Source organism: Rhinopithecus roxellana, chromosome 6 (genome assembly GCF_007565055.1).
Source record: "Rhinopithecus roxellana isolate Shanxi Qingling chromosome 6, ASM756505v1, whole genome shotgun sequence".
NCBI classification, from domain to species: Eukaryota; Metazoa; Chordata; class Mammalia; order Primates; family Cercopithecidae; genus Rhinopithecus; species Rhinopithecus roxellana.
The window spans coordinates 155,984,785-156,056,873 of NC_044554.1; the positions used below are offsets into that span (position 1 = coordinate 155,984,785).

Genomic DNA, 72,089 nt, shown 5'->3' on the forward strand with positions numbered 1-72,089 from the left:
GGTCTATAGCTCTGTTTTGGTACCAGTACCATGCTGTTTTGGTTACTGTAGCCTTGTAGTATAGTTTGAAGTCAGGTAGAGTGACGCCTCCAGCTTTGTCCTTTTGACTTAGGATTGTCTTGGCAATGCGGGCTCTTTTTTGGTTCCATATGAACTTTAAAGCAGTTTTTTCCAATTCTGTGAAGAAACTCATTGGTAGCTTGATGGGGATGGCATTGAATCTATAAATAACCTTGGGCAGTATGGCCATTTTCACGATATTGATTCTTCCTATCCATGAGCATGGTATGTTCTTCCATTTGTTTGTGTCCTTTTATTTCACTGAGCAGTGGTTTGTAGTTCTCCTTGAAGAGGTCCTTTACATCCCTTGTAAGTTGGATTCCGAGGTATTTGATTCTCTTTGAAGCAATTGTGAATGGAAGTTCATTCCTGATTTGGCTCTCTGCTTGTCTGTTACTGGTGTATAAGAATGCTTGTGATTTTTGCACATTAATTTTGTATCCTGAGACTTTGCTGAAGTTGCTTATCAGCTTAAGGAGATTTTGGGCTGAGACGATGGGGTTTTCTAAATATACAATCATGTCATCTGCAAACAGGGACAATTTGACTTCTTCTTTTCCTAACTGGATACCCTTGATTTCTTTCTCTTGCCTGATTGCCCTAGCCAGAACTTCCAACACTATGTTGAATAGGAGTGGTGAGAGAGGGCATCCCTGTCTTGTGCCAGTTTTCAAAGGGAATTTTTCCAGTTATTGCCCATTCAGTATGATACTAGCTGTGGGTTTGTCATAAATAGCTCTTATTATTTTGAGGTACGTTCCATCAATACCGAATTTATTGAGTGTTTTTAGCATGAAGGGCTGTTGAATTTTGTCAAAAGCCTTTTCTGCATCTATTGAGATAATCATGTGGTTCTTGTCTTTGGTTCTGTTTATATGCTGGATTACGTTTATTGATTTGCGAATGTTGAACCAGCCTTGCATCCCAGGGATGAAGCCCACTTGATCATGGTGGATAAGCTTTTTGATGTGCTGCTGAATCCGGTTTGCCAGTATTTTATTGAGAATTTTTGCATCGATGTTCATCACGGATATTGGTCTAAAATTCTTTTTGTTGTGTCTCTGCCAGGCTTTGGTATCAGGATGATGTTGGCCTCCTAAAATGAGTTAGGGAGGATTCCCTCTTTTTCTATTGATTGGAATAGTTTCAGAAGGAATGGTACCAGCTCCTCCTTGTACCTCTAGTAGAATTCAGCTGTGAATCCATCTGGTCCTGGACTTTTTTTGGTTGGTAGGCTATTAATTGTTGCCTCAATTTCAGAGCCTGCTATTGGTCTATTCAGGGATTCAAGTTCTTCCTGGTTTAGCCTTGGGAGAGTGTAAGTGTCCAGGAAATTATCCATTTCTTCTAGATTTTCTAGTTGATTTGCGTAGAGGCGTTTATAGTATTCTCTGATGGTTGGTTGTATTTCTGTGGGGTCGGTGGTGATATCCCATTTATCATTTTTTATTGCATCTATTTGATTCCTCTTTTCTTCTTTGTTAGTCTTGCTAGCGGTCTGTCAATTTTGTTGATCTTTTCAAAAAACCAACTCCTGGATTCATTGATTTTTTGGAGGGTTTTTTGTGTCTCTATCTCCTTCAGTTCTGCTCTGATCTTAGTTATTTCTTGCCTTCTGCTAGCTTTTGAATGTGTTTGCTCTTGCCTCTGTAGTTCTTTTAATTGTGATGTTAGAGTGTCAATTTTAGATCTTTCCTGTTTTCTCTTGTGGGTATTTAGTGCTATAAATTTCCCTCTACACACTGCTTTAAATGTGTCCCCGAGATTCTGGTATGTTGTATCTTTGTTCTCATTGGTTTCAAAGAACATCTTTATTTCTGCTTTCATTTCGTTATGTACCCAGTAGTCATTCAGGAGCAGGTCGTTCAGTTTCCATGTAGTTGAGCGGTTTTGATTGAGTTTCTTAGTCCTGAGTTCTAGTTTGATTGCACTGTGGTCTGAGAGACAGTTTGTTATAATTTCTGTTCTTTTACATTTGCTGAGGAGTGCTTTACTTCCAATTATGTGGTCAATTTTGGAATAAGTGTGATGTGGTGCTGAGAAGAATGTATATTCTGTTGATTTGGGGTGGAGACTTCTATAGATGTCTATTAGGTCCACTTGGTGCAGAGATGAGTTCAATTCCTGGATATCCTTGTTAACTTTCTGTCTCGTTGATCTGTCTAATGTTGACAGTGGAGTGTTGAAGTCTCCCATTATTATTGTATGGGAGTCTAAGTCTCTTTGTAAGTCTCTAAGGACTTGCTTTATGAATCTGGGTGCTCCTGTATTGGGTGCATATATATTTAGGAGAGTTAGCTCTTCCTGTTGAATTGATCCCTTTACCATTATGTAATGGCCTTCTTTGTCTCTTTTGATCTTTGATGGTTTAAAGTCTGTTTTATCAGAGACAAGGATTGCAACCCCTGCTTTTTTTTGTTCTCCATTTGCTTGGTAGATCTTCCTCCATCCCTCTATTTTGAGCCTATGTGTGTCTCTGCATGTGAGATGGGTCTCCTGAATACAGCAGACTGATGGGTCTTGACTCTTTATCCAGTTTGCCAATCTGTGTCTTTAAATTGGAGCATTTAGTCCATTTACATTTAAGGTTAATATTGTTATGTGTGAACTTGATCCTGCCATTATGATATTAACTGGTTATTTTGCTCGTTAGTTGATGCAGTTTCTTCCTAGCCTCGATGGTCTTTACATTTTGGCATGTTTTTGCAATGGCTGGTACCGGTTGTTCCTTTCCATGTTTAGGGCTTCCTTCAGGGTCTCTTGTAAGGCAGGCCTGGTGGTGACAAAATCTCTAAGCATTTTCTTTTTCTTTCTTTTTTTTTTTTATTTTTATTTTTTATTTTTTATTATACTTTAAGTTCTAGGGTACATGTGCATAACGTGCAGGTTTGTTACATATGTATACTTATGCCATGTTGGTGTGCTGCACCCATCAACTTGTCAGCACCCATCAATTCATCATTTATATCATGTATAACTCCCCAATGCAATCCCTCCCTCCTCCCCCCTCCCCCCTCCCCATGATAGGCCCCAGTGCGTGATGTTCCCCTTCCCGAGTCCAAGTGATCTCATTGTTCAGTTCCCACCTATGAGTGAGAACATGCGGTGTTTGGTTTTCTCTTCTTGTGATAGTTTGCTAAGAATGATGGTTTCCAGCTGCATCCATGTCCCTACAAAGGACGCAAACTCATCCTTTTTTATGGCTGCATAGTATTCCATGGTGTATATGTGCCACATTTTCTTAATCCAGTCTGTCACAGATGGACATCTGGGTTGATTCCAAGTCTTTGCTATTGTGTATAGTGCCGCAATAAACATACGTGTACACGTGTCTTTGTAGTAGAATAATTTATAATCCTTTGGGTATATACCCAGTAGTGGGATGGCTGGGTCATATGGTACATCTAGTTCTAGATCCTTGAGGAATTGCCATACTGTTTTCCATAATGGTTGAACTAGTTTACAATCCCACCAACAGTGTAAAAGTGTTCCTATTTCTCCACATCCTCTCCAACACCTGTTGTTTCCTGACTTCTTAATGATTGCCATTCTAACTGGTGTGAGATGGTATCTCATTGTGGTTTTGATTTGCATTTCTCTGATGGTGAGTGATGATGAGCATTTTTTCATGTGTCTGTTGGCTGTATGAATATCTTCTTTTGAGAAATGTCTGTTCATATCCTTTCCCCACTTTTTGATGGGGTTGTTTGTTTTTTTCTCGTATATTTGTTGAGTTCTTTGTAGATTCTGGATATTAGCCCTTTGTCAGATGAGTAGGTTGCAAAAATTTTCTCCCATTCTGTAGGTTGCCTGTTCACTCTGATGGTAGTTTCTTTTGCTGTGCAAAAGCTCTTTAGTTTAATTAGATCCCATTTGTCAATTTTGGCTTTTGCTGCCGTTGCTTTTGGTGTTTTAGACATGAAGTCCTTGCCCATGCCTATGTCCTGAATGGTACTACCTAGATTTTCTTCTAGGGTTTTCATGGTATTAGGTCTAACATTTAAGTCTCTAATCCATCTTGAATTAATCTTCGTATAAGGGGTAAGGAAAGGATCCAGTTTCAGCTTTCTACTTATGGCTAGCCAATTTTCCCAGCACCATTTATTAAATAGGGAATCCTTTCCCCATTTCTTGTTTCTCTCAGGTTTGTCAAAGATATGATGGCTGTAGATGTGCGGTATTATTTCGGAGGACTCTGTTCTGTTCCATTGGTCTATAGCTCTGTTTTGGTACCAGTATCATGCTGTTTTGGTTACTGTAGCCTTGTAGTATAGTTTGAAGTCAGGTAGCGTGACGCCTCCAGCTTTGTCCTTTTGACTTAGGATTGTCTTGGCAATGCGGGCCAAGACACTCTTATTTGGGTCCACGGCTCTCCCCAAAGCTGTCGGACAGAGTCGTTCGTGTCTGCACAGGCCCCCGCTGCTTCCCCTAGACTGAGAGGCAGCTGGTACAGCCTCTGGAGGGGTCAGCCTGCTGGGATGAGTCGCTGAAGGTGGAGCTGAAATGAAAACAAAGTATTCTTGTTCAAATACATCTCTGTAGTCCTCACAGATTCAGGGATAAAAGTTACATTACTCAACAGATTAGCCAAAAAAAAAAAAAAAAAAATTACTTTTGATAGTTTCTGCATTAGTTTTTATAGGCCATTTAACAAATATTTAGTAAATTGCCAACACCACCAAGGTACACAATAGATAAAATTAAATTTTATCTTTAAAGTTAGGAATATTCAAGCACATACTGGTCAAATTATTTACTAAAAATCACTACAGAAAGTTGTCCCATACTTCGCAGGGAAAAAACGTAAAAAATGTATTAGCATTTGAGGAAAAAAAAGGAGGTTAGTGACTAGCCTGCCTACTTGATCACGAACCAACTGTAACAGTACCTAAAGCAGGGAATAGTATATTTGCTAAGCTCTAACTTTGGAACTTCAAATCCAGGTGACTGGATTTGTATTCATCCATGCATAGCCTTTCACAATTCTGTGGCTCCTGGAAATATCTAAGCAGGTATTTTATACAACTGCAGAAATTCTTCACTGGTGAGGTATAAGCATTTCATTATTTCAAGATATTTGTCTACACAATGTCATTATTCCATATACCATTTTTATGGCCAAAGTACTTAGAAAACCATGATAAATTAAAATTTCTATATTTATATAGAAATTTTTATATATTTATATAGAAATTTTCTATATTTATAGAAAATTACGTTGATGTGACTTTTTGGTTGGTTTTTATTATTTTTAATTGAAACATAATTGCACATATTTCTGGGGTACAGTATGCTATTCTGATACCTGTAAACAAATATGTAATGAACAAATTAGGGTAATTAGCACATTTGTCAACTCACACTTATTTTTGTGTATTGAGAACATTCACAATCCTCTCTTCTAGCTATTTGAATATAGACCAAATTACTGTTAACTACAGCCACCCTACAATGCTACAGAATGCTAGAACTTATTCCTCCTATCTAACTGTAATTTTGGTTGGCTTTTATAAAGACAAAAGAAATACATTTTTGTCTGGCAATTAAATCATAACAGAATGAATTCTCTCCTTTCTCATCACTTGTTTTTTAAGAGGGAAAAAAATTACATAATATGAAAACCAGTTAATTAAAAACAATTTGAAATAATAAAGATTGTGTTATTCACCTCGGTAGCTTATACAATTCTTTATTATATATACTAGCTAATCTTCAAAGTTAACTATAAAGTTGAATTCAACATTAAATCTCCCTAGGCATTTTGTAAGTCAACTACTTAAAACACTGATACTTTTTATCTTTCCTGTGGACGTGGTAGCATGTTTTTAGAGCCTCAGATTACTTTAGTGTATGTATAGGGATGAACCTACCTTTATCTTTTTAGCACGTTTATTTTCTTCTTCATCATCTGTTTCTGGAAATTCATATATTTTAATTTTATGTTCTTGGATTTCTTTTATTATCTAAAATGGAAGAAGTAGTCAGCAAAAGAGCACCATACATAATTAATACATTAGTCTCATGTTTATTACATGCTTCTTAGATTCCTATATGGCTCCTTGTTTCCAGATCCTTTACTGTTTTTTAATGATGTGAAGTTTTAATCTAAAATCAAATTACTCTGCTGTTCTTTTTTTTTAAACTGTAAAGTGGATATATAAACACCAAATCCAATTACTTCAGAAGTGTTAAAGTCATATAGCTATCATACCAAAAGAGTTCCAAAACAGATGTAAAACTCCAGAAAGGGATTTCTCTGATTGACTTCCACAATAATGACAGTAGGTCATTTCTTTACAATGACTGAGATTCTTCCTTTAGATATAAATCCCCAAGTATCTTATTTAGTTGAATAAACAAGGCTACACTCACCTAAAATTTTTAGTAGAATCTGGCAAAAGTAAAGTAAAACTAAGTATAGCACTGCTCCCTGCACATTCATCAGAAAAATCCTTTCAAGTACATGTGCATACACACAAACTGAGGAGCAACAGGCATAAGATTAGGAAAGGACACAGGGAGAAAATATATCCTAGAAATCAAGAATTAATAAGGAGAATGCAGAAAACTAAAGAAGACAACTTATTAATAACACCAGAAATGACCTAGTTCATAAAATTGTCATGTCCAAAATCACTCCAAATTCTAAACAGAATATAGACATCCAAATACTTTTCAATTACCTATTCTTCTTTGAGCCCATAACAAACCAATGGCTAATATACCTAAAACTAGCTTCCTTGCCTATACTTATATTTTGGTGCAATTTTCATCGCAAAGCTTCCCAGCAGCTATAAAAGGACCCTGAACAAATTGTGTTACATGGTTATTATACTAGATAGAAGTAAACAGAAATAAAGTTGTCACTGAAAAAAAATAGGATCACACATCTTTTACAATTAGGGTATGTACCTACATATATATTTTTAAAAAAAGAATAAACAAGGTGACAAATACATAATGAAGAAAAAATGAGTAATAGTAGCCAGCTCTAAAAGCAGTGGTTTTAGTCAGGGGTTGTATATTAAAATGACCTGAGTACAACCACCAGAATGTCACCAATTTGAAAGAAGAGGTCACTTCACATTCATCTTTTTTCCCTTTAAGTTAGAAGTAAAAATCCAAATCAAAATACATAATAAAAGAAGATAAATGTATTATATGATAGTATTTGACACTTAGAAATAGCACATTAAAAAAAATGGGAATGGGTAAGTATAAAACAGAAAATACTAGATACAGTAAAAACAATGTACTAAAACATTCTGAAAATTTATATGAATTTAGCACAACTTCAAAGCAAATTTTAACAGGCTTTTAATGAAGGTTTCAAGGTATTCTGAAATGAAATGCATATTGAAAAATGTGAAAAACAAAATATTTTGTTACAACAGGACTATATGGACAACAGAGTTAATTACAATCTATTTTTAAATATTATACAAAGTTGTTGTGGTTTAAACAATATACTACTGGCCAAAAATAAAGACTACTGGAATAGAGAAAGGTTCCACAATTGACCCTACTTTTCATAAAATGTAATATATAAGGAACCAAACACAAATAAATTAGAAATAAGTGTGACTGTGTAACTCACTATTATTGAGACAACTAGACATGAGTCTAGAAAAACAGTTTAGTGGTCTTCCAGCTAGCTCAGTTATACAGCATGAGACTCTTAATCTTAGGATCATGGGTTTGAACTTAAACTATAAATATATATATATGACTTAAACTATAGTTATAACTTCAGTTATAACAAACTATATATATCTAATATATTTATATTAATATAACTATAAATATTTAAGTTACAACTTAAACTATAAATGTCCCATAAAGTGCACGAAAAAAATTAGTACATAAGCAGCAAAAGAGAAAATAGAAAAAATATTGTGAAAATGAGAGAGAACTAAATACCCGGAATAAGAAGAACCCATATCAATAAATATGGGCAATACCAAGTCCTACTGGTCAAAAAGACAAAGGATTTGAACAAAAAGGATTACAAAAAAGGGCGAAAAAACTTTGTTTTTAAAACGTTCAGCCTTTCTGGAAAATAAAAGGAAAAGATAAAGAATGATTAGGCACCACTTCATTCCAAAAAAGTTTTCAAAATAAAATAACAAACCATGCTGGCAAAGTCACAGTGAAACAGATGTACGCCTTATAAAATGAATTTGTTTTATTGGGAAAGCACCATGACAAAATGGGGAGTGGGGAGATAAAGACTCATAAAAACAATCACAGCCTTTAAAAGAATAATCCTCTTCCTGGGAATTCATTCTAAGGAAATAATTCTAAAGAGTATGGGGAGAAATTGCCTGTGAGGGGGGGTTATTAAAGAACACTTAAAACAGTCATATTTAAAAACTGACAAAGGATAAGGATACTATGATAATGAGTAAGAGCTTTGAGGTGAAAACTAAGGCAGAAGATACGAGAGTTATTTTTAATACAGTATAAATGACAATACAGTAAAGCAGTAAGAGGAATGGATTGCAACACATTATACCAAAAGTAAAAACTGCAAATTGTGAGAATGGTATAAGAAACCTGAGTTAACACATCCTGCTCACCTGTTTTGTAAACTGTTGGCATTCCTCTGGTGTGAGTGTGTCTGCTTTGGCATTAAATGGAATGATACTCACTTTTTCATGCAAGTGCTTCATAAACTCAATATCCAATGGTTTAAGTCTGAAATACACAGTATTTAATATGACTGAATTGATCAGTTTGAGAGAACAAGAGTCTTCACATCCCCATTGCTAAGTTAACACATCCTACTTTACTTACTTATCAGAAACACTGTGAAGATGTATTAGGCCAGCAAAAGTTAGGTAGAACAGGACTTCAAGAAGCATTGGAGTGGCTAAGGCTTTCACTCCTGCCCTTGAACCCTGTTCACAGGTTTTTTGCCCTAAAGAGGAATTTGAGAAACCAGAAAGGCTCCTGATAGAATTTCCTAGAATTATCTCTATATTTATTACTCAAAATTTACAAGGTTTTAAAATTTTATTTATTATTTATTTATTTATTTATTTATTTATTTATTTATTTATTTAATGTTTTAAAGACAGGGTCTCTCTCTGTTGCCCCAGCTGGAGTACAGTGTTGTAATCTCAGCTCATTGCAACCCACCTCCCAGGCTCAGGAGAACCTCCCACCTCAGCCTGCTGAGTAGCTGGGACTACAGGTGTGCACCACCATGCCTGCCTAATATTTGTACTTTTTTTTTTTGTAGATACGAGGTCTCGCCAGGTTGCCCAGGCTGGAAGATTTATTTTTAATGAAAAATGGTAGTCCTCTTTCAACTCCACATTCAGTTCTTGCTACCAACTATTTTCCTCTGACAAGATGCTCACAAGATAATCTTCTTCAACATCCCTTTCATTCTTTACAATCTGGCTGCTGTCTCATTTGCCTCTATACTTTTAAGAAGCTGACTAAATACTTCCACCATGGTGCTTATCCTTACTTATTCTCTCACAAGCTCTTTTTCCTTAGGATACTTTCCAGGATCCTCTTAGTAAGCTAGTCCCTTAAGAGATACAGTCTTTAGAATCCCCTATCAGGCCTTCTCTTCTTACCCTACATTCAGTACAATGATCATGACTACAATAGATTTTAATTATCTTCAATTGGTCAATTGACTCTCAAATCTTCATACACAGCCCATATCTCACTGTTACGTTCCAGATTTGTGTTTACCCAGTGGATATGCTACCCGGGTGTTCCATGGGCTCCTTAAAATCAAAAGCTTATCTGAACCCCATTTTCCCTCTTCTATGCTTCCTATCTCAGTGAATGGCACCACAGTCAACCCAATTACTTTATTAAATAAATTTAAATATTTTTTTAAATTTAAAAAATTTTTTTATTCCTTCCTTCCTCTAATCCTCCCCTCCTCTCATTCATTTATTAGACTGCATAGAATTTCAGTCTGTAGTGAGGAGGGTATCTGGAACGCTGTACATAAAATTCTGTGTCATATTCTTTTTTTTTTTTTTTCCTTGAGACAGACAGAGTTTTGCTTTTGTTGCCCAGGCTGGAGAACTGGTACAATCTCAGCTCACCACAACCTCCACCTCCCAGGTTCAAGCGATTATCCCGACTCAGCCTTCCTAGTAGCTGGGATTACAGGCATGTACCACCATGGCCAGCTAATTTTGTATTTTTAGTAGAGAAGGAGTTTCTCCATGTTGGTCAGGCTGGTCTTGAACTCTCGACCTCAGGTGATCCACCCACCTCAGCCTCCCAAAGTGCTGGTATTACAGGTGTCAGCCACTGTGTCCGGCCTCATATTTTTTTCACTTAATTCACAATATCATGTACAAATGGGCAAAACTTTGCTCCATTTCTAAAAATAGTTAAACTGAGAAATTATTGAAAGGTACATTTTTATGTATAAGATATAGCAATTTTAAACATCTTACCCCTTGTGACAAATAAGAAATGGCACAAAGCCACTATATATCATTTGAATATAAATTTTTTTTATTTCAAAAAAGCTTTCATTTCCCATGCAATTTTAAGAAATAAAATTTTCCCCAAGGGGATGGGACGAATGTGATTTCATGAGAATTACTAAACTTGGAGAGAGTCCAGAAGATCTAAAATAATAATATTGGTTATAAGCTGACAAATTGTATTGACTTAACTGCAGGTTAAGATTTCACTCAGTTGGCTTTCAGGAAAAGACCCTGACAAGGTAAGCGAGAAATATTTAAAAACATAAATTCAAGAAGCTACACAAATACTCATGAAAAGTTATACAGGGGGCTGAGCAAGATGGCCGAATAGGAACAGCTCCAGTCTCCAACTCCCAGCGCGAGCGACACAGAAGACTGGTGATTTCTGCATCTTCAAGTGAGGTACTGGGGTCATCTCACTAGGGAGTGCCGGACAATCGGTGCTGGTCAGTTGCTGCAGCCTGACCAGCGAGAGCTGAAGCAGGGCGAGGCATCGCCTCACCTGGGAAGCGCAAGGGGGAAGGGTATCCCTTTTCCTAGCCAGGGGAACTGAGACACACAACATCTGGAAAATCGGGTAACTCCCACCCCAATACCGCGCTCTAAGCAAACGGGCACACCAGAAGAATATATCCCTCACCTGGCCGGGAGGGTCCCATGCCCACGGAGTCGCCCTCATTGTTAACACAGCAGTCTGCCGCGATCTAACCGCGAGGCAGCAGCGACGCTGGGGGAGGGGCGCCCGCCATTGCTGAGGCTTAAGTAGTTAAACAAAGCTGCTGGGAAGCTCGAACTGGGTGGAGCTCACAGCAGCTCAAGGAAACCTGCCTGTCTCTATAGACTCCACCTCTGGGGGCAGGGCTCAGCTAAAAAAACAACAGGGGAAGCAACAGAGGCCTGAGCAGACGCGAACGACTCTGTCTGACAGCTTTGAAGAGAGCAGTGGATCTCCCAACACGGAGGTTGAGATCTGAGAATGGACAGACTGCCTGCTCAAGCGGGTCACTGACCCCTGAGTAGCCTCACTGGGAGACATCCCCCACTAGGGGCAGTCTGACACCCCACACCTCACAGGGTGGAGTACACCCCTGAGAGGAAGCTTCCAAAGGAAGAATCAGACAGATACACTCGCTGTTCAGCAATATTCTATCTTCGGCAACCTCTGCTGCTGATACCCAGGCAAACAGGGTCTGGAGTGGACCTCAAGCAATCTCCAACAGACCTATAGCTGAGGGTCCTGACTGTCAGAAGGAAAACTATCAAACAGTAAGGACACCTATACCAAAACCCCATCAGTACGTCACCATCATCAAAGACCAGAGACAGATAAAACCACAAAGATGGGGAAAAAGCAGGGCAGAAAAGCTGGAAATTCAAAAAATAAGAGCGCATCTCCCCCTGCAAAGGAGCGCAGCCCATCGCCAGCAATGGATCAAACCTGGTCAGAGAATGACTTTGACGAGATGAGAGAAGAAGGCTTCAGTCCATCAAACTTCTCAGAGCTAAAGGAGGAATTACGTACCCAGCACAAAGAAACTAAAAATCTTGAAAAAAGAGTGGAAGAATTGACAGCTAGACTAATTAATGCAGAGAAGATCATAAACGAAATGACAGAGATGAAAACCATGACACGAGAAATACGTGACAGATGCACAAGCTTCAGTAACCGACTCGATCAACTGGAAGAAAGAGTATCAGCGATTGAGGATCAAATGAATGAAATGAAGCAAGAAGAGAAACCAAAAGAAAAAAGAAGAAAAAGAAATGAAAAAAGCCTACAAGAAGTATGGGATTATGTAAAAAGACCAAATCTACGTCTGATTGGGGTGCCTGAAAGTGAGGGGGAAAATGGAACCAAGTTGGAAAACACTCTTTAGGATATCATCCAGGAGAACTTCCCCAACCTAGTAGGGCAGGCCAACATTCAAATTCAGGAAATACAGAGAACGCCACAAAGATACTCCTCCAGAAGAGCAACTCCAAGACAAATAATTGCCAGATTCACCAAAGTTGAAATGAAGGAAAAAATCTTAAGGGCAGACAGAGAGAAAGGTCGGGTTACCCACAGAGGGAAGCCCATCAGACTAATATCCGATCTCTTGGCAGTAACTCTACAAGCCAGAAGAGAGTGGGGGCCAATATTCAACGTTCTTAAAGAAAAGAATTTTAAACCCAGAATTTCATATCCAGCCAAACTCAGTTTCATAAGTGAAGGAGAAATAAAATCCTTTACAGATAAGCAAATGCATAGAGATTTTGTCACCACCAGGCCTGCCTTACAAGAGACCCTGAAGGAAGCCCTAAACATGGAAAGGAACAAACGGTACCAGCCATTGCAAAAACATGCCAAAATGTAAAGACCATCGAGGCTAGGAAGAAACTGCATCAACTAACGAGCAAAATAACCAGTTAATATCATAATGGCAGGATCAAGTTCACACATAACAATATTAACCTTAAATGTAAATGGACTAAATGCTCCAATTTAAAGACACAGATTGGCAAACTGGATAAAGAGTCAAGACCCATCAGTCAGGAGACCCATCAGTCAGGAGACCCATCTCACATGCAGAGACATACATAGGCTCAAAATAAAGGGATGGAGGAAGATCTACCAAGCAAATGGAGAACAAAAAAAAGCAGGGGTTGCAAACCTAGTCTCTGATAAAACAGACTTTAAACCATCAAAGATCAAAAGAGACAAAGAAGGCCATTACATAATGGTAAAGGGATCAATTCAACAGGAAGAGCTAACTCTCCTAAATATATATGCACCCAATACAGGAGCACCCAGATTCATAAAGCAAGTCCTTAGAGACTTACAAAGAGACTTAGACTCCCATACAATAATAATGGGAGACTTCAACACTCCACTGTCAACATTAGACAGATCAACGAGACAGAAAGTTAACAAGGATATCCAGAAATTGAACTCATCTCTGCAGCAAGCGGACCTAATAGACATCTATAGAACTCTCCACCCCAAATCAACAGAATATACATTCTTCTCAGCACCACATCGCACTTATTCCAAAATTGACCACATAATTGGAAGTAAAGCACTCCTCAGCAAATGTAAAAGAACAGAAATTATAACAAACTGTCTCTCAGACCACAGTGCAATCAAACTAGAACTCAGGACTAAGAAACTCAATCAAAACCGCTCAACTACATGGAAACTGAACAACCTGCTCCTGAATGACTACTGGGTACATAATGAAATGAAGGCAGAAATAAAGATGTTCTTTGAAACCAATAAGAATAAAGATACAACATACCAGAATCTCTGGGACACATCTAAAGCAGTGTGTAGAGGGAAATTTATAGCACTAAATGCCCACAAGAGAAAGCAGGAAAGATCTAAAATTGACACTCTAACATCACAATTAAAAGAACTAGAGAGGCAAGAGCAAACACATTCAAAAGCTAGCAGAAGGCAAGAAATAACTAAGATCAGAGCAGAACTGAAGGAGATAGAGACACAAAAAACCCTCCAAAAAATCAATGAATCCAGGAGTTGGTTTTTTGAAAAGATCAACAAAATTGACAGACCGCTAGCAAGACTAATAAAGAAGAAAAGGGAGAGGATTCATATAGATGCAATAAAAAATGATAAAGGGGATATCACCACCGACCCCACAGAAATACAAACTACCATCAGAGAATACTATAAACGCCTCTACGCAAATCAACTAGAAAATCTAGAAGAAATGGATAATTTCCTGGACACTTACACTCTCCCAAGACTAAACAAGGAAGAAGTTGAGTCCCTGAATAGACCAATAGCAGGCTCTGAAATTGAGGCAACAATTAATAGCCTACCCACCAAAAAAAGTCCAGGACCAGATGGATTCACAGCTGAATTCTACCAGAGGTACAAGGAGGAGCTGGTACCATTCCTTCTGAAACTATTCCAATCAATAGAAAAAGAAGGAATCTTCCCTAACTCATTTTATGAGCCCAACATCATCCTGATACCAAAGCCTGGCAGAGACACAACAAAAAAAGAGAATTTTAGACCAATATCCCTGATGAACATCGATGCAAAAATCCTCAATAAAATACTGGCAAACCGGATTCAGCAGCACATCAAAAAGCTTATCCACCATGATCAAGTGGGCTTCATCCCTGGGATGCAAGGCTGGTTCAACATTCACAAATCAATAAACATAATCCAGCATATAAACAGAACCAAAGTCAAGAACCACATGATTATCTCAATAGATGCAGAAAAGGTTTTTGACAAAATTCAACAGCCCTTCATGCTAAAAACACTCAATAAATTTGGTATTGATGGAACCTACCTCAAAATAATAAGAGCTATTTATGACAAACCCACAGCTAATATCATACTGAATGGGCAAAACTGGAAAAATTCCCTTTGAAAACTGGTACAAGGCAGAGATGCCCTCTCTCACCACTCCTATTCAACACAGTGTTGGAAGTTCTGGCTAGGGCAATCAGGCAAGAGAAAGAAATCAAGGGTATTCAGTTAGGAAAAGAAGAAGTCAAATTGTCCCTGTTTGCAGATGACATGATTGTATATTTAGAAAACCCATCGTCTCAGCCCAAAATCTCCTTAAGCTGATAAGCAACTTCAGCAAAATCACAGGATATAAAATTAATGTGCAAAAATCACAAGCATTCTTATACACCAGTAACGGACAAGCAGAGAGCCAAGTCAGGAATGAACTTCCATTCACAATTGCTTCAAAAAGAATAAAATACCTAGGATGCCAACTTACAAGGGATGTAAAGGACCTCTTCAAGGAGAACTACAAACCACTGCTCAGTGAAATCAAAGAGGACACAAACAAATGGAAGAACATACCATGCTCACGGATAGGAAGAATCAATATTGTGAAAATGGCCATACTGCCCAAGGTTATTTATAGATTCAATGCCATCCCCATCAAGCTACCAATGAGTTTCTTCACAGAATTGGAAAAAACTGCTTTAAAGTTCATATGGAACCAAAAAAGAGCCCACATTGCCAAGACAATCCTAAGTCAAAAGGACAAAGCTGGAGGCGTCACGCTACCTGACTTCAAACTATACTACAAGGCTACAGTAACCAAAACAGCATGGTGCTGGTACCAAAACAGAGCTATAGACCAATGGAACAGAACACAGTCCTCAGAAATAATACCACACATCTACAGCCATCTGATCTTTGACAAACCTGAGAGAAACAAGAAATGGGGAAAGGATTCCCTATTTAGTAAATGGTGCTGGGAAAATTGGCTAGCCATAAGTAGAAAGCTGAAACTGGATCCTTTCCTTACTCCTTATACAAAGATTAATTCAAGATGGATTAGAGACTTAAATGTTAGACCTAATACCATAAAAACCCTAGAAGAAAATCTAGGTAGTACCATTCAGGACATAGGCATGGGCAAGGGCTTCATGTCTAAAACACCAAAAGCAACAGCAGCAAAAGCCAAAATTGACAAATGGGATCTAATTAAACTAAAGAGCTTCTGCACAGCAAAAGAAACTACTATCAGAGTGAACAGGCAACCTACAGAATGGGAGAAAATTTTTGCAATCTACTCATCTGACAAAGGGCTAATGTCCAGAATCTACAAAGAACTCAAACAAATATACAAGAAAAAAACAACCCCATCAAAAAGTGGGCAAAGGATATGAACAGACATTTCTCAAAAGAAGACATTCATACAGCCAACTGACACATGAAAAAATGCTCATCATCACTCGCCATCAGAGAAATGCAAATCAAAACCACAATGAGATACCATCTCACACCAGCTAGAATGGCAATCATTAAAAAATCAGGAAACAACAGTTGTTGGAGAGGATGTGGAGAAATAGGAACACTTTTACACTGTTGGTGAGATTGTAAACTAGTTCAACCATTATGGAAAACAGTATGGCAATTCCTCAAGGATCTAGAACTAGATGTACCATATGACCCAGCCATCCCATTACTGGGTATATACCCAAAGGATTATAAATTATTCTACTACAAAGACACATGCACACGTATGTTTATTGTGGCACTATTCACAATAGCAAAGACTTGGAATCAACCCAAATGTCCATCTGTGACAGACTGGATTAAGAAAATGTGGCACATATACACCATGGAATACTATGTAGCCATAAAAAAGGATGAGTTTGCGTCCTTTGTAGGGACATGGATGCAGCTGGAAACCATCATTCTTAGCAAACTATCACAAGAAGAGAAAACCAAACACCGCATGTTCTCACTCATAGGTGGGAACTGAACAATGAGATCACTTGGACTTGGGAAGGGGAATATCACACACCTGGGCCTATCATGGGGAGGGGGGAGGGATTGCATTGGGGAGTTATACATGATATAAATGATGAATTGATGGGTGCTGACGAGTTGATGGGTGCAGCACACCAACATGGCACAAATATACATATGTAACAAACCTGCACGTTATGCACATGTACCCTAGAACCTAAAGTACAATAAAAAAAAGAAAGTTATACAGTGTGTGGTATTTTTGAGATTACCTTTTTTGAGCCTTTTAAGTCAAAGAGTCAGTTTAGTGATTTAAATATGTAAATTGAGAACACCGTAAAATGATAGACTGGATTAAGAAAATGTGGCACATATACACCATGGAATACTATGCAGCCAGAAAAAAGTATGAGTTCATGTCCTTTGTAAGGACATGGATGAAGTTGGAAACCATCATTCTGAGCAAACTATTGCAAGGACAGAAAACCAAACACTGCACGTTCTCACTCACAGTTGGGAACTGAACAATGAGAACAACTGGACACAGGGCTGGGAATATCACATATTGAGGCCTGTCATGGGGTGGGGGGATGGGCGAGGGATAGAATTAGGAGAAATACCTAATGTAAATGATGAGTTAATGTATGTAGCAAAGCAACATGCATATGTATATATATGTAACAAACCTGCACATTGTGAACACATACCGTAGAACTTAAAGTATAATAATAACTGAAATTACCTCAACAAAAGGCAACACCAAGTAGTTACAAACATGTACTACCCAATCCTGACTGAAGGTGGGAGTCTTCAGTTATGCAATGGTCTAGGGCACAGCAAAAAAAATAAGAGTATTAGACATAAAAGAAGAAACATTTTTAACCCACTCCAATCCGACAGTGTAAAAATATAAGTATATAATTAAGGCTCCCTTATCCATCTAGAGTAATAATGGGCATTGACCCATCTATTAAAAAAAAGAGAGAGAGAGAGCAAGAAGCCAAAAATAGAAGAGAAAGGTATACTTGAAGGAATTGGTTTTCACTACTGTAATGTGAGTGTTAGATAACTTAATGCTATTTAGCCTGATGCTGCTACAATTCTTTTGGTGGGGAGATGGTGGAGTTACAATTATCAGGTGGCTGTATTATATATGCTGAGTTACTTACCCAAAGGAAAAGACTGAGGAAGAATAATTGGATAAATCTGCATTTGTCAATGACACATATATATACTCAAAATGAAAGGGGAAGTACAAAGAACAAAAAAAGGGAGTATGGGCTAACTATAACAAACAGAACAATCAGATCAGATTAATGTCTAGATATTTAGGTCTTATGTTCTAATAAACAAAAGGTTAGTACTGACAATATGATACCTAAATGACATGTCTATGACAGCTACGGTGAAACAGAAGCCAAATAGATTATTGTAGAAAGAAATGGCACAAGAAAACATTGGCATGCAAGTGCTTTTGATAAGCATCTCTTATGAGACTTATCATAAATAGCATCTTTGAGTTTATTTTGAATATGTCTAACTGGGATGGCTGCTTCTTTTTATTTGGTAGTTCAATTAGTAGCAGGGTGGTCAACATGAAAGCTAAATTTGCCACATTGAGACCTCAAACCATGGTGGCAACACTTTATTTCCGTGAAACAGGGAAAATCCTTATGAATGAAGAACTAAGGAGTAAAATCACTGGTAGCTTATACAGGACTTAAAAAGTCTTTTCAACTAAGACATTTCTACATGAAATTTGGTACTTTATAATGGGTATAGTCATATATATGTCACAAACTTAAAGATTACTAAAATATGCACATAAAGGTAACAGTAAGCAACAACAAAAGTAATCAGAAGTGTCAAGGTACTGACCCATGTTCTGAAGGAGCAATGAAGTATAAACAACACTGCACCCTGTTATCAGGCATCTAACGTCTGTCAACTCATGATCCTGCATTTAGGTAGTCCTCAAATTTACTAGCAATGTAATCGATAACAGGCTTCCAGCTAAAGAATGCAAACAAACAAAACAAGTTGCAATTCTACATATGAATTAACTGATGACTGTTAAAGGACAATAATCAATATTTTCAAACAGGCAAAATGAATTTACCAGTGGAAGATATGTCAAGTTATTCTATATAAAGATTCAAAAATATAAATTATGTTGAATAAATCTTTATTCATTATTTCAAAACCTTCCAAATGAAAGAAAATAAACCATTTATTATCGAAACACAGCTAAATAATTAGCATATTAATTGCACAAATAAGTGTATTGGTAACTTTATTTCATTGAAGCAGTGAAAACTGACGGGTTTTTAATAATGACTGACTTTTATCTTTGGGAATACATTACTGGAAAAATGTAGATTATTAGATATATTACTTTTAATGAATATATTGGTAGCACACTTCATAATATGAAAACAATTATATTCAGTTTCAAGTTTCAAATGAGAGATTACTTTAAATAATATAAAAACTTCATGATGAACTTAGGAGTTTTAAGAGTTGACAGTAAAATACCTCAAAAACAATGTGAATTCAAACAAAAATAAAAATATTATTTATAAAATACTAAGATAATTACTTCACACTAACATTTCATAGTTGTTTTCTTCACTCAGGACTTATGGAAAAACTGAAGGTCTAAATATCAGGTTTAAATTAGGATTGAGATAGAATTTATACAAATGGATAAAACTAGAGCAAACAGTTTTAAATTTCTTACAATGAGAATTCTATCTAGCTACATTATTTTAGAGTATGTCTTGAAAACAATTTTATGATAGGTATTTGTCCGGAGCCGTGAGGCCTGGAAATTGCCGCGGCCTCTGTTGCTTAAGCTCCGCATTGCGGAGACAAGATGGCGCACTTCCTGGTTCTTCATCATCAACTTTTCCCGCACACGCAAACTTTTCCCGCGTGCACACAGATAACTTCCCGCGCCCGGGAAAGACTAAGTCTACCGAGCATGCGCCTGGTGACGTCTCTCATTATTCTCCTCCCCGCCTGCTCTGCCGCACTTCCTCTTTCTTACCAGCCTATATAAGCTGTACCAATGCCCTCATTAAACGAGACTTGATCAGGCTATTTGTCTTGTCTCCATTCTCGTGTTTTCTTGTCTCCTCCATTCCCACTCCCCCTTCCAGGGTCTGTTCGACTGTCCTGCAGGTCGGGACACCTGGCGCCCAGACAGGGACCTGGACATGGGGGAAGAAGTGAGGAAGAAGGCACTAAAGTCAGCCGAAAGTAAAAGTGGAAGAAATTCCTCCGGACATCGCGGGAGCCTGACACGTTGGAACCAGAGGTGAGTAACAGTGATTATGGGACAAGAATTGAGCCAACATCAAATTTATATAGGGCAATTAAAAGAGGCCTTAAAAACACGAGCAGTAAAGGTTAAAAGTAATGATTTATTTAAGTTTTTTGATTTTGTAAACGATACCTGCCCTTGGTTTCCACAAGAGGGAACCATTGACATAAAGAGATGGCGTAGGGTGGGAGACTGTTTTCAAGATTATTATAGTACTTTTGGACCAGAAAAGGTTCTGGTGACAGCTTTTTCTTATTGGAACTTAATCAGAGATATAATAGATAAAAAGGAAAAAGAAAAAGATCCTGAGGTAATGGTGGTGGTTACTCAGACTGAGGAAATATTAAGAGGCAGCTCCTAAACCGACCTCGAAAAATCCATACCTAATAAAGAAATAGACCTTATATTGCTACGAAGCGATGAGGAAGAGGCTGGGGTCCCCTCGATAACAAATATAGAAATATCAAATAAGGAAAAGGCCAAAAAATACCCAGTTTTACCTACAACTAATGAAAACAAAAGTAAAAATAACCTTAACCCTTCAGAAGTAGACTGGGATAATTTAGAGGAAGAGGCAGCAAAATATAATAATTCTGACTGGCTACAAACTCTTACTTATCCCTCTCCCTATAATAAGGCTTCTGCCCCCGCAGTTATGGCAGTAATAGACCCAAAAGAGGTGCTTAGAGAAAAAATTGCACAGCTTGAAGAGCAAATAAAGCTCGAAGAACTACATCAATCTTTAATCACTAGATTGCAGAAATTAAGGACAGGAAGTGAGAGCGTTCAATACCCTAAAGGAATAGAGAAACACTCTCACCCTCAGAGACCCGGACAGCATGTCCCAAAAGGAAGGTCGCTTGGTAGTAGGGATAGGGAGGATTCCTCTCCTCGAGATGTTTTTCCAGTAACGGAAACTACAGATGCGCAGGGTTGAGCCTGGAGACACCACAATGGGTTTGAATTTGCTGTAATAAAAGAACTAAAAACCGCTGTCTCGCAATACGGAGCTACTGCCCCATACACCCTGGCCATAGTCGAATCTGTGGCCGAAAATTGGCTCACTCCCATAGATTGGAATACCTTAGTTAGAGCAGTTCTTTCCGGAGGCGACCATCTGATTTGGAAGTCAGAATTTTATGAAAATTGTAGAGATACGGCCAAGAGAAACCAACAAGCCAGAAATGGTTGGGATTTTGATATGCTAACTGGCTCGGGTAACTACACAGAAACCGATGCTCAGATGCAGTACGATCCTGGACTGTTTTCTCAAATCCAAGCAGCGCCTACCAAAGCCTGGAGAAAACTTCCTGTTAAGGGGGATCCAGGAGCCTCGCTCACGGGGGTCAAACAGGGGCCTGATGAGCCCTTTGCAGACTTTGTACATAGACTTTTAACCATGGCCAGCAGAATATTTGGAAATGCCGAGGCAGGGGTGGATTATGTAAAACAGCTAGCTTACGAAAACGCTAACCCGGCTTGTCAAGCGGCAATCTGACCTTACAGAAAGAAAACAGACTTAACTGGATATATCCGTCTCTGTTCAGACATTGGGCCCTCCTATCAACAGGGTTTAGCAATGGCCACAGCTTTCAGTGGACAAACCGTAAAAGACTTCCTTAATAATAAGAACAAAGAAAAAGGAGGGTGTTTTAAATGTGGCAAAAGGGGACATTTTGCAAAAGATTGCCGTGGGGGATTCAAATAAAAACTCGGAAGCAAAGGTTCTAGGCCTTTGCCCAAGGTGTAAAAGAGGAAAACATTGGGCTAATGAATGTAAATCTAAAACTGACAGTCAGGTAAATCCTTTACCATCCCAACAGGGAAACGGGATGAGGGGCCAGCCCCAGGCCCCGAAACAAGCTTATGGGGTGGTCAGCTTTGTTCCAGCCAGCAGCAACAATCCATTTCAAGACTTAGTAGAGCAACCCCAGGAAGTGCAGGACTGGACCTCTGTTCCACCTCCCACACAGTATTAACGCCTGAGATGGGAGCACAAGCTTTAGGCACTGGAATATATGGGCCTTTGCCTCCTGATACCTTTGGATTAATCCTGGGAAGAAGCAGTGTCACCATGAAAGGTCTACAAGTCTTTCCAGGAGTAATCGATAACGATTATATTGGAGAAATTAAAATTATGGCCAGGGCTGTTAACAGTATCATTACTGTTCCTCAAGGGGATAGAATAGCATAGTTAATCCTATTGCCTTTGGTTAAAACTACTAATAAAATCCAACATTCTAACAGAGGAACGGGAGGTTTTGGATCTTCAGACATATATTGGGTACAGCCAATTACTAATCAAAAACCCTCCCTGACCTTGTGGCTAGATGGCAAGTTGTTTACAGGGTTAATAGATACAGGGGCTGATGTAACCATCATCAAACAAGAGGACTGGCCATCTCACTGTCCTACCACAGAGACTTTAACTAACTTAAGAGGAATTGGGCAAAGCAGTAATCCCAGACAAAGCTCTAAATACCTCACCTGGAAAGATAAAGAAAATAACTCAGGTCTCATTAAACCATTTGTTATCCCTCAATTGCTTGTTAATCTTTGGGGCCGAGACCTACTCTCCCAGATGAAAATTATGATGTGCAGCCCTAACGATATAGTTACTGCACAAATGCTAGCCCAAGGTTATAGCCCCGGAAAAGGACTGGGAAAAAGGGAAAATGGTATTCAACAGCCTATTCCAGCCTTAGGACAATCTAACACAAAGGGGTTTGGAAATTTTTAGCTTCGGCCATTGACATGCCTGCACCCCAAAAGTGTGCTGACCCCATAACATGGAAGTCGGATGAGCCTGTTTGGGTTGATCAACGGCCTTTAGTTAATGAAAAGCTAATTGCAGCCCAACAGTTAGTGCAGGAACAGCAGGAACAGCAGGGCATATTGCGGAGAGTAACTCTCCCTGGAATACACCCATATTTGTTATCAGAAAAAGGTCCGGTAAGTGGAGACTCTTACAAGATTTAAGGGCAGTAAACGCTACTATGATCCTCATGGGTGCCTTGCAGCTCGGACTACCCTCTCTGGTAGCACTCCCTGAAGGATATTTTAAAATTATCATAGACCTTAAAGATTGCTTTTTTACAATTCCCCTTCATCCTACTGACCAAAAACGATTCGCCTTTAGCTTATCATCTATAAATTTTAAAGAACCAATGAAGTGATACCAATGGAAAGTGTTACCTCAAGGTATGGCCAACAGTCCCACCTTGTGTCAAAAATATGTTGCTACAGCCATACACTCAGTTAGAGAGACATGGAAACAAATATACATTATACATTACATGGATGATATCCTCATAGCAGGAAAAATGGGAGAACAAGTTTTACAGTGTTTTGCTCAACTCAGACAAGAACTAACCACAGCGGGGTTACAAATAGCTCCAGAAAAAATACAACTACAAGACCGTTATACGTATTTAGGTTTTCAAATAAATGGACCTAAAATTACTAATCAAAAGGCAGTTATCCGTGAAGATAAGTTACAAACCCTCAATGATTTCCAAAAGCTCCTTGGAGACATAAATTGGCTCTGGCCATACTTAAAACTCACCATGGGAGACTTAAAACCTTTATTCGACACCCTGAGAGGTGACCCCAACCCTAAGTCCCTTAGGTCGTTATCAAAAGAAGCTCTTTTATCACTTAATAAAGTAGAGGCGGCCATTGCTGAGCAATTTGTTACTAACATAGACTATTCACAGCCATTAACCCTTTTAATATTTAACACAACACTAACACCTACTGGTTTATTCTGGCAAAATAACCCTATTATGTGGGTCCACTTGCCTTCATCACCCAAAAAGGTATTACTCCCCTATTATGATGCCATAGCAGATTTAATCATCTTAGGTAGAGACAATAGCAAAAAATATTTTGGAATTGAACCCTGTATGATCATACAACCTTATTCTAAGCCACAAATCCATTGGCTAATGCAAAACACTGAAACATGGCCGATTGCTTGCGCCTCTTATGCCGGTAACTTAGATAACCATTACCTGCCAAATAAGCTTATCCAATTTTGTAAACTACATGCTTTTGTCTTCCCTCATGTCATCAGTAAAACACCTTTAGACAATGCCTTATTAGTATTCATTGATGGGTCATCCACAGGAACTGCTGCATATACCTTTGCTGACACCATTGTTAAATTCAAAACCAGCCATACCTCGGCTCAGTTAGTAGAATTACAGGCCCTAATCGTGGTGCTGTCAGCCTTCCCTAATCAGGCCCTTAATATTTATACCGACAGTGCATACTTAGTTCACTCAATACCTCTACTTGAGACAGTAGCACAAATTAAGCATGTGTCACATATAGCCAAGTTATTTTTACAAAGCCAACAATTAATACATAATAGAACAACACCCTTCTTTCTTGGACACATTAGAACGCATTCAGGATTACCAGGACCTCTATCCCAGGGCAACCAACTGGCTGATATGGCAACCAAGACGGTAGCCATAGCTACAAATACAAACCTAGCCCAAGCACAGGCTACTCATGCCTTACACCATCTTAATGCTCAAACTTTGAGACTGATGTTTAAAATAACTAGAGAACAAGCAAGGCAAATAGTTAAACAATGTCAGACCTGTATAACATACCTGCCAGTCCCTCACTTAGGAATTAACCCAAGAGGACTAGTTCCCAACATGATCTGGCAAATGGATGTCACCCATTATTCAGAATTCGGTAACTTAAAATACGTCCATGTATGTATAGATACATTTAGTGGATTTATACTAGCCACCTTACAAACAGGAGAAGCTACCAAACATGTCATAGCTCATTTACTACACTGTTTTTCCATAGTTGGAAAGCCTAAACAACTAAAAACAGACAATGGTCCTGGCTATACATCCAAAGCCTTTCAAGACTTCTGTCTTAAATTACAAATAAAACACATTACTGGAATTCCCTATAACCCTCAAGGACAAGGAATAGTTGAAAGAGCTCACCTATTCTTAAAAACCACCATTGACAAAATAAAAAAGGGAGAATGGTACCCTACTAAGGGCACCCCTAGAAATATCCTTAATCACACACTTTTTATTTTAAATTTTTTAAATTTAGACAACCTGAACAGATCAGCAGCCGATCGATTTTGGCATTCTGAGTCCAAAAAACAATTTGCCATGGTTAAATGGAAAGACCCCTTAGACAACACATGGCATGGTCCAGACCCAGTGTTAATCTGGGGAAGAGGCTCAGTTTGTGTTTTTTCTCAAACTCATGATGCAGCCAGATGGCTACCAGAGCGACTGGTGAGACAGGTACCTAACAATAGCCAATCCAGGGAGTAATTTTCTCCCTGAGAGTACTCTTTTCCTCTATTGCAGAGATGAACTCCAACTACAAGCCCCTCTGGACCATGGTGCTGATCTGCCAAGCATTCCAGGTTCATGCCAGCTTCGGTAATCCCCATGAGGCCCGTACATATATACAACAACGATACGGTAAGCCCTGTGATTGCTATGGGGGATATGTGACCTCCCCTCCAAATAAGTACCTCTCAACTGTCTCCTGCTCCGCTCACACAGCATACCTGCCTAGTGACTCCCTCAAATGGAGGTGTGTGTCAACCCCTAGGATATCTGATGGAGGGGGCGTTACAACTTGCCCTTGCGACACATTTAAGGCTACTATGCACAGCTCCTGCTACACCACTTATCAAGAATGCACCTCTGACAATAAGACATACTATACTGCTATCTTAACAAGAACTAGAAACCCCACTATAGGGGCCAGTAATGTCCCTACCATTTTAGGAAATACCAATAACCTTGTATCAGCTGGCTGTACTGGAATTGTAGGACAGCCTGTCTGCTGGAATATTCACCCCCCTCTTCATATCTCTGACGGAGGAGGACCACAAGACAAGGTCTGAGAAATTAGGGTATACAAAAAACTTGAAGAGTTGCAAAAATCTCTATATCCAGAAATTCGCTACCACCCTTTGGCTCTGCCCAAAATCCGAGGGAAAGAAAAAATTGATGCCCAGACTTTTGACCTCCTCACTGCTACTCATAATCTGCTCAATAATTCCAACTCTAGTCTAGCCAATGACTGCTGGCTATGTTTACCGTTAGGAGATCCCGTTCCTCTTGCCATACCCAGCAATGACTTAAACTCTACATCCAATACTTCCTGCACCATAATTCCTCCCCTTCAAGTGCAGCCCCTAGAATTTTCTAACTCCCCTTGCTTCTACTCCCCTTTCCTCAATAACACCTATGACATCGATGTAGGAATCGTTGAATTCAATAATTGTTCCATCACAACAAATATTTCCCAATCGCTCTGTGCCCCTAACAGTTCAGTTTTTATATGTGGCAATAATAGAGCGTATACATATTTGCCTGTAAACTGGACAGGACATTGTGTCTTAGCCACTCTTCTGCCAGATATAGACATCATCCCTGGAGATGAACCTGTACCTATTCCAGCTATAGATCACTTTTTGAGAAGAGCCAAAAGGGCAATACAATTTATCCCCTTACTTGTAGGATTAGGCATAACTACTGCCGTAACAACTGGGGCTTCAAGCCTAGGGGTCTCTGTTACTCAATACACCAAATTGTCTTGCCAATTGATCTCAGATATGCAGGCCATCTCAAGTACTATACGGGATCTACAAGATCAAGTAGATTCCCTGGCAGAAGTAGTGCTCCAAAATAGAAGAGGCCTAGATTTATTAACTGCCGAACTGGGAGGTATCTGCTTAGCTCTACAGGAAAAGTGCTGTTTCTACGCCAACAAGTCCAGGATCATCAGAGATAAAATCAAGCGTCTACAAGAAGACCTAGAAAAACGATGAAAAGAAATGACTGATAACCCGTTTTGGACTGGGTTCCATGGACTCCTCCCCTATACTATACCGTTCTTGGGCCCCCTGCTTTGCCTATTGCTCTTCCTCTCTTTGGGACCTATAATCTTCAGTAAGCTCATGACATTCATTAAGCAACAAATCGAGGCCATCCAAGCCAAACCCATACAGGTCCATTATCATTGCCTTGAACAAGAAGATCACGGTGGTCCATACTTATGCTTGCCGTAAACCACCTTCCCTGTGCGCCGAACTGGACAGCCAATGATGGGTAAGAGAGTGTCATCTCTCACTAACCTAAGACAGGAGGGCCGTCATAGCTACTGCCTAATCCCATGATGGGTACCAGTGAAGAGATGTGTCACTCCAACCTAAGACAGGCGCAGTTCCTGAGGGACTATCTTCTAGTCACTAATAATATAAAAAAGGAGGACCTGTCCAGAGCCGTGAGGCCTGGAAATTGCCGCGACCTCTGTTGCTTAAGCTCCGCATTGCGGAGACAAGATGGCGCACTTCCTGGTTCTTCATCATCAACTTTTCCCGCACACGCAAACTTTTCCCGCGCGTGCGTAGATAACTTCCCACGCCCGGGAAAGACTAAGTCTACCGAGCATGCGCCTGGTGACGTCTCTCATTATTCTCCTCCCCGCCTGCTCTGCCGCACTTCCTCTTTCTTACCAGCCTATATAAGCTGTACCAACGCCCTCATTAAATGAGACTTGATCAGGCTATTTGTCTTGTCTCCATTTCTCGTGTTTTCTTGTCTCCTCCATTCCCACTCCCCCTTCCAGGGTCTGTTCGACTGTCCTGCAGGTCGGGACAGGTATTAACTCCATTTTATAGAAAAGTAAATGGGTTCAAAGAAGTTAAACAACTTGATAAAGTTGCAAAGTTCTTATACAAACCCAAGTTATGTTACTTGAAGTTTGATGACCTTTGCTACGATAAGAAGTGGCTACAGGCTGCTGCACCATTTAATAAAAAGTGCATATCTAGAGTCTAGCCCCTTGCTCTATACAGTGTGATCTACCATCCAGCAGCATCAGTATCACCTGGGATCTTGTTAGAAATGTAGAAATACAGCCCATCTCAGACCTACTAGAAGAACTACATTTAACAGGATACCCAGGATTGGAATGCATAGCAAAGACTGAGAAGAAGTAAATTAGATTACATACATCTCGGGAGTCTTACAGAATTGCTATTGCCATTCAACTACGATATGGTATTATCCCACTGACTAATATAGAACACTCTATGTAAATAACAATAGCTTTTCTATTTTCTCTACATTGTCCAATGCAGTTTTCTGCAATGATGAAAATCTTCATATATGTGCTGCACAAAATGGCGGCCACTTGCCACATGTGGCTGCTGAGCACTTGAAATGTATCTGGAGCAAATGAGAAATGGCATTTTTAATTTAATTAATTTTAATTGATTTATACATGTGGCAAATGATTATCATGCTATATAGCACAACTCCAGGGGAACTGGTTACTATGTCACAGTGTCATCTCTAGGAGAGTCCTTAGGACAAATTTGGAAAGTTCTAGTCAAGATAATTCTTCTGATTAACTGTACTTCTCCTTTTTTATTTTAATTTTATGAAGTCATATCTACCATCTTACACTGGCTAAGGGCAAGTTTGCATCTTACCTCTAAGAAAGCATAATAAAAGTTACAATGTGTGCTTTGTGTGTATTAATATTATTCCAGCTTATCATCAATTAACAATACTAATATCCATACCTGTACAGTCTTTCTAATTCTATGAGAAGGACCTGGATACTCTGGAGAATACAAATCTGTGAGGAATAATGAGTTGATTAATGTCGACTTTCCCAATCCAGATTTGCCTAAAAGAAGTAAGGAAAAATATCTGTTAAACTCACCCACTTTACCCAACCTTAAATATACAACAGATGCTAGAGTCATACTGGCTTTATGCAAGTACTTCTTGGTGAGACAATGAAATGACATTAGAAAATATGCTACAAAGAATAAGTATCTTGTCCTCAGTTTTTAGCTATCAAATTAAACCCATGTTTCCAAGGATTCTTTTCAGCCTTTTAATTATACCACTTATATTCATTAAAAGTAATGTATCTAATAATCTACATTTTTCCAGTAATGTATTCCCAAAGAAAAAAGTCAGTCATTATTAAAAAACCCAAGTTGGTTTTCACTGCTTCAATGAAATAAAGTTTTTCTTTATTTACAGACAATTATGAATGAATAATAAACAAGAAATCATGCAACTACAAAAAGCAAAAATCTGGGGGCGGAGCAAGATGGCCGAATAGGAACAGCTCCAATCTCCAACTCCCAGCGCGAGCGACACAGAAGACCGGTGATTTCTGCATTTTCAACTGAGGTACTGGGGTCATCTCACTAGTGAGTGCCGGACAGTCGGTGCTGGTCAGCTGCTGCAGCCTGACCAGCGAGAGCTGAAGCAGGGCGAGGCATCGCCTCACCTGGAAGCGCAAGGGGGAAGGGAATCCGTTTTCCTAGCCAGGGGAACTGAGACACACAACACCTGGAAAATCGGGTAACTCCCACCCCAATACTGCACTTCAAACAAACAGGCACACCAGGAGAATATATCCCACACCTGGCTGGGAGGGTCCCACGCCCACGAAGCCTCCCTCACTGCTAACACAGCAGTCTGCAGTGATCTATCCGCAAGGCAGCAGCGAGGCTGGGGGAGGGGCGCCCGCCATTGCTGAGGCTTAAGTAGGTAAACAAAGCTGCTGGGAAGCTCGAACTGGGTGGAGCTCACAGCAGCTCAAGGAAGCCTGCCTGTCTCTGTAGTCTCCACCTCTGGGGACAGCGCACAGCTGAAGACCAACAGCGGAAGCAGCAGGGGCCAGTGCAGACGCGAACGACTCTGTCTGACAGCTTTGGGGAGAGCCATGGATCTCCCAACGTGGAGGTTGAGATCTGAGAACGGACAGACTGCCTGCTCAGGTGGGTCCCTGACCCCTGAGTAGCCTCACTGGGAGACATCCCCCACTAGGGGCAGTCTGACACCCCACACCTCACAAGGTGGAGTACACCTCTGAGAGGAAAGTTCCAAAGGAAGAATCAGACAGGTACACTCGCTGTTCAGCAATATTCTATCTTCCGCAACCTCTGCTGCTGATACCCAGGCAAACAGGGTCTGGAGTGGACCTCAAGCAATCTCCAACAGACCAACAGACAGTCCTTCTGACTGTCAGAAGGAAAACTATCAAACAGGAAGGACACCTATACCAAAACCCCATCAGTACGTCACCATCATCAAAGACCAGAGACAGATAAAACCACAAAGATGGGGAAAAAGCAGGGCAGAAAAGCTGGAAATTCAAAAAATAAGAGCGCATCTCCCCCTGCAAAGGAGCGCAGCCCATCGCCAGCAATGGAACAAAGCTGGTCAGAGAATGACTTTGACGAGATGAGAGAAGAAGGCTTCAGTCCATCAAACTTCTCAGAGCTAAAGGAGGAATTACGTACCCAGTGCAAAGAAACTAAAAATCTTGAAAAAAGAGTGGAAGAATTGACAGCTAGACTAATTAATGCAGAGAAGATCATAAACGAAATGACAGAGATGAAAACCATGACACGAGAAATACGTGACAAATGCACAAGCTTCAGTAACCGACTCGATCAACTGGAAGAAAGAGTATCAGCGATTGAGGATCAAATGAATGAAATGAAGCGAGAAGAGAAACCAAAAGAAAAAAGAAGAAAAAGAAATGAACAAAGCCTGCAAGAAGTATGGGATTATGTAAAAAGACCAAATCTACGTCTGATTGGGGTGCCTGAAAGTGAGGGGGAAAATGGAACCAAGTTGGAAAACACTCTTTAGGATATCATCCAGGAGAACTTCCCCAACCTAGTAGGGCAGGCCAACATTCAAATTCAGGAAATACAGAGAACGCCACAAAGATACTCCTCCAGAAGAGCAACTCCAAGACACATAATTGGCAGATTCACCAAAGTTGAAATGAAGGAAAAAATCTTAAGGGCAGCCAGAGAGAAAGGTTGGGTTACCCACAAAGGGAAGCCCATCAAACTAATGGCAGATCTCTCGGCAGAAACTCTACAAGCCAGAAGAGAGTGGGGGCCAATATTCAACGTTCTTAAAGAAAAGAATTTTAAACCCAGAATTTCATATCCAGCCAAACTCAGTTTCATAAGTGAAGGAGAAATAAAATCCTTTACAGATAAGCAAATGCATAGAGATTTTGTCACCACCAGGCCTGCCTTACAAGAGACCCTGAAGGAAGCCCTAAACATGGAAAGGAACAACCGGTACCAGCCATTGCAAAAACATGCCAAAATGTAAAGACCATCGAGGCTAGGAAGAAACTGCATCAACTAACGAGCAAAATAACCAGTTAATATCATAATGACAGGATCAAGTTCACACATAACAATATTAACCTTAAATGTTAATGGACTAAATGCTCCAATTAAAAGACACAGACTGGCAAACTGGATAAAGAGTCAAGACCGTTCAGTCTGCTGTATTCAGGAGACCCATCTCACATGCAGAGACATACATAGGCTCAAAATAAAGGGATGGAGGAAGATCTACCAAGCAAATGGAGAACAAAAAAAAGCAGGGGTTGCAATCCTAGTCTCTGATAAAACAGACTTTAAACCATCAAAGATCAAAAGAGACAAGGAAGGCCATTACATAATGGTAAAGGGATCAATTCAACAGGAAGAGCTAACTCTCCTAAATATATATGCACCCAATACAGGAGCACCCAGATTCATAAAGCAAGTCCTTAGAGACTTACAAAGAGACTTAGACTCCCATACAATAATAATGGGAGACTTCAACACTCCACTGTCAACATTAGACAGATCAACGAGACAGAAAGTTAACAAGGATATCCAGGAATTGAACTCATCTCTGCAGCAAGCGGACCTAATAGACATCTATAGAACTCTCCACCCCAAATCAACAGAATATACATTCTTCTCAGCACCACATCGCACTTATTCCAAAATTGACCACATAATTGGAAGTAAAGCACTCCTCAGCAAATGTAAAAGAACAGAAATTATAACAAACTGTCTCTCAGACCACAGTGCAATCAAACTAGAACTCAGGACTAAGAAACTCAATCGAAACCGCTCAACTACATGGAAACTGAACAACCTGCTCCTGAATGACTACTGGGTACACAACGAAATGAAAGCAGAAATAAAGATGTTCTTTGAAACCAGTGAGAACAAAGATACAACATACCAGAATCTCTGGGACACATTTAAAGCAGTGTGTAGAGGGAAATTTACAGCACTAAATGCCCACAAGAGAAAACAGGAAAGATCTAAAATTGACACTCCAACATCACAATTAAAAGAACTAGAGAGGCAAGAGCAAACACATTCAAAAGCTAGCAGAAGGCAAGAAATAACTAAGATCAGAGCAGAACTGAAGGAGATAGAGACACAAAAAACCCTCCAAAAAATCAATGAATCCAGGAGTTGGTTTTTTGAAAAGATCAACAAAATTGACAGACCGCTAGCAAGACTAATAAAGAAGAAAAGAGAGAGGAATCAAATAGATGCAATAAAAAATGATAAAGGGGATATCACCACCGACCCCACAGAAATACAACCAACCATCAGAGCATACTATAAACGCCTCTACGCAAATCAACTAGAAAATCTAGAAGAAATGGATAATTTCCTGGAGACTTACACTCTCCCAAGACTAAACCAGGAAGAAGTTGAATCCCTGAATAGACCAATAGCAGGCTCTGAAATTGAGGCAACAATTAATAGCCTACCCACCAAAAAAAGTCCAGGACCAGATGGATTCACAGCTGAATTCTACCAGAGGTACAAGGAGGAGCTGGTACCATTCCTTCTGAAACTATTCCAATCAATAGAAAAAGAGGGAATCCTCCCTAACTCATTTTAGGAGGCCAACATCATCCTGATACCAAAGCCTGGCAGAGACACAACAAAAAAAGAGAATTTTAGACCAATATCCCTGATGAACATCGATGCAAAAATTCTCAATAAAATACTGGCAAACCGGATTCAGCAGCACATGAAAAAGCTTATCCACCATGATCAAGTGGGCTTCATCCCTGGAATGCAAGGCTGGTTCAACATTCGCAAATCAATAAACGTAATCCAGCATATAAACAGAACCAAAGACAAGAACCACACGATTATCTCAATAGATGCAGAGAAGGCTTTTGACAAAATTCAACAGCCCTTCATGCTAAAAACGCTCAATAAATTCGGTATTGATGGAATGTACCTCAATAAGAGCTATTTATGACAAACCCACAGCTAGTATCATACTGAATGGGCAAAAACTGGAGAAATTTCCTTTGAAAACTGGCACAAGACAGGGATGCCCTCTCTCACCACTCCTATTCAACATAGTGTTGGAAGTTCTGGCTAGGGCAATCAGGCAAGAGAAAGAAATCAAGGGTATCCAGTTAGGAAAAGAAGAAGTCAAATTGTCCCTGTTTGCAGATGACATGATTGTATATTTAGAAAACCCCATCGTCTCAGCCCAAAATCTCCTTAAGCTGATAAGCAACTTCAGCAAAGTCTCAGGATACAAAATTAATGTGCAAAAATCACAAGCATTCTTATACACCAGTAACAGACAAGCAGAGAGCCAAATCAGGAATGAACTTCCATTCACAATTGCTTCAAAGAGAATAAAATACCTAGGAATCCAACTTACAAGGGATGTCAAGGACCTCGTCAAGGAGAACTACAAACCACTGCTCAGTGAAATAAAAGGACACAAACAAATGGAAGAACATACCATGCTCATGGATAGGAAGAATCAATATCGTGAAAATGGCCATACTGTCCAAGGTTATGTATAGATTCAATGCCATCCCCATCAAGCTACCAATGAGTTTCTTCACAGAATTGGAAAAAACTGCTTTAAAGTTCATATGGAACCAAAAAAGAGCCCACATTGCCAAGACAATCCTAAGTCAAAAGGACAAAGCTGGAGGCGTCACGCTCCCTGACTTCAAACTATACTACAAGGCTACAGTAACCAAAACAGCATGGTACTGGTAGCAAAACAGAGCTATAGACCAATGGAACAGAACAGAGTCCTCAGAAATAATACCACACATCTACAGCCATCTGATCTTTGACAAACCTGAGAGAAACAAGAAATGGGGAAAGGATTCCCTATTTAATAAATGGTGCTGGGAAAATTGGCTAGCCATAAGTAGAAAGCTGAAACTGGATCCTTTCCTTACCCCTATATGAAGATTAATTCAAGATGGATTAGAGACTTAAATGTTAGACCTAATATCATAAAAACCCTAGAAGAAAATCTAGGTAGTACCATTCAAGACATAGGCATGGGCAAGGACTTCATGTCTAAAACACCAAAAGCAACGGCAGCAAAAGCCAAAATTGACAAATGGGATCTAATTAAACTAAAGAGCTTCTGCACAGCAAAAGAAACTACTATCAGAGTGAACAGGCAACCTACAGAATGGGAGAAAATTATTGCAACCTGCTCATCTGACAAAGGGCTAATATCCAGAATCTACAAAGAACTCAAACAAATATACAAGAAAAAAACAAACAACCCCATCAAAAAGTGGGCAAAGGATATGAACAGACATTTCTCAAAAGAAGACATTCATACAGCCAACAGACACATGAAAAAATGCTCATCATCACTCGGCATCAGAGAATTGCAAATCAAAACCACAATGAGATACCATCTCACACCAGTTAGAATGGCAAACATTAAGAAGTCAGGAAACAACAGGTGTTGGAGAGGATGTGGAGAAATAGGAACACTTTTACACTGTTGGTGGGATTGTAAACTAGTTCAACCATTATGGAAAACAGTATGGCAATTCCTCAAGGATCTAGAACTAAATGTACCATATGACCCAGCCATCCCACTACTGGGTATAAACCCAAAGGATTATAAATTATTCTACTACAAAGACACATGCACACGTATGTTTATTGTGGCACTATTCACAATAGCAAAGACTTGGAATCAACCCAAATGTCCATCTGTGACAGACTGGATTAAGAAAATGTGGCACATATACACCATGGAATACTATGCAGCCATAAAAAAGGATGAGTTTGCGTCCTTTGTAGGGACATGGATGCAGCTGGAAACCATCATTCTTAGCAAACTATCACAAGAAGAGAAAACCAAACACCGCATGTTCTCACTCATAGGTGGGAACTGAACAATGAGATCACTTGGACTCGGGAAGGGGAACATCACACACTGGGGCCTATCATGGGGAGGGGGGAGGAGGGAGGGATTGCATTGGGGAGTTATACATGATATAAATGATGAATTGATGGGTGCTGACGAGTTGATGGGTGCAGCACACCAACATGGCATAAGTATACATATGTAACAAACCTGCACATTATGCACATGTACCCTAGAACTTAAAGTATAATAAAAAAAAATGAAAAAAAAGCAAAAATCTGCTAATATAAAGAATAATTAATCACAATGAACATCTCCGTATAAAATTCTAAATCACAAAAAATATTTTCTAATTTAGCCACCCATCAGAATCCAAAAAATCTTAGGTAATTACTTATTCTACTCCTTCTACTTGAGGTAGGAGGTAGACACAGAGGAAGCTAGGGCATGATTCCTACTCTGATCACATACTCTTTTTTGACCCTCCATGTCTTGTCCAATACACACAGTCTAGTGTATAGTAACTATTATAAGTATACCAAAATATAAATGGCTTCAAGGTATATATAACCTAAGTTTAGAACAAATTACAAATCATATGATAATTAATATGGCACAGAGTTAAACTCTTTATTGTTAATAATAATTCACTTAGCATAATAGGCATGTTTAGCCTAAGTAACTGATGTCACAATACTTTTATGTCTGGGAGGAATTTTTTTTATATTAGCTCTCAAAAGAGATAAGATCCTTTCCACTGTGATTTGGGCTTGCCCCTTTAACTGAGAGCATGCCACCTTTTACTAAAGTTTGATGTATAACTCAACTCAGAGTTGAGGATGAAAAGTGGGGATAATAACACCTCCCTGTAACCTGGTACATATCATATGATGTTGATTTATTTATTTGTGGATTCAGGATCTTGCACTGTTGCCCAGGCTGGAGTGCAGTGGTACGATCATGGCTCACTGAAGCCTTGAACTCTTGGGTGTGGTGGTGCACACCTTAGTCCCAGCTACTTGGGAGGGTGAGGCAGGAGAATCACTTGAACCCAGGAGGCAGAGGTTGCAGTGAGCCAAGATCACACCACTGCACTCCAGCCTGGCGACAAAGCAAGACTCTATCTCAGGAAAAAAAAAAAACTAAAGTAAAAAGTTCTTGTATCTAAAATGAGCAAAATCACCAGGCACAGTGGGTTACACTTGTAATCCCAGCACTTTGGGATGCTGAGGTGGGTGGACCATCTAAAGTCAGGAGTTTGAGACCAGCCTACAGTAAGCCGAGATTGCATCACTGCACTCCAGCCTGGGGAGACAGAGTGATACTCCATTTCAAAAAAAGAATTAGCCAAGGGTGGTAGCATGCACCTGTAGTCCCAGCTACTGGGGAGGCTGATGTGGAAGGATTCCTTGAGCCGGTAGGTCAAGGCTGCAGTGAGCCATGATTGCACCATCTCACTCCAGCCTGGACAACAAGCAAGACCCTGTCTCAAAAAAGACACACACACACACACACCAGAAAACAGGACAGAACAGCATCATTTCCTTATCATTAGTTTGAAGGAAGTGAATTGCTTGTAAAAGTTTCCATTTTCAAAAACAAAAAGCATTAAAATACAGTGTAAGGCCAGGCACGATGGCTTGTTCCTGTAATCCCAGCACTTTGGGAGGCTGAAATAGATTGCTTGACCCCAGGAGGTGGAGGCTGCAGCGAGGATCGAGGCTCAAGCGATCCTCCTGCCTCAGCTCCGCAAGTAGCAGGGACTACAAGCGTGTGCCACCATGCCCAGCTAATTTTTTGTATTTTTGTAGAGACAGGGTTTCACCATGTTGCCCAAGCTAGTCTGGAACTCCTGAGCTCAAGTGATCCGCTGGCCTCGGCCTCGCACGTTTTGGGATTATGGGCGTGAGCCACTGGTGCTGGCCCAATTACTTTCTTCAATTTGAGCATGAGCACTGGAAGAAACGCTCTCACTTGCATATAATTTTTTAGAGACAGAGTCTTCCTCTGTCATACAGACTGGAGTGCAGTGGCGCAATTTTGGCTCACTGTAACCACAACCTCCTGTGCTTGAGTGCTTATATAATCTCGGCTCACTGTAATCTCAATTTCCTGGGCTCAGTCGCGTACACATACACACACACACACACACATATATATATACATATATATTTGTTTGTTTAGACGTTGACTCAGTCTGTCGCCCAGGCTGGAGTACAGTGGCGTGATCTCGGCTCACTGCAACCACCACCTCCCAGGTTCAAACAATTCTCTGCCTCAGTCTTCTGAGTACCTGGGATTAGAGGCGCCCGCCACTACGCGGGGCTAATTTTTGTATTTTTAATAGAGACGGGATTTCACCATGCTGGCCAGGCTTGTCTTGAACTCCTGACCTTGTGATCCACCCGCCTTGGCCTCCCTAAGTGCTGGGATTACAGGCGTGGGCCACCGCGCCCTGCCGATCGCTTATATTTTTAAAAAGATGTTTTCTTCCTTTCCAGGCCCCTTCTACCCTGTTACAAAGTTTCAAAGCCTTAACGCTATTGCAAAGGGCCTTCAGAGGTCAAGCTCGGGGTGCAGCTCCTTAATGAGGGGCAGCCTCAGAGGGGGCCGACCCTGCCCAGGATGAGCGGCGCCAGGTAGCGGGAGACGATCCCCGGCTCTCTGGGCCTTGGCTGGGGAGGTGTTGTGACGCACAGGTACCCAAGCTCAGAAGAGGCGAGTGCGGGCTGCAGACCGGGCTGCAGTTGGCGCTGGCCATTGAGGAGCTTCTGCGCCACCCTGTGATGTGCCTGCCAGGCGCTGGGGCTTGGTGCCCAGTGCCTGCTGGCTCAGAGTCTGGCCTTTGCTGCGCCAGGCCAAGTTGTAAAGCTCCTCCTCTTAGCTTATGGACTAGGTGTCTTAATTTAATTTAGGAGAGCTAAATAATTAAAAATGAGGCCAAAGTACATAAGAAAGCGGCAGCCTTTTATTGCAAATATGCACACACTCTTGGGCCAGGTTCTCCGGTCCACCAATGCGGGGGCCCAGGAAGTCAGGCCTGCTCCTGCCCGCAGGGGATTTTATGCATCGGTACTGGAAGGGGGCGGGCAGTGCCCGGGATAAGGGCATCATAGGGGCGTCTCCATAGGCCTGGCCGGGTAAGTTTTGATCTCTTGGGATTGACCTCACCTGGCGCATGCTGGGTTGATCTGTATCTTCCCAGGCCCGGGAAAGTTGGTGATGAAGAACCCGGAAGCAACATGGATTGTGCCTTCTTGTTCACCTTCCTCCATCTTGTCCTTTCTCCCTCACCCAAACACTAGGCTGCCAGGCCTAAGCCTGGAGACACAAAAAGGCCAGCTCAGCCGCCGGTTACAGCCTGCCAGGCCACCTGTGGCCGACGTCCGCGCATGCGCTCCTGGAAGCCCCCCCCCCCCCGCCCGCAGCCCTGCCGCCAGTTCTGATTGGCTCCGCGTGAGAGGCGGTCCTCGGTGACGTCACAGGGGTGCGCCTTTGGCAACGCCGTACAGGTAGGCTTTCCGCACGTCACAGACCCAGGCATTCGGTAACGTCACCGGGCGGTACAGTACCTGGAGCTGGGCGGTCTTCTCAGTGTGGAGTCTGGTAACCACGACCTCCCCGCCAGGTCTTGTGTGTTGCTGGCTGGAGAAGGATAATTGAAAAACTCAGACCGAGCACAGTGTTTATGTCCGTCAAAACTAGAAAACAGTCCGGGTGCGGCTGAGGCGGGGGGATCCCTTCAGTACAAGAGCAGCCTAGCAATATGGCACGACCCGATCTCTGTAGTCCTACCTCAGCGCCCCCGCCAGCTACTTGAACCCCAGGGTTCAATGCTCCAATGAGCTATGATCCCACCACAGCATTCCAGCCTGCAAGTCCGAGGTAAATCCTGTCTAAAAAAAAATTTAAAAAACGATCCAAGTGTGCAACAAAAAGGGATTGCTTAAATAAAACATGAGGCTGACTGGGCCCTGTAATCCCAGCATTTGGGAGCCCGAGGTGGGAGGATGGAAGGCTTGGCCTCAGGAGTTCAAGACCAGCCTGGGCAACATGACGAAACCCCCTCTCTACAAAAGATACAAAATTTAGCCAGGCGCGGTGCTGGCCTCCACTTTGGGAGGCCAAGGCAGGTGGATCACCTGAGGTCTGGAGTTCAAGACCAGCCTGGCCATGGTGAAACCTAGTCTCTACAAAAAAATACAAAAATTAGCCGGGTGGAGGCTGATACAGGAGAATCGCTTGAACCTGGGAGGTGGAGGTTGCAGTGAGCTGAGATCGCACCACTGCTCCCCAGCCTGCGTGACACAGCGAGACTCCAAAGTTTAACACCAGCTTAGGCAATGTAGTGAAACCCCGTCCCTATAAAACAAACAAAAAACCCAGGTGTAAATGTGTCCACCTGTGGCCCTAGCTACTTAGGCTGAGGCAGGAGCATCACTTGAGGCCAGGAGGTCAAGGCTGCAGTGAGCTATGATCATCCCACTGCTCTCCATCCTGAGCAATACAACAAAAGCCTGTCTCTAGATAGTTAGCTAGCTAGATAATTGATACATAGTTTTCTTTCTTTCTCGTTCGTTCTTTCGTTCGTTCTTTCTTTTGACAGAGTCTTTTTCTGTCACCTAGGCTGGGGTGTAGTGGTGCGATCTTGGCTCACTGACTCACTGCAACCTCTGCCTCCTGGGTTCAAGCGATTCTCCTGCCTCAGCATCCTGAATAGCTGGGAATTAAAGGCACACGCCAGCACGCCCAGCTAACTTTTTGTATCTTTAGTAGAGATGGGATTTCACCATGTTGGTCAGGCTGGTCTTGAACTCCTGACCTCTTGATCTGCCTGCCTCAGCCTCCCAAAGTTCTGGGATTACAGGCATGGGCCACGGCGCCCAGCCGATACATAGTTTTCTTTTTCTTTTTTTTTTTTTTTTTTGAGACAGAGTCTCGCTCTGTCGCCCAGACTGGAGTGCAGTGGCCCCATCTCAGCTCACTGCAAGCTCCGCCTCCCAGGTTCACGCCATTCTCCTGCCTCAACCTCCCCAGTAGCTGGGACTACAGGCGCCCACCACCTCGCCTGGCTAGTTTTTTTGTATTTTTTAGTAGAGACGGGGTTTCACCGTGTTAACCAGGATGGTCTCGATCTGCTGACCTCGTGATCCGCCCATCTCGACCTCCCAAAGTGCTGGGATTACAGGCTTGAGCCACCGCACCCAGCCTGATACGTAGTTTTCTATCAGAAATTTTTTTCCTAGATTTGAATATGTTTTTCTAAAGTAACATTCAACACATCAGCATTTTACAGTGTTATTAGTTGTTAATATGATTTTGTTTTTTCTGAAATACAGTATCCTTTACAAAAGCAGTTTTGTCTTTCAAAGCACGTAGATAGATCCTCAAGTGAATTTGTCTGATGTTGACGACCTTGGTACCATTTTGTCCACTTGATTGAAACAGTAATTTCAGGTCACTACTGGCCTTAGAGGAAGAGCCCAAAGGCAACAAACAAAGGTGCTGGCGTCCAGTTGCATTCTAGAAGCATTTTTGCCTTCACTTAAGGTTTCCCTTGATGAACATAGAAGTACTGTATGTAGAATTGACCCAGTGCTGCCCTGGCAACTTTGTATATTAGGCCAAATTTACATTTCTTACCTTCATGAGAGGCACCCTGGTAGGCTACTGGAGTTACACATGAAGACTTATCTCGGCTGCACTGTCCAGAAATGCAACACAGTCCAATCAAATAACATTCTCTGAGCGGGTTTCTTCAGCTGTAAAATAAGAATAACAAGTATACTCATGTAAAAGGACAGCTTATTGTATCTGAATGGTCTTTTATTTTCTATGAAACTCTCTTTAACACAGTATTTCCATTGCCATACCACATTTGTTTTTGGTTTTATTTTATGTATTTATTTATTTTTTGAGATGGAATCTGTTTTTGTTTTTGTGATGGAGTCTCACTGTTGTCACCCAGGCTGGATTGCAGTGGCATGATCTCGGCTCACTCCAACCTCTGCCTCTCAGGTTCAAGTGATTCTCCTGCCTCAGCCTCCTGAGAAGCTGTGATTACAGGTGCCCATCACCACACCTGGTTAATTTATTTTATATATATATATAATATATATCTACTTTTTTTTTTTTTTTTTTTTTTTTTTTTAAGTAAAGATGGGATTGCATATGTTGCCCAGGCTGGTCTCAAACTCCTGACCTCAAGTGATCCACCCACCTCGGCCTCCCAAAGTGCTGGGATTTTTGGCATGAGCCACCAAGCCCAGCTTGTTTTTTAAAAAGGATTTCTTGGCCAGTCTCGGTCGCTCACACCTGTAATCCCCGCACTTTGGGAGGCAGAGGTGGGCAGATCAACTGAGGTCAGGAGTTCGAGATGAGCCTGACCAACATGGAGAAACCCTGTCTCTACTAAAAATGCAAAATTAGCCAGGCGTGGTGGTGCGTGCCTGTAATCCCAGATACATGAACCCCTCAGACCTGAGGATGAGAAACTTTGCCTCAGTTCTTCCCAGGTGATCAGCCCAGGGGTAAGGAAGGAGAGGCCGGAAAAGAGGACCCAGGAGAAGGGCCCCCTCCTGGAATTTGAGGCCCACTCCCTCCTGCCCTGGCCTCTCGTTTGTTGAGGACTCCTCCATGCTCTGCCCCACTCCTGAAGCCGTGATGCATGAGAGGCTGCATTTGAGTACATGCCTCTGCAGCAGCCCTAAGCCCAAAGTGGGCAGTCTCACCTGCAGGGGATCAGAGTAACATGGCAGGAAGGGCGGGTGAAGGCCACCCTGGAACCACGCCTCTCTGCCCCCTCATGTCACTCGGGTGCACTCCTCCCTCACCTCACTCAGGCAGTGGCATGAGTTCAATGGGAATGATGCCCTGCTCCCTTTGCTGCCTCCTTTTAGTCTTGGGACTACCATAATACTTTCCCTTCCCCAGCCCTGCCAACCTGGTGGGACATTGGACTTCCCTCTCCGAGGGTCCTGGGGACAGGCCCATTCTGTGTCATACCTGCAGAGAGACCTTTTTTTTTCTCCAGGGCTTGAGGATCAGCCAGGTTTCATGAGTTAAATGCAGATCTGAATCATATCAAGTTGAGACTGGGGTACACACAGTCCTCTACTGAAAAGTAGCGAGGGATTCCAACTTGGTGAGAGGAAAAGTGGGGCAGAAGCAGACCAGACAAGGAGTTATCAGCTGGAAAAAGCCTGCCATCAAAGGCCTTGGTGAGTGCTGGGTGCAGTGGCTCACTCATCAGCACTTTGGGAGGCTGAGATAGGTGGATCACTTGAGGTGAGGGGTTTGAGTCCAGCCTAGGGAACATGGCAAAATCCTATCTCTACTAAAAATACAAAAATTAGCTAGGCATGCTGTGCTCTTGTAATCCCTGCTACTCAGGAGGCTGAGGCAGTAGAATCGCTTGAACTGGGGAGGCAGAGGTCGAAGTGAGCCGAGATTGTGCCACTGCATTCCAGCCTGGGAGACAGAGTGAAACTGTCTCAAAAAAACAAAAACAAAAAAACAAAAGAAAATGGCCTTGGCAGAAGGACCGGCCTGGCAGTGCCTTCCCTTGAGTTTCTCCTGGGTAGGCCTCTACCATGAGGAAGTGCTTTCTTCTTCCTGTCCATGGCCCACAGGAAAGGAGTGTGTGCTTCTGAGGGGTTTCGTGGGGCACTGTTGACAGAACTGGAAACTTTCTTCAGATGGAGTTTTTTTGTTGTTATTGCTGTTGTTGTTGAGATGGAGCCTTGCTCTGTCACCCAGGGTGCGGTGCAGTGGCGCACTCTTGGCTCACTGCAACCTCCGCCCCACCCTGGTTTCAAACCGTTCCCATGTCTCAGCCTCCTGAGTAGCTGAGATTATAGGCATGTGCCACCACGCCCGGCTAATTTTTGTATTTTTTTTAGAGATGGGGTTTCACCATGTTGGCAATGCTGGTCTCAAATTCCTGACCTCAAGTGATCCACCCACCTTGGCCTCCCAAAGTGCTGGGATTGCAGGCGTGAGCCACTGTGCCCAGCCCCTTCAGGTGGGTTTTGAGGCTTCACTACAATACTAGTTTCCCGTGGCTGCTGCAACAAATTACCACACACTAAATGTCAGTGCTTTTTATAAGGTGAAACAGGTTAGCTTGTGGGGCTTTTGTTGTGATTTTGATTTATTAGATTATTTAGTTTAAAGACAGTAATGCTCAGGTGTTATAAAATTATAAAAACAATCTTCACATTTCATAATTTTTTTTTTTTTGAGACAAAATTTCACACTTGTTGTTCAGGCTGGAGTTGCAATCTCGGCTCATCACAACCTCCACTTCCTGGATTCAAGAGATTCTCCTGCCTCAGCCTCCTGAGTAGCTGGGAATACAAGTGTGCGTCACCACGCCAAGGTAATTTTTGTACTTTAGTAGCAATGAGGTTTCACCATGTTGGCCAGGATGGTCTTATTCTCCTGACCTCATGATCTACCTGCCTCAGACTCCCAAAGTGCTGGGATTACAGGTGTGAGCCACCCCTCAGCCCACATTTTATAACTTTAAAGCAGTATTAATGGTAATTGCCTTAGGGAAAGACACTTTTGTTGTGATATGTAAGTATGATATTCAAGCTGTTCTGATGATAGACCATTGGTTCTGTCTGATTTTAATACTCCCCATGCTCTTGACTTTTTCTTTTTTTCTTTGAAACAGAGTCTTGCTGTGTCACCCAGGCTGGAGTGCAGTGGTGCAATCATAGCTCACTGCAACCTCCACCACTCAGGTTCAAGTGATCCTCCCACCACAGACTCCCTAGTAGCTGGGACTACAGGCGACTGCCACCATGCCTGGCTAATTTTTGTATTTTTAGTAGAGATGGGGTTTCACCATGTTGGCCAGGCTGTTCTCAAACTCCTGATTCACCTGCCTCAGCCTCCCGAAGTGTTTGGGTTACTGGAATGAGCCACTGCACCTGACTACCTCTTCTTAACTTTTTATAGCTGTTATATTGTTTGAATCTTAAGTAAATAAATGTTAGCTGAAAAGATACAGTTCAGGAGAATCTTCTGCTTCTGTTACTAAAAAATTATTTTTATAAGTCCAATAAAGTTACACTAATGTTTATGTTTGGAAAATAATACCTTTTCCGGCCAGGCATGGTGGCTTATGCCTGTAATCCCAGCACTTTGGGAGTCCAAGGTGGATGGATTTCCTGAGTTCAGGAGTTCAAGACCAGCCTGACCAATATGGTGAAACCCTGTCTCTGCAGAAATGCAAAAATTAGTCGGGCGTGGTGGCAGATGCCTATAGTCCCAGCTACTCAGGAGGCTGAGACAGGAAAATTGCTTGGACCTGGGAGGCGGAGGTTGCAGTGAGTGGAGATCCTGCCACTGCACTCCATCGTGGGTGACAGAATGAGACTCTGTCTCAAAAAAAAAAAAAAAAAAAAAAAAAAATTACCTGTTTCATTTAGTACTATCTGTATTAAATAATATTAGCTGGTATGTTTTTCTGGCTTTATAATGTGGTTCAGATTTCTGTAGAAATTCTGGCTGTATCTACATTACCTTAAAGTAATGGGATATTTCTTTTCCTTTCTTTTTTTCAGCTGGAGTTTCGCTCTTGTCGCCCATGCTGGAGTGCAATGGTGTGATCCTGGCTCACTGCATTCTCTGCCTCCCAGGTTCAAATGATTCTCCTAGCTCAGCCTCCTGAGTAGCTGGGATGACAGGCACCTACCACAACACCTGGCTGATTTTTGTATATTTAGTAGAGACGGGTTTCACCATGTTGGCCAGGCTGGTCTTGTACTCCTGATTTCGTGATCTGTCTGCCTCGGCCTTCCAAAGTGTTGGGATTACAGGCATGAGCCACCATGGTCAGCCTGTCTTTTCTTTTCAAAGTCACCCTTGGTGAAGAAATGTAAAATATGCACCAGTGAATATTACTTTGCTGAATATTGCGTAGTGAATATTAAGTATTTATTCTCACCTTTCAGACATGAACTTAATGAATTCAACACGTGAAGACTTACAACTTGATAAACGAGCTTCAGGAGGTAGGTCTTCAGTCTTAAGTCAGATTAGAAGATTATGTGAAATAATTATTGAATGCTTAGCAATGATTTTTTTAATGGTACCTTCCACATGAAATACTGTCTCTCTAACTTTAAATTATGTTCCAGGACAGGAGAATTCATCTTGTCAAATTTCTAATACTCTCTAGAACCATAAACTCATTTTCTTTTTATTAACCCATTATAAATACATGTAAATGTTGCATTTATGGGTAGACAGAACTAAAAGAACAATATTTGTCCTACTTTTGAGATGCAAGATTTATCTGATATAATGCATTGAACAGTTTATTATTGAAGTCTACACTAGTCAACTGAACAAGCATTCATCAAATGTCCACAATACCCAGGACATAAGAAGTTTCCTTTTAGAGTATGGAGCTATGCATATTATCTCTTAATTGTTAATTGTGGTTTGAAAGAAATATAAATATAATTGATTTTCTTACTTGTTTTGGCTCTGGAGTACAGACAAAAAAGAATGGAATCACACTGTTTAGATTTCCTAAAATGGAAGGACTGCCAGCAAGATCATATCCCTGGTCCCCCTTAGCAAATGACACCTGCTAGCTGTTCGCTGTTCTTTTTTTTTTTTTTTTTTTTTTTGAGATGGAGTTTTCCTCTGTTTCCCATGCTGGAGTGCAGTGGTGTGATCTCAGCTCACTGCAAGCTCCACCTGCTGGGTTCAAGCAATTCTCCCTGCCTCAGTCTCCCAAGTAGCTGGGATTACAGGCACCTGCCACCATGCCTGCCTAATTTTTTTATTTGCAGTAGAGTTTGGGTTTCACCATGTTGGTCAGGCTGGTCTGGAACTCCTGACCTCAGGTGATCTGCCCACCTCGGCCTCCCAAAGTACTGGGATAACAGGCGTGAGACAACCTGTCCTGCCTGCTAGTGGTTCTTGAGCACACTGAGTTCTGCTTTTTCCTAGCTTTAATGAATGTCTGGTTCTTCCTTTTTTTGTGCAGTGTATGTCAGCATTGTTTCAGTAATAAATACATTCTGGATCTTAGAAATAATATTAGTCACAGGTGCCAGGTGTGGTGGCTCACACCTGTAATCTCAGCACTTTGGGAGGCTGAGGCAGGCAGAGCATGAGGTTGAGGAGATCAAGACCATCCTGGCTAACACGGTGAAACCCCGTCTCTACTAAAAATACAAAAAATTAGCCAGGCGCCTGTAGTCCCAGCTACTCGGGAGGCTGAGGCAGGAGAATGGTGGGATCCCAGGAGGCGGAGCTTGCAGTGAGCTGAGATCGCGCCACTGCACTCCAGCCTGGGTGACAGAGCAAGCAAGACTCCATCTCAAAAAAAAAAAAAAAATTAGTCACAGGACAGAAAAATACTGCCTATTTTATAATAATCATATTTAATAACCCAAGTTATTAAACCCATTAGATTGAGAAAACTTGTATTCTTGTGATTTCAATAGTGAAGGAAGTATGGTATGCTAGAATCACTAAATTATGAAAGATGGTGGATCAGCTTTTTTGCAAAAAAATTTGGTAAGTCTGTTTTTTCCCCTTCAATTAAATTATAATACTGAGTAATTTTTTTATAATGTTGTTTTATTTAGGAAAGTAAATACAATGAGTAGGACTCAGCTCCAGTTTTCTGTTCCTGTTTTGCTTTTGAGACGGAGTTTTGTTCATGTTAACCAAGCTGGAGTGCAGTGGCGCTGTCTCGGATCACTGCAACCGCCACCTCCCAGGTTCAAGCGATTATCCTGCCTCAGCCTCCCAAGTAGGTGGGATTACTGGCACCTGCCACCATGCCCGGCTAATTTTTGTACCTTTTGTAGAGATGGTGTTTCACCATGTTGGTCAGGGTGGTCTCGAACTCCTGACCTCAGGTGATCCACCCACCTCAGCCTCCCAGTGTGCTGGGATTATAGGCATGAACCACCGTGCCCAGCCTCTCATACTGTGTGTTTTTTGTTTTTTTCTTTGAGATGGAGTCCAGGCTGGAGTGCAATGGTGCGATCTTGGCTCACTGCAACCTCTGTCTCCTGGGTTCAAGCGATTCTCCTGCCTCAGCCTCCTGAATAGCTGGGATCACAGGCATGTACCACCACACCCAACTAATTTTTTTTTTGTATTTTTTGTAGAGACGGGGTTTCACCGTGTTGGCCAGGCTGGTCTTAAACTCCTGACCTCAGGTGATCCACCCGCCCTTGGCCTTCCAGAGTGCTGAGATTACAGGTGAGAGCCACTGCACCCGGCCATGAGTGGATTATTTTTGTGGTTCACCTTTTAGACCATAGAGAATAACTTCCTGATGTTGCCATGGCATTTGTAAACTGCCATGGCATGGGTGGAAGTGTAGCAGTGAGGATGACCAGAGGTCACTCTCGTTGTTATCTTGGTTTTGGCTCACTTTTATACTGTAACCCATTTTATCAGCAAGGTCTTTATGACCTGTATATTGTGCTGACCTCCTCCCTCACCCTGTGACTTAGAGTGCCTTAACCATCTGGGAATGCAGCTCAGTAGGTCTCAGCCTCATTTTACCCAGCTCCTATTTAAAATCGAGTTGCTCTCATTCAAACGCCTCTGACAGTATTGCTGCTTTCTCTAAGGTTCCTGAAAGGGAGAGAGGAAATCTTAGATTTTTCATGGCTGTGAACCGCTGCAAGTATTTAGGAAATATTTACTACTTCCAGCCTCATAATCCTGCAGTCATTTGGCACCTGTGAATCTGGTGCGGGGGGAACTGCCCCATACATTCTGGAGCATTCAATCTAGTGGGGAAACATGTAGTAAGTAGGAGATATTTACTATGTAAGGTGTTAAGGTCTGGGATAGAATTAAGTAGAATAAGGGGATGGGGAGGCAGGGGGTGTGATTGGGGCAGCCTTGAGGATATGTGAGGAGCACATTCTGCAGTTGGCCTCACCTCTTTCTAAAACTTCCACTTTTTTCACTCTCAACTTCAACCATTGGTTCTTTTTTATTTTATAGAAAGTTTGTTAGAATTAGGTTTGTATATTTTCTTGTTGAATTAACAGAGTAATTTTATTTAACATCACTCTCTATTGTGACTGAAAGCCTCTAATCCTTTACTATTATTTGTTTATGGGCGTATTTGGTTTTTACAGCTATGATAATTATTTTATTTTGTGTTTCTTATATCAAAGAGTGTGTATACTAGAGTCTTTCTGATTTGGTGCTAATAAAATTAAGAATTTAAGACAAGTCTTGGGATGTTAGAGGAAAGCCAATCTAAGAACAAATAAATTATTAATTAATTAATTTTGAGTTGACATTTAAGTTGAGGTGTGGAGGTGGAGGAGACAGTTGGATAAATGAGTTTGGAAGTAAGGAGAAAGATCTGGGAATAGATGTACTTTTGGATTTTATAGTGGTGTTTTGATAGCAATTGTTGATATCACCAAAATAATTCATTAGTGAGTTCCCTGACAGCTCCCCGACCTTTGTTTTTAAAGAAACAGGGTTGGCTGGGTGTGGTGGCCCATGCCTGTAATCCTAGCATTTTGGAAGGAGGATCTCCTGAGTTTGGGAGTTCGAGACCAGCCTGACCAACATGGAGAAACACCATCTCTACTAAAAATACGAAATTAGCTGGGTGTGGTGGTGTGTGCCTGTAGTCCCAGCTACTTGGGAGGCTGAGGCAGGAGAATCAGTTGAACCCAGGAGGCAGAGATTGCAGTGAGCCGAGATCGCACCATTGCACTCCAGCCTGGGCAACAAGAGTGAAACTCTGTCTCAAAAAAAAAAAAAAAAAAAGAAAAGAAACAGGGTCTTCTTATGTTGTCCGGGCTGGACTAGAACTCCTCCTGCTCAAATTATCCTCCTGTCTCAGTCTCCTAAGTAGCTGGGGCTACAGGCACATGCCAGCATGTCCAGCTTTGAGCCACTCCCACCCATCATGTTGCAAAATATTTAAATGTTACATACAGAGGTGCGAGGGAGATGTGTATATAAACAATACCGTGTAAATTGCTTGAATCTTTTTTTTAGAGTTCTGTTTGGATGTGGCTTCAGACCAGGGATTAGTCAATTCATTTTTACTTTTTTTTCTTTCTTTCTTTTTTTTTTTTTTGAGGTGGATTCTCACTCTGTTGCCCAGGCTGAAGCGCAGTGGCAAAATCTCAGTTCACTTCAGCCTCCGCCTCCTGGGTTCAAGCGCTTCTCTTGCCTCAGCCTCCTGAGTAGCTGGGACTACAGGTGCCGGCCACCATACACTGCTGATTTTGTTTGTTTGCTTGTTTGTTTTTTGTATTTTTGGTGGAGACGGGCTTTCACCATGTTGACCCGGGTGGTCTCGAACTCCTGACTCATGTGATCCACCTGCCTCGGACTCCCAAAGTGCTGGGATTACAGGTATGAGTCACTGTGCCTGGCTGTTTTATTTTACATTTTTAAATCACAATTTTTATACCTATTCAAAAGTAGAGAAAATAGTACAATGACCACTAAAATACTCATTCCTCAATTTCTGTGATCTTTAAGATTGTCCCACATTTTGTTCTTCTATTCCTTTACCTCCCTTTGCAGGAATATTGTAAAGCAAATCAGTCATCACATCATTTAATCTGTTCAGTGTACATCCCTGAACAGCATTTATGTATTCCTACACAGCCACTGTCTCATCACATCTGACAAAATTAACAATTATTTTTTGGTGTCAGCTCATATGCAGCCCTTACTTGAGTTTCCTCACTCTTTTCTTTCTTTCTTTTTTTTTTTTTGAGACGGAGTCTTGCACTGTTGCCCAGACTGGTGTGCTCCAGTGATTCTCCTGCCTCAGCCTCCTGAGTAACTGGGATTACAGGCACATGACACCACACCTAGCTAATTTTTGTATTTCTAGTAAAGGCGGGGTTTCACCTTATTGGCTAGGCTGGTCTTGAACTCCTGACCTCAGGTGATCCTCCCACCTTGGCCTCCCAAAATACTGGGATTACAGGCATGAGCCACTGTACCCAGCCAGGTTTCCTCACTCTTACCTGAACAGTGTCTCATTTTCTCATTATCTGAAAAATTTAGCTTTAAATCTGGATCCAAACAATCTTCATGTGCTAACTTTGGTTGTTATGCTTCTTGTAATCTAAACTGGCCTCTGCTTACCTTACTTTTTTATTTCACATTCCATGAATTCTTTGTGCAAAGTGTTTTTTTTTTTTTTTTTTTTTTTTTCCAATGGCGTGCTCACGAGGTTGAAGGGGTAAAGAACATTGATCTTGTTGTTTGAGTATAGATGAAAATTTAGCCTGAAATGTGCCAGTTTGCAGCAGCCAATGGAGCAGGGTTATTACAGTCATGAGCAGTTCATAGCAAAAGGCTGCTTCCAAATAGTACTTGCAGGCCGGGTGCAGTGGCTCATGCCTGTAATCCCAGCACTTTGGGAGCCCGAGGTGGGTGGATCACTTGAGGTCAGGAGTTTAAGACCAGCCTGGCCAATATGGTGAAACTCTGACTCTACTGAAAAGTACAAAAATTATCCAGGTGTGGTGGCAGGCACCTGTAATCTTAGCTACTCAGGAGGCTGAGGCAGGAGAATCACTCGAACCCAGGAGGTGGAGGTTGGAATGAACCAAGATCACGCTACTGCACTCCAGCCTGGGTGACAGAGCAAGAGTCCATGTCAGAAAAGAAAAGAAAAGAAAAGGAACAAAAGAAAAGAAAAGAAAAGAAAAGAACCAAATAGTACTTAGGTTCTATTATTTATTGTCTATAATGATTTTCTTTCTCTCTCTTCTTCCTAAGGATATTGAAAAATAGAGTTTATTCTTTTAAGATCTTAGAGTTATTAAGATTGTCTTGGGACCAGGACACTTAAATTTGCCAAAATCTGACTGTTAATGATGGGTCAATTTTTATTTATTTATTTATCTATTTATTTATTTACTTTTGAGATAGAGTCTCGCTCTGTCACCCAGACTGGAGTGCAGTGGCGCGATCTCTGCTCACTACAAGCTCTGCCTCCTGGGTTCACACCAATCTCATGCCTCAGCATCCTGAGTAGCTGGGACTATAGGCGCCCGCCACTACACCCAGTTAATTTTTTGTATTTTCAGGAGAGACGGGATTTCCCCGTGTTAGCCAGGATGGTCTCGATCTCCTGACCTTGTGATCTGCCCACCTCGGCCTCCCATAGTGTTGGGATTACAGGCATGAGCCACCGTGCTTGGCTATTATTATTATTTTAATATTTAAAATATTTATTTCTCAGCCTTGGGATTCTGACATGTAAAAATGCAAGTATTTTCAAAGATAGAAAACATATACAGTTATCATTACAATGGGAAAACTCAGAATATGCAATCTTGGAGCAGTGCCCTCCACCAGCCCCCCAGCTAATAACTACAGCTGCAAGCATGATTCTCATGCTGTCTTGTACCTAGTGTTCAGCTAGTGGCACAGCTTCTTCACTCATGGGGAAGGACCATCAGCAAATGGCACTCAAGCATGGGGCTTGAGAAAGATCCCACACACTCAAGGCCATGTTGGAAACATTTCATGAAAGGATTAGGTAGGTTACCCCTGGATTTCTGCCCCAGAGTTTATCAAGACTGATATTAAAGTAAATGCATTGTAAGCCACACATACAAGTTGTGAGTGAAGGCAACAGAGTGGCTTTTTTTTGTCCTGTGTTATAGGCTTTAATTAAATTGTGGCCTTTGATTGGGGTCAGGATTTTGTGATTATTATTATTTTTATTATACTTGAAGTTCTGGGGTACATGTGGAGAACATGCAGTTTTGTTACATAGCTATACACATGCCATGGTTGTTTGCTGCACCCATCAACCCCTCATCTACATTAGGTATTTCTCCTAATGCTATCCCTTCTTTAGCCCCCCACCCCCAGACAGGCCCTGGTGTGTGATGTTCCCCTCCCTGTGTCCATGTGTTCTCATGGTTCAACTCCCACTTATGAGTGAGAACATGCAGTTTTTGGTTTTCTGTTCTTGTGTTAGTTTGCTAAGAATGATGGTTTCCAACTTCATCCATGTTCCTGCAAAGGACATGAACTCACCCTTTTTTATGCCTGCATAGTATTCCATGATGTATATGTGCCACGTTTTCTTTATCCAGTCTATCTTTGATGAACTTTTGGGTTAGTTCCAAGTTTTTGCTATTGTGAATAGTGCCACAATGAACATACATGTGCATGTGTCTTTATAGTAGAATGATTTATAATCCTTTAGGTATATGCCCAGAAATGGGATTGCTGGATCAAATGGTATTTCTGGTTCTAGATCCTTGAGAAATCACTACACTGTCTTCCACAATGGTTGAACTAATTTGCACTCCCATCAACAGTGTAAAAGCATTGCTATTTCTCCACATCCCCTCCAGCATCTTCTGTTTACTGACTTTTTAATGATCGCCATTCTAACTGGAGTGGTTTTGATTTGCATTTCTCTAATGACCATTGATGATGAGCTTTTTTTCCATATGTTCTTTAGCTGCATAAATGTCTTCTTTTGAGAAGTGTCTGTTCAAATCCTTTGCCCACTTTTGACGGGGTTGTTTTTTTCTCGTAAATTTGTTTAAGTTCTTTGTAGATTCTGGAAATTAGCCGTTTGTCAGATGGACAGATTGCACAAATTTTCTCCCATTCTGTAGGTTGCTTGTTCATTCTGATGATAGTTTCTTTTGCTGTGTAGAAGCTCTTTTAGTTTAACTAGATCCCGTTTGTCAATTTCGGCTTTTGTTGCCTTTGCTTTTGGTGTTTTAGTCATGAAGGCTTTGCCCATGTCTATGCCCTGAATTGTATTGCCTAGGTTTTCTTCTAGGGTTTTTATGGTTTTAGGTCTTATGTTTAGGTCTTTAATCCCTCTTGAGTTAACTTTTGTATATGGTGTAAGGAAGGGGTCCAGTTTCAGTTTCTGCATATGGCTCAAGCAGTTTTCCCAACACCGTTTATTAAACAGGGAATCCTTTCCTCATTGCTTGTTTTTGTCAAGTTTGTCAAAGATCAGATAGTTGTAGATGTGTGGTGTTATTTCTGAGGCCTCTGTTCTGTTCCATTGGTCTATATATCTGTTTTGGTACCAGTACCATGCTGTTTCAGTTACTGTAGCCTTGTAGTATAGTTTGAAGTCAGGTAGCATGATACCTCCAGCTTTGCGCTTTTTGCTTGTGGGTTCTTTTTTGGTTCCACAGGAAATTTGAAGTAGTTTTTTTCCAATTCTGTGAAAAAAGTCAATGGTAGCTTGATAGGGATAGCATTGAATCTATAAATTACTTTGGGCAGCATGGCCATTTTCACAAACTGATTCTTCCTATCCATGAGCATGGACTGTTTTTCCATTTATTTGTGTCCTCTCTTATTTCCTTGAGCAGTGGTTTGTAGTTCTCCTTGAAGAGGTTCTTCACATCCCTTGTAAGTTGTATTCCTAGGCATTTTATTATTTTGGTAGCAGTTGTGAATGGTAGTTCACTCATGATTTGGCTCTTTGTTTGTCTGTTATTGGTGTATAGGGATGATTGTGATTTATACACATTGATTTTGTATCCTGAGACTTTGCTGAAGTTACTTGTCAGCTTAAGGAGATTTTGGGCTGAGATGATGGGGTTTTCTAAATATACAATCATGTCATCTGGAAACAGAAATTTGACTTCCTCTCTTCCTATTTGAATACTCTTGATTTCTTTCTCTTGCCTGATTACCCTGGCCAGAGCTTCCAATACTATGTTGAATAGGAGTGATGAGAGAAGGCATCCTTGTCTTGTGCCACTTTTCAAAGGGAATGCTTCCAGTTTTTGCCCATTCAGCATGATATTGGCCATGGGTTTGTCATAAATAGCTCTTATTATTTTGAGATATGTTTAATCAATACCAAGTTTATTGAGAGTTTTTAGCATGAAGGGGTGTTGAAATTTGTCAAAGGCCTTTTCTGCATCTATTGAATTAATCATGTGGTTTTTATCATTGGTTCTGTTTATGTGATGGATTACGTTTATTCATTTGCATATGTTGAACCAGCCTTGTGTCACAGGTGTGAAGCTGACTTGATCGTGGTGGATAAACTTTTTGATGTGTTGCTGGATTTGGTTTGTCAGTATTTTATTGAGGATTTTTGCATTGATGTTCGTCAGGGATATTGGCCTGAAATTTTCTTGTTTATTGTGTCTCTGCCATGTTTTTTCTGGGTGTTGCTGGCCTCATAAAATGAGTTAGGGAAGAGTCCCTCTTTTTCTATTGTTTAGAATAGTTTCAGAAGGAATGGTACCAGCTCCACTTTGTACTTCTGTTAGAATTTGGCTGTGAATCTGTGTGGTCCTGGACTTCTTTTTGTTGGTAGGCTATTAATTACTGCCTCAATTTCGGGACTTGTTATTGATCTATTCAGGGATTTGACTTCTTCCCGGTTTAGATTTGGGAGGGTGTATGTGTCCAGGAATTTATCCATTTCTTCTAGATTTTCTAGTTTATTTGCATAGAGGTGTTTATAGTATTCCCTGATGGTAGTTTGTATTTCTGTGGGATCAGTGGTGATAGCCCCTTTATCATTTTTTATTGCCTCTATTTGATTCTTGTCTCTTTTCTTTATTGTTAGTCTGGCTAGTGGTCTTTCTATTTTTGTTGATCTTTTCAAAAAATCAGCTCCTGGATTCATTGAATTTTGAAGGGTTTTCCTTCAGTTCTGCTCCAATCTTAGTTATTTCTTGTCTTCTGTTAGCTTTTGAATTTGTTTCCTCTTGCTTCTCTAGTTCTTTTAATTTTGATGTTAGGGTGTCAATTTTAAATCTTTCCTGCTTTCTCTTGTGGGCCTTGAGTGTTATAAATTTCTCTCTAAACACTGTTTTAAATGTGTCCCAGAGATGCTGGTATGTTGTATCTTTGTTCTCATTAGTTTTGAAGAACATCTTTATTTCTGCCTTAATTTTGTTATTTACCCACTAGTCATTCAGGAGCGAGTTGTTCAGTTTCCATGTAGTTGTGGGTTTTTAGTGAGCTTCTTAATCCCGAGTTCTAATCTAATCTCATTGTTGTCTGAGAGACTGTTTATTATTATTATTATTACTGTTTATTATTTCCGTTCCTTTGCATTTACTGAGGAGTGTTTTAATTCCAATTATGTTATCAATTTTAGAATAAGTGCGATGAGGTGCTGAGAAGAATGCATATTCTGTGGATTTGGGTGGAGAGTTCTGTAGTTGTCTATTAGGTGCTTTGTCCAGAACTGAGTTCAAGTCCTTAGTATCCTTGTTAATTTTCTGTCTCGTTGATCTGTCTAATGATGGGTCATTTATACTTGCCTTTGCTTTAAGTTGGTTTCAATAGTTAGTAAATATGTTTCTAGAGTTTTTCCAATCAAAAAAAATTGACCTGCACCTTGCTTTGGATTGTACTAAAATCTGATTTCAACATAAACATAATCTTCTGAATTGCTTTGGTTTTGTTCAACTGAAGCCTTGGGGAGCACTGAAGCCAAGGCTGTACTGTACCAAAAATTTGAAGCACATGTGAATGATCTGAATGTGGAAGGACTCCCAGAAAACATTACTTTCAGAAGCCCCTCATTGTATGGAATCCCAAGGCTGGAAAACATCTTTCAAGTGGGCGGTTAAATTAAATTTGTTATTAAGAGGTAAGATGATAATCTGCAGAAACAAATTCATTGTATTCCCTCAGGAGAGATTAATTTGACCAAGAAGGGTCTTTTGTTCCCTTCTCGTCGTGACTTCTTTATATTAAAATTAACATTTAGATTCATTTATTGAACAAACATTTATTTAGTATAAGCATCAGATGTGCAAAATTGGGTCTAGCAAGAACCCTGTCCTTAGGAGGCTTAATACTCAGAAAAATGCAGTGAAGAGTTATTGAGCATTTTTTGGGGAGAAGGAAAGGATGGCACACCTAGATGAGTCACTTGTGCATCCAGAAGGGAGGCAATGTGTTTCAAATATGAGTAAAGGCAGAGAAGAGTCAAATATGCTCACATATTCACATACATTACCCATTCTGTGTGGAGTGAGGAATGCCATGTGGGTGTGGTGGGATTGCTTAGATAGACTTTTGTGGCCAAACGGAGGAAGGCCTTGGATCCTGCAAAAGTAGTGGCAGTCATTAAAAGGCCTCATAGCAGTTTCCTCTTAAAATAATTTGGATCTGCCCTTCAGAAAAGTTATTCTGGCTTGATTTTGGAGGGTAACACATGAGTAGTTTGAGTGTTGGGGAGTAGGAACAGAAGGCCTCTCTCTACTCATGGAAGGAATGTTGAAGTGGGTAGAGTCTTGCTTACTGATTGAGGTTGTGCATCTGTGTATATTCATTGGAACTGAGTTATAAGGGAGAGGAAAGGTTTAAGATGATACAGCAAGCTGCTTCTGGCTGTGCTATGTGACAGTTCATCTAAGATTCAGAAATATAATTGAGCTGGTTTGGGGAAAAAGTGACTTTTGCATATTCATCTTATAAAAAGGATGACTTTGGAGACATCCAGGTGGTCTCACCTGAATGTCTGAAAATTGCTATTTTCAAAATTCAAGTCACCAAAATGATTTTTTTTCACTGTAAAATGAAGGCAGAATGGATTATGTTTAAAAATTGGCTGGGTGCAGTGGCTCATGCTTGTAATCCCAGCACTTTGGGAGGCTGAGGCGGGTGGATTACCTGAGGTCAGGAGTTCAAGACCAACCTGGCCAACATATGGCACAACCCCGTGTCTACTAAAAATACAAAAATTAGCCAGGTGTGGTGGTGCGAACTTGCGGTCCCAGCTACTCAGGAGACTGAGGCAGGAGAATAACTTGAACCTGGGAGGTGGAGGTTGCTGTGAGTCGAGATGATACCACTGCACTACAGCCTGGGTGACAGAATGAGACTCCATCTTAAATAATAATAATAATATTTAGCAGTGCAAAGCTGTGTAAGAAAGACCGCTAAATATCTTCTAAATGTTTTATTATAATATTAATATCAACTGTTTTACAGACCAGAACTTCTTACTCGTAATGCAACTGAAATCACTCAGCCAAGAACAAATACAACAAGTAAAATAGTTGTGAAATCCGTTTTAAAAGCACAGATTAATCTTGAAGCTTTTAAAAATTAATCTTTTAAAATGATGGAACTGCTCCTTCCTTCACCTCCCCAAAAATCTTTTGCAGAAGCTCAATATAGGCACTCCGTGATTTATCAATATAAACAGATGCAGTGTAGGGGATAACCCAAGCTTTTTTTTTTTTTTCTCTTTCTTCCTTCTTTTTTTTTGATAGAGTCTCACTCTGTCACCCAGGCTGGAGTGCAGTGGTGTGATCTTGGCTCACTGCAACCAAGCTCAAGCAATTCTCCTGCCTCAGCCTTTCAGGTAGCTGGGATTACAGGCTAAGTTAGCCATGCCTACCCAAGTTTTTTTTGTGTGTGTAGAGACGGGGTTTCACCATAATGGCCAGGCTGGATTCAGGTGATCCTTCTGCCTGAGCCTCCCAAAGTGCTGGGATTACAGATGTGAGTCAACACACCCGTCATTAAGCTTTGAACTTTGACCGATGGTATCCAAGAGAAATACGACGTGTGCTGCAAATGCAGGCCACATACAAAATTTTATATTTTTGAGTTCAACCTGAAATCATTATAAATAAATATACAGTGAAGTATTTCACATTCTTCATTTGCATATATTTTTGTTGACAATTGATGTGTCTTTCATACTCACAGCATATTTCAGTTTGAAGTAGCCACATTTCAACTGTTCAGGGATAGCAGTTACTATTTGCTATTCATGTGTGCTCTGTTCCTAAAATGGCAAATACTGTAATTCTGGCCTGTACACGAATATCACAGCCTAATAGAGAAGATCTAATAAGTCTCTGTTGAACAAATAATGTTATTTTCTTTTTTGGGGGAATGAAGTTTTGCTCTTGTTGCCCAGGCTGGAGTACGGTGGTGCGATCGCGGCTGACTGCTACCTCCACCTCCCAGGTTCAAGTGATCCTCCTGCCTTGGCCTTCCGAGTAGCTGGGATTCCAGGTGCATGCCACCATGCCCAACTAAATTTTGTATTTTTAGTAGAGATGGGGTTTTGCCATGTTGGCCAGGCTGGTTTGGAACCCCTGTCCTCAAGTGATCAGCCCACCTCGGCCTTCCAAAGTGTTAGGATTACAGGCATGAGCCACCGTGCCCAGCCTCATTTCTTTATTAGAGCTCTAAATGTACCTTCCTTTCTTTCCCATCTTTTTTTTTTTTGCCATTGTGCATTGTCAGAGTAAGTGACCACAATTTGTAGATCATCCACTACCTTGGGAACTTATGTTGGCAAGAACTAATAATGGCCATTTAGTGTGAAGTTTTGTATTGTCAGGAAGTAAGTGTTGAGAATCAAGTATGAATTATGTGTGTGTATTAGGTGTTTGCAAATTTGTGTAGTTAATCATTCTCATGAATACTAAGGTGAATAAATGTTCTCAAGTTGGGTTAATGGGTGTGTCCTGAAATACTGCTCCTTCAGCTCTCACAGTACCTTGGGGCAATTACTTAAGGTCAGTCAAGGTGCCAAATAGATTTTGTTGGATTATGGCATGGAAAGTAGTTGAGAAATTCTGTAGTAGGGTAAGAAAATTGTCTTTGTCCAGGAGTTCTGCAGTGGAGAAGACAAAACTCAGTGCTTAACTCATAGGTTAAGGATGGTTTTTGTTTTTGTTTTGAGGTAGAGTCTCGCTTTGTCACCCAGGCTGGAGTGCAATGGCATGATTTCAGCTCACTGCAACCTTTGACTCCCAGGTTCAAGCAATTCTCCTGCCTCAGCCTCCTGAGTAGCTGGGATTACAGGTGCATGCCACCAAGGCTGGCCAATTTTTGTATTTTTAGAAGAAATGGGATTTTACCATGTTGGCCAGACTGGTCTCAAACTCCTGACCTTGTGATCCACCCACGTCAGCCTCCCAAAGTGCTGCGATTACAAGTGTGAACCACCACACCCTGCCCTCAGCATGCTTTTGATTTAGCCAAAGAATCAAAGCATTGGTAAAGAATTGAAGATTGGAAATTACACCTTTTTTGCTAAGGGAAGCAATAGAGAAAGAATTCCTGGAGGTAGATCTTCAGTTTACATTAGTCTGAAGATGATGAAACCTGTAGAAAACTTCATTTCTGAAGACAAAGCTCAAATTCAAGGTTGTGAGGAGTGCAGTCACTGCTTTTGTTAGGGGCAGTTGTGACAGTTATTGCAGAAACTGACAATGCAAAACCTGTATTACATAAAGAATGTGCAAGTGCCTTAGAAGACACTGCAAGGATTGGGTGCTGGAGCTGTGCTGGACCTGCCATCGTCACCAGAGTGCAGCAGGTGTCACCAGAAGGAGAATCTCCACTCTTGCCGTCACTAACAGCACTTGACTTTGTCCCACTCATAAAAGATTTTGGAAGTAATTAAAGGTGCTTGATGGTTCCTCATTTTAACATAACGTTACTTGGCCTGACCTTGGACCATGCATGAGTCTTTGGACGGGACAATTCAAATCACAGACCACATGACAAAAGAATTTTGTGGCCATCAGAACTGTCTCCTTAAACACACCATGGGTGCACTGTGTCCTCAGCTTGGTGAAAGGTAGATATCACATGTGAGAAGACAGTGGAGCCAGGCAAGTGATGGAGCCTTGAAGAGTGAGAGGTGGCAGCTGGCTCTGTGAGGAGGATGTGAAATCCTCCATGGGAGGAACAGATGCCAGCAAAGGAGGTGAGGATGGGCAGAAGAGGAGGTTAAGCAGCAAGTGAATAGACGCACTCGACCTCAGAGGAGGAGAGTCCCATGTCTTTATTGGTAGTATTCAAATGTGGTTCATACTGGAGTTATTTTCTGTGGCCAAATGGTTCAACTACTCTGAAATCCATGGGCAGGAGGAGGGGGGGAACAACTCCTACTAAACCTTTGAGATGCTGAGTTTTCTTTTAAAGTAAAGGAAATATTACAAGATTTTCTGAAACGACCAACCTTTAGCAATATTTTCAGACCTTCTCCAACATTTTCCTTTGTCAGCAATCAGAGATGACCTTTATCGGCAATCAGAGCTGACCTCCACACTGAGGTGAATCTTCCACTCCCCTTACCCTTTTCCTTTTCTCTCTTTCTCTCCTTTCTTCATCCAGTAACTCCAGGTAGCCTCCATTGTCTCCAAGTCGACTTTCATCCTTATCCACAACTCCTCCACACTTGTCCTGAACACCTGTCCATCCTATATGCCTTTATTTTTATTTTATTTTATTTTTGAAACGGAGTCTCACTCTGTTGCCCAGGCTGGAGTGCAGTGGCATGATCTCAGGTCTCTGCAACTTCTGCCTCCCAGGTTCAAGGGATTCTCATGCCTCAGCCTCCCAAGTAGCTAGGACTATAGGCACGCACCACCACGCGCAGCTGATTTTTGTAATTTTTGGTAGAGATGGGGTTTCACCATGTTGGCCAGGTTGGTCTTGAACTCCTGACCTCAAGTGACCCACCTGCTTCAGCCTCCCAAAGTGCTGGGATTACAGGTGTGAGCTACGGTGCCTGGCACATGATGTACTATTCATAAGAACATCAGCTTACTACTTGTGTACCATTTATCCCTGTATTTTAGTTGGAAGTTACTGAGGTGGTATGAGGTTTGGTGACTACATCTGGCCTCTCAGGGAAATGGCCAAGTTGTTCAGATTTTCAACTGTATTATGTGAGGTTGTTTGTCAGCTTCTTTGTTTACTACTGTGAAATAAGTTATAAAGGGAAATTTTTTAATAAAAAGAAATAGATTCAGGTTGAGTGTGGTAGCTCATGCCTGTAATCCTAGCACTTTGGGCCAAAGTAGGTGGATTGCCTGAGCTCAGGAGTTTGAGACAATCCTCAGCAACATGGTGAAACCCCGTCTCTACTAAAATACAAAAAAAAAAAAAAAAAAAAAAAAAGTAGCTGGGAATGGTGGTGGGCGCCTGTAGTCCCAGCTACTGGGGAGGCTGAGGCATGAGAACTGCTTGATCCTAGGAGGCAGAGGTTGCAGTAAGCTAACATTGTGCCACTGCCAGCCTGGGTGACAGCAATACCCTGTCTAAAAAAAAAAAAAAAAGAGAAACAGATTTACTGAGGGAAGGGGATCCATTGTTAGTAAAACATGTCTAGTACCACATGCTTTTTGGTCTCCTAATGACCTATCAAACTGCAGAGTTTTTGGCATTGTAATATATTCAGTTTCACATTTATTCATTCAAGAATTGAAGACTTTTTATATCCCCATTATGTGCCAAGTACTGGGTAGGACAGTAGTTGACAGAGGTGAACAAATCTCTGATCTCAGGATTTCACAGTGGATGTTGGAATTTAGTGCCATTTAGCTTCATTCGATTCTGCAGTAGTCCCAAGATTTTCCAAGATCATCCTGACCTCCAGTGCCTGGTTAATTCAACTTCAGAATATATCCCAGAGTCTGTCCATCTTCACTCCTCATTGGTGCCACCCTGGACCCATCTGCCATCATCTCTCACCTGGATTATCTCCATAGTCTCCTAACTGGTTTCCTTGTTTCTGTGCTTGCCTCTTTCAGTCTACTCTCTCTCTCTCTTTTATTTTTATTTGAGATGGAGTCTTGCTTTGTCGCCAAGGCAAATGTTGCAATGTTGTGATCTTGGCTCACTGCAACCTCCGCCTCCTGGGTTAAAGTGATTCTCCTGCCTCAGCCTCCCTAGTAGCTGGGATTACAGGCATGAGCCACCAGGCCTGGCTAATTTTTTTGTATTTTTAGTGGAGGCAAAGTTTTGCCATATTGGCCAGGCTGGTCTTGAACTCCTGGCCTCGAGTGATCCACCTGCCTCGGCCTCTCAAGTGTTGGGATTACAGTCATGAGCCACCCTGCCCTCCCAGTCTAATCAGTATGACAGCTAGAACAATCCTTTAACAGTGGAATTTAGATCATGTTTACACCTCTGTTCAAACTCTCCAGTAGCTTTGTTTTCTATGTGATCTGGTCCCCTGCTACCTGTCTCACTGTGCTTCCTGCTGCTCTCCTGCTCTTACTCCTCTTTATAAACACTGAGCTCATGGTGTTTCCTTTAACATGCCAGGCATGCTTGACCTTGTCCTGTCTCTGGAGCTTGCTGTTCCCTCTGCCTGGAACAGTCTTCCCCTAATGTCTGCATGACTCACTCTCACTGCTTTGGATTTTGGCTCAAAAGTCACCTTATCAAGGGCCTCCGGGCTGCTCTGCATAAAATACATCCTCAACTCATATTTCCTATTTGATATCTGACTCATCTTCCTCTTTCACTAAAATGTAAGCTCCATGAGGGAAGGGATTTTGTCTGTTTTGCTCTGTTGTATACCTAAATACCCAGAAGGTGCTCAGTAAATATTTTTTGGTTGAATGACTAAATCAGCCTATTATTGAATCAATCAATGTCCTCTGTAGTGGGGACTTCTCATACCAGTAGTGCATATCTATATGATAGCTGGTGTAAGGAGAGACATGGTCAGAATGGCTCTGTGTGGAGTAGTTTTGCTTAGCATAAGCCCAGCAGGCTCCTGTTGGGGTTAAGCCACAGTTTTAAACTTATTAGTATCACTTTTTTTTATCTTTTGAGGCGAAGTGTTCTTGTTGCTCAGGCTGGAGTGCAATGGTGTGATCTCGGCTAACCACAACATCTGCCTCCTGGGTTCAAGCAATTCCTGCCTCAGCCTCCCGAGTAACTGGGATTACAGGCATGCACCACCACATCTGGCTAATTCTGTATTTTTAGTAGAGACAGGGTTTCTTCATGTTGGTCATGCTGGTCTCAAATTCCCCACCTCAGGTGATCTGCCTACCTTGGCCTCCCAAAGTGCTGGGATTACAGGCGTGAGCCACTGCACCCAGCAAGTATCACTCTTCAGTCATAAAGTCAGAGGATGTTAAGATTGGAAGGGATTGGCCGGGCGCGGTGGCTCAAGCCTGTAATCCCAGCACTTTGGGAGGCCGAGACGGGCGGATCACAAGGTCAGGAGATCGAGACCATCCTGGCTAACACGGTGAAACCCCGTCTCTACTAAAAATACAAAAACTAGCCGGGCGAGGTGGCGGGCGCCTGTAGTCCCAGCCACTCGGGAGGCTGAGGCAGGAGAACGGCGTAAACCCAGGAGACAGAGCTTGCAGTGAGCTGAGATCCAGCCACTGCACTCCAGTCCGGGCGACAGAGCGAGACTCCGCCTCAAAAAAAAAAAAAGATTGGAAGGGATCTGGGAGACTATTTGGTCCACTTTTCTCATCGATGAGAGAATAACAGAACCTTGAAAAGTAAGTTAAGTACCCACAATCATAAAGCTGTATGGGTCAATCTGAAATTAGGCTTCTGACATCAGATTCTGTAGTCTTTCCTGTACATGTTCTCCCCAGACTGAGACAGTTCATGGGCCTTCAGGTTTGACAATTTCCTCTCCAGTCTCTAAACAGGAGCTTTTATCTGGACATTCTAGGTTAGCATAGATGGACAATGACCCTGCCATGTGTAGAAAATCCCAAAGGTTAACCACTGTCAATGGGAACTACCCCAGATGTGTTAGGAGCACCACAGGCACGCTCACTCCTCCATTCACTGGAGCTGTGTAGGGTGGAAAGGAAACCCAAATCAAGACCCTTTACTGCTTTAGTTGTTTTACTGCCTGTCACAGTCCAATGTGTCTCCATTTACATTCAGATTTTTTAATAAATTGTCAGACCAGCTGCAGACCCTTTGGGCCGGAAGTCTTGATCGTACCAACTGTTCCTTTTCTTTTCTTTTCTAAGTCTTGATCTTACCAACTGTTCCTTTTCTTTTCTTTTCTTTTCTTTTCTTTTCTTTTCTTTTCTTTTCTTTTCTTTTCTTTTCTTTTTTCTTTTCTGTCTTTTCTCTTTTCTTTTCTTTTCTTTTTTTTGAGATGGAGTTTCACTCTAATTGCCCAGGCTGGAATGCAATGGTGGGATCTCAGCTCACTGCAACCTCCACCTCCCAGGTTCAAGCGATTCTCCTACCTCAGCCTCTCAAGTAGCTGAGATTACAGGCATGCGCCACCACGCCCAGCTGATTTTTTGTATTTTTAGTAGAGACAGGGTTTCTCCATGTTGGTCTCAAACTCCCAACTTCAGGTGATCTATCCATCTCAGCTTCCCAAAGTGTTGGGATTACAGTCGTGAGCCACCACGCCTGGCCAACTGTTCATTTTCTTGGTAAACTTCCTTCAGTCATTTGTGTGTAGCCAGTCTATTGTGGAGTTGTCAGAGGGGTATAGAGCCTTCTGTTTTTGGGACAGTCATTTCTCCCTGTGCAACATGTCCTGAAGCTGGCCTGTCTTCACCCTCTTTCTAAATGTGTGTGGTCTTTTGTTACGCAGGTAAAGTGAAAGAGGACTCCTAAAGAGAGAGAAACTCCTCCAGCATTTGCTGAAACATGTTTCTGAATTGACCAAGATGTAATTGGGATGGCATGAAAGAGACCAAAATTTATTTAATTTCTTGCCATCTGGTTTGTGATATATGGTGCCCCAAATTGAATTTAGAAGGAACTTTGATCATAGGTTAAGAGGTGTCATATTTGTTTGTTCGTTTGTTTTGAAACAGAGTTTTGCTCTGTCACCCAGGCTAAAGTGAGGTGGTACGACCTCGGCTCACTGCAAACTGTCTCCCGGGTTGAAATGATTCTCCTGCCTCAGCTTCCCAAGTAGCTGGGAACACAGGTGCCCACCACCACGCCTGGCTAATTTTTGTATTTTTAGTAGAGACAGGGTTTCATCATGTTGGCCAGGCTGGTCTGGAACTCCTGACCTCAGGTGATCTGCCCTCCTGAGCCTCCCAAAGTGTTGGGATTACAGGCATGAGCCACTGCACCTGGCTGAAGGTGTCATATTTAATTCTACTCTCTGTGACCTCTCTTAAATACTAATCATGCATGAAGCCCACGGTTTTGCTGCATCTAGTTTTACTCAAGCAAAGGCTCTGGACTTTCATACTGTACACTGATGTATTCTAGTTTGCATCTGAAATGTACTCTGAGGATGGTGACTTGCAGACAGCCATTTCTGGATTGAGGGAAGTTGAAGTCTGCTGAGTATAGGAACCATACCACCTAGAGAACTTAATTTTGGTTTGGTTACAAAATTTATTTTAGCTTAGTTTTCTTACATTAGGTGGGCAAAATAAGAAAGAACAGAAGGCTGGGTGCAGTGGCTCACGACTATAATCCCAGCAATTTGGGGAGGCCAAGGCAGGTGGATCACCCAAGGTCAGGAGATGGAGACTAGCCTGGCCAACATGGTAAAACCCCGACTCTACTAAAAATACAAAAAAAATTAGCCAGGTGTGGTGGTACATGCCTGTAATCTCAGTGATTCAGCAGGCTGAGGCAGAGTCACTTGAACCTGGGAGGCAGAGGTTGCAGTGAGCCGAGATCGCACCACTGCACTCCAGCCTGGGCGACAAGGGTGAAACTCCATCTCAAACAAACAAACAAACAAACAAACAAACAAACAAAAAAAAAAAAAAAGAGGAGGCCCAAATCTTAAAGTAAAACTTTTAGCAGAGAAAAATATGCTATGGTGAGAATTCCATTCCCTGGTTACTTACCCCATAGGCTGAAGAGCTGCCTCTGCCTCTAAGGATCAGGGCACTCTGTGTTTGATGTCAGAAACTAAGTCAGCTTCAAAGAGAATAAAATACCTAGGAATCCAACTTACAAGGGATGTAAAGGACCTCTTCAAGGAGAACTACAAACCACTGCTCAGTGAAATCAAAGAGGACACAAACAAATGGAAGAACATACCATGCTCATGGATAGGAAGAATCAATATCGTGAAAATGGCCATACTGCCCAAGGTTATTTATAGATTCAATGCCATCCCCATCAAGCTACCAATGAGTTTCTGCACAGAATTGGAAAAAACTGCTTTAAAGTTCATATGGAACCAAAAAAGAGCCCACATTGCCAAGACAATCCTAAGTCAAAAGGACAAAGCTGGAGGCGTCATGCTACCTGACTTCAAACTATACTACAAGGCTACAGTAACCAAAACAGCATGGTACTGGTACCAAAACAGAGCTATAGACCAACGGAACAGAACAGAGTCCTCAGAAATAATACCACACATCTACAGCCATCTGATCTTTGACAAACCTGAGAGAAACAAGAAATGGGGAAAGGATTCCCTATTTAATAAATGGTGCTGGGAAAATTGGCTAGCCATAAGTAGAAAGCTGAAACTGGATCCTTTCCTTACTCCTTATATGAAGATTAATTCAAGATGGATTAGAGACTTAAATGTTAGACCTAATACCATAAAAACCCTAGAAGAAAATCTAGGTAGTACCATTCAGGACATAGGCATGGGCAAGGACTTCATGTCTAAAACACCAAAAGCAACAGCAGCAAAAGCCAAAATTGACAAATGGGATCTAATTAAACTCAAGAGCTTCTGCACAGCAAAAGAAACTACCATCAGAGTGAACAGGCAACCTACAGAATGGGAGAAAATTTTTGCAATCTACTCATCTGACAAAGGGCTAATATCCAGAATCTACAAAGAACTCAAACAAATATACAAGAAAAAAACAAACAACCCCATCAAAAAGTGGGCAAAGGATATGAACAGACATTTCTCAAAAGAAGACATTCATACAGCCAACAGACACATGAAAAAATGCTCATCATCACTCGCTATCAGAGAAATGCAAATCAAAACCACAATGAGATACCATCTCACACCAGTTAGAATGGCAATCATTAAGAAGTCAGGAAAAACAGGTGTTGGAGAGGATGTGGAGAAATAGGAACACTTTTACACTGTTGGTGGGATTGTAAACTAGTTCAACCATTATGGAAAACAGTATGGCGATTCCTCAAGGATCTAGAACTAGATGTACCATATGACCCAGCCATCCCACTACTGGGTATATACCCAAAGGATTATAAATTATTCTACTACAAAGACACATGCACACGTATGTTTATTGAGGCACTATTCACAATAGCAAAGACTTGGAATCAACCCAAATGTCCATCTGTGACAGACTGGATTAAGAAAATGTGGCACATATACACCATGGAATACTATGCAGCCATAAAAAAGGATGAGTTTGCGTCCTTTGTAGGGACATGGATGCAGCTGGAAACCATCATTCTTAGCAAACTATCACAAGAAGAGAAAACCAAACACCGCATGTTCTCACTCATAGGTGGGAACTGAACAATGAGATCACTCGGACTCGGGAAGGGGAACATCACACACTGGGGCCTATCATGGGGAGGGGGAGGGGGGAGGGATTGCATTGGGGAGTTATACATGATATAAATGATGAATTGATGGGTGCTGACGAGTTGATGGGTGCAGCACACCAACATGGCACAAATGTACATATGTAACAAACCTGCACGTTATGCACATGTACCCTAGAACTTAAAGTATAATAAAAAAGGAAAAAAAAAAAAAAAAAAAAAAAAAAAAAAAAAAAAAAAAAAAAGAAAGTGCTGGGATTACAGGAGTGAGCCACCAGACCCGGCCTGGGCCTGCTTCTTTCTTTCTCTTTTTATTTTTTCCAGTAGCAGCTTAAAATTCATGTCTTATTTAGACACAAGCAAAAGGATATTAGCCCAGCTTTGGTGTGATGTCACATATAATTTTGCTAGTTTCTCCTCTCCCTTCACTTTTTCCTCTCTTGATAGTATGTTAATTGTATTCTCTCTCTGAATCTTTTTTCCCCATTTCTTTTGCAGACATTTTTACTTGTCTTGAAAGAGTAGGGGAAGAGCTGTTTTTAGGACTCTTAAAAGGGTACAGTATGGACGACGGTCTTGGCTAATGGTAACCAGATCCAGCGTGTCAGCGTGAGCTGGAATGAGTTCAAATTAGAAAAGCACTGGCGCTCAGTGGCAGGAATACGAGTGACTGCAAATTGTTAAACACATCTGCAAAGAGATACTGACATCATCCTCAGAATCTGTGGGGAATTGTACAGAGGATGTAGACCCATTTCTCTTTGACCCTGTAAGGATTCTTTAAAGAGTAATACCCTGAGTGGTTTTCTAGCCAGCTTGTCTGCTCATTTATCTTTGAGGACAACATGACTTGAGCTCCACAGGCCCCAGAGGTGAATGGATTCTGCATTTGAAAGTGCTGATGCTGAGAGACTGGGTCTTGGTGAACCCCAAGAGGTCTGCTTTTCCTCTACTCATTGTTCCTACTTTTCCTGGCAGCTAGCATTGCTGTTTCAATGGTTCTTTGCTGTTTAAGTTGTTTGGTAGTGGTGTGTCAGGATTTCGGTTTTCTGAATACTTTCCCAGGTGATTACTTGAGTGGTGGTCAGGGAGATGATGTTCTGGAGCTGTTGAGGTCAGGTGTCTGTCCGGATTCTCACAGCTCGTCTTTTGAGGAGAATGCTGTTCTCATTCTGCTGCCTTTGGTGGTGCTGTGTGTAGCTTTTTAGATATGGATGCATGTGAGTTGGGAGAGTTAATGAAATTTTTTTTAGGTGTTTTGTACAAAGTAGTCTGCACTACAGGATTCATTGTGACTTTTTTCCTTAACCTACACATACTTCTCTGATAGCCTTTGCTGTCTTTCTCATGTGTTTGATTTTTCCAGCTCCTCTTGGTTGAATTTCTGTAAGGGCTCTGCTGTGGTTTAAATATGCCCCCGAAAGTTTATGTGTTGGAAACTCAAATGTCAATGCAACAGTTGGGATGTGGGGCCTAATAAGAGAGCCCTCATGAATGAATTAATGTTGTTATTGTGGTAATCGTTTAATAATCACAAGAGTGAGCTTGTTATCACAGAGTTCAGTCGCTCTTGCCCTTTTGCTTTTGAAATCCCACTCTGTTGTCATTCTGCCGTGGGATGACGCGGCAAGAAGACCCTCACCAGATGCAGGCCCTTCAACCTTGGACTTCCTAGCCTCCAGAACTGTACAAAATAAATTTCTTTCCTTTCCCTTTCATTCCTTTCCTTTCTTCCTCCCTTCTTTTCCTTCCTTTCCTTTCCTTTCCCTCCCTCCCCTCCACCCCTCCGCTTCCCCTCCCTCCCTTCCCTCCCTCCCTCCTTTCCTGCTTCCCTCCTTTTCTCCTTGCCTTCCTTCCTTTTCCTTCCTCTCATCCCCTTCCCCTTCTCCTCTTTCCTTTCTTCTTTCCTTCCTTTTTTCCTTCCTTCCTTCCTTCCTTCCAAATTATGCAGTCTGTGGCATTCTTTTATGGCAGCATGAAATGGACAAAGACAGGCTCCATTTTCAAGAGCAAGCCCTTTTGTAGTTTCTGAGCCAATTATGACTGCAAAGGAAGTTCTATAGGTAGTCTCAGATCCACCATTTAGGAACCATGCTACCAAGCAGACCTAGGATCTAGGATTCGATCAAGTGCTGGGCAACATGATACCTCTGCAATTTAGTACCTACAGTTGGCTCAGCTCATCAGGGCTAAAACTACCCCTCATATCCTAGTGCCTCTTGTAGGCAGAAGCCTTGCCTAAACCGTGAGCTTCTTAGCTCACATTCTGTCTTGTGCTTTTTTTGGAGGGGGTTCAAATATACACAAAAGAAATATGATGAACCTCCATGTGTACAACCCCCAGATTAAGCAGTTATCTTCATTTTGCTAGATTTGTTTCATCTTACTCAATCTCCCTAAAAATTTGTTTGTACAGGAAAAACTGGATACATACTGAATTCTCCACCCTACCTCCCATTTTAGGTTACTTTTCAGAATAATGAGTTAGTGACCTAGTAACCTCTACTCTAGTGACCAATAGTTTTTTTTTTCCTGAATATCATTATGAACTCATAGATTATTGTTTGCATTTGATGTATTTTAGACCATTGCAGTTATTATTTATTAATTGTTCTGGATGCATACATTGTCTCATCTAGGTTAATAATTATCTCTTCAAGTTGACTCTCCTGTCTTTTTGACGTGATCTTGTTGGACTTTGATGACTTCATTGCTTTCTGGCCTAAAAGATGTTCTATGATCTATATACTGCACCATACAAGAAGTCAGCCATTTCTGTAGGGAGCCTTGATTCCTTTTTAGTAGAGAACGCAGTTTGGGCTCTTGGTCTGAATTACTTTTGTGAACCTCCTCTCCTGAGACTAAAGCATGCATCCCTGGTTATAGCCAGTATGGAGCTCTTGCTGGGTACCAACTGATCTCCTATAACTGCTATGTAACCCTGCCTCACTCTTAAAAAGATTCATCTCTTGAGAGTTTTGTGCTCTTCCCGCAGATGTGGTCTTTCTTGTTCTGAAGCTTTTGCTTCAGTCACCCTGAATTTCACCAACCCTATGCATGCCATGCCTTGGATTGCAAACCTGCCCTCACTGGAGCCAATTTATCTGGTTAGAATCATTGCCCCAACCCATGCCTAATACTCTAGTAAACAAGGTCCTGCCTGGGCTTAGGTTAACGGTCATGCAGGACCATGCTTATACTTCATTATATCAAATGGGAGATCCAGTAATTTATAGCCTATTATTTCTGGAGTTTGGGGATGGCTTCGTGTAAGCTTTGCTGAAACAGATTTTATTACATTAGAAGAAAGCATAGCTGACTGCGTCCAACACTGGAAGCTTTTAGATGCTAATAAGGAGGTCATGTAAATGTCTCGGAATGACTCTGGAATCCTTTCCTCTCCCCACCAAGGAAGAATAATGACATTCTAGGTTGGCCTCTTTTTATTTCCCTTCGATTTTGAGTATTACGTTCCCTCTTCACTTTCCAGTCGAACAGTTTGGGAGTCTGTATTCCCTAGAAAGACTCTGGTCACATACCCTTTAGATTAAATTAGGTGAAAACTCTTTGGCTTTAATGAATGTTGAAGGATTTCAAAGGGCTAATCAAAATTATTCTGGAAGGAACAATTTCCATTCTGTTGGTGAGATCGTCCTGAATCTCTTAGATTATTTTATACAGCAAATCAGCCAGCATCGGGTTTTCTTTGCTAATAGATGACAAGGAGAATGTAGACACTTGGAATCTGTGGAGAATCCCTAAGTTACATTTTAGCCTTCGTGTTATGACTCTTTTCCTAACCCTTTTACCAGAGCTGATCACAGGAAATAGATTTGTATGACTTATCTTCCTGCCTCCTCCCTTCATTCTTACAGAAAGTGGTAAGTGCTGCCTGCCAGGTAAAATCTTGGTGGCAAAATCCAAAGTCAGATTCAGAGTTATAAGCATAGCTCCCACCCAAGTAGCTTTCAAAGGAAAGAAAGAGGCGGGTGCCATGGCTTACACCTGTAATCTCAGCACTTTGGGAGGCTGAGGTGGGTGGATCACCAGGTCAGGAGTTGAAGACCAGCCTGGCCAATATGGTGAAACCTTGTGTTTACTAAAAGTACAAAAATCAGCCGGGTGTGGTGATGCATGCCTGTAATCCCAGCTATGTGGGAAGTTGAGGCAGCAGAATTGCTTGAACTCGGGAGGTGGAAGTTTCAGTGAGCTGAGATCATGCCACTGCACTCCATCCTGGGTGACAGAGCAAGACTCTGTCTCGGGGGGGGGAAAAAAAAAGAAAAGAAAAGTAAAGAAGAGTGTTATGTGAAATCTTGCTTCGTTGCCTTTAAATTGCTTATTACTGAGTTATTGCATTAGATTTGTGCTTTGTGGTAGTTGTAGTACTACTGTTGATTGATTTCATTCTCTATTCATGGAACACCAACGGTGTTCCTGGTACTATGCTGACCACCTGAGATAAAAAGATAACTAGAAGTTGGTCCTTGCCACTCAGAGCTCAGAGTCTCCTACTGGGAGAGTGTGGGAAGGTCTGATAAGAGCTGTAGTGATCTTGCCACATAGTTTGTATTTGTATCTTAAAACCAGTGGGGAGCCATGGCAATGTTTTAAGCAAGAGAGTGACAAGATCCAATGATTCATTTTTATTTTACTTTTTTTTTCATTCAATTGTCACTTTATTGCAAGATGGTAGAATTAATTGCAAATTTAAACTATAATCTGGTAATCTTTAGTCAGGCAGCAAGTTTTTATAAAGGCAAACT

At 41.3% G+C, this 72,089-nt stretch overlaps 1 protein-coding gene across 2 annotated transcripts; it reads right to left on the minus strand.

The window, feature by feature from the left end:
- Positions 1 to 4,407: 4,407 nt before the first annotated feature.
- LOC104673834 (septin-7-like) lies at positions 4,408 to 38,483 on the minus strand. Of its 2 annotated transcripts, XM_030932742.1 has the most exons (6): positions 38,293 to 38,483; positions 28,689 to 28,795; positions 18,646 to 18,780; positions 8,640 to 8,757; positions 5,931 to 6,023; positions 4,408 to 4,558 (listed from the first exon to the last, which is right to left on the minus strand). In XM_030932742.1, the coding sequence occupies exons 3-6, from the start codon at positions 18,699 to 18,701 to the stop codon at positions 4,526 to 4,528; spliced, it is 300 nt and encodes a 99-aa protein (XP_030788602.1). In that variant the 5' UTR covers positions 18,702 to 18,780; positions 28,689 to 28,795; positions 38,293 to 38,483; the 3' UTR covers positions 4,408 to 4,525. The 2 variants fall into 2 exon arrangements, 1 of the variants encoding a protein (XP_030788602.1); XR_004058014.1 differs by lacking the exon at positions 18,646 to 18,780.
- Between the last annotated feature and the right edge of the window lie 33,606 nt (positions 38,484 to 72,089).

Bases quoted from the DNA above. Each gene is read 5' to 3' on its own strand.
- LOC104673834 (XM_030932742.1), bottom strand. From the start codon at position 18,701: ATGCCTGATAACAGGGTGCAGTGTTGTTTATACTTCATTGCTCCTTCA. The intron at 6,024-8,639 runs GTGAGCAGGATG...CTTCCATTTTAG, and splicing joins GCCAACAGTTTACAAAACAG to ATAATAAAAGAAATCCAAGA. The intron at 4,559-5,930 runs GTAGGTTCATCC...TTTTCATTTCAG, and splicing joins AACGTGCTAAAAAGATAAAG to CTCCACCTTCAGCGACTCAT.